This window comes from Schistocerca gregaria, unplaced genomic scaffold (genome assembly GCF_023897955.1).
Source record: "Schistocerca gregaria isolate iqSchGreg1 unplaced genomic scaffold, iqSchGreg1.2 ptg000327l, whole genome shotgun sequence".
In the NCBI taxonomy this organism is placed as follows: domain Eukaryota; kingdom Metazoa; phylum Arthropoda; class Insecta; order Orthoptera; family Acrididae; genus Schistocerca; species Schistocerca gregaria.
In genome coordinates, this window is record NW_026061797.1 from 7,065,636 (window position 1) to 7,137,724 (window position 72,089).

Below are 72,089 nucleotides of genomic sequence, written 5' to 3' on the forward strand. Positions count from 1 at the left end.
CCCGTGCAACTCGGCTGCTAGTCCTCCTTTCATGCAGAATCTTAAGGTAATAGCTCATGTCCAAGGCACCAAAGCCAGCTAAGAAGTCAATAATCGATACCTAAAACTTGAATTGTACTACTTCTTACTGGCTGTTACATCAACTTAGAAGCTTCATCTGTGTTCTACTATGGTGCTTTTAGTGCCTCCGCATAGCGCAGCACGCGACATAGCTTTGCAGACGATAAGTACAACCGTTTCAGAGAGAAGAGCAGCCAATGTGACGATCTGGCTTTAACTCGATTCGATAACAAATGACGAAAACGGACGGATTTCTCAGGTTTTTACTACATATGAACACTTTTCAGATTCTCCCGTGCAAGTCGGCTGCTAGTCCTCCTTTCATGCAGAATCTTAAGGTCCTAGCTCATGTCCAAGGCACCAAAGCCAGCTAAAAAGTCAATAACCGATACCTACAACTTGAATTGTACTACTTCTTACTGGCTATTACATCATCTTAGGAGCTTCATCTGTGTTCTACTATGGTGCTTTTAGTGTCTCCGAATACCGCAGTACGCGACATAGCTTTGCAGACGATACGTACAACCGTTTCAGAGAGAAGAGCGGCCAATGTGACGATCTGGCTTTAAGACGATTCGATAACAAATGACGAAAACGGACGGATTTCTTGGGTTTTTACTACATATGAACACTTCTCACATTCTCCCGTGCAACTCGGCTGCTAATCCTCCTTTCATGCAGAATCTTAAGGTCCTAGCTCATGTCCAAGGCATCAAAGCCAGCTACAAATTCAGTAATCGATAAGTAAAACTTCAATTGTACTACTTCTTACTGGTTATTACATCAACTTAGAAGCTTCATCTGTGTTCTACTATGGTGCTTTTAGTGTCTCCGCATACCGCAGCACGCGACATAGCTTTGTAGACGATAAGTACAACCGTTTCAGAGAGAAGAGCGGCCAATGTGACGATCTGGCTTTAAGACGATTCGATAACAAATGACGAAAACGGACGGATTTCTTGGGTTTTTACTACATATGAACACTTCTCACATTCTCCCGTGCAACTCGGCAGCTAGTCCTCCTTTCATGCAGAATCTTAAGGTCCTAGCTCATGTCCAAGGCACCAAAGCCAGCTAAAAATTCAATAACCGATACCTAAAACTTGAATTGTATTGCTTCTTACTGGCTATTACATCAACTTAGAAGCTTCATCTGTGTTCTACTATGGTGCTTTTAGTGTCTCCGCATACCGCAGCACGCGACATAGCTTTGTAGACGATAAGTACAAGCGTTTCAGAGAGAAGAGCGGCCAATGTGACGATCTGGCTTTAAGTCGATTCGATAACAAATGACGAAAATGGACGGATTTCTCAGGTTTTTAATACATATGAACACTTTTCACATTCTCCCGTGCAACTCGGCTGCTAGTCCTCCATTCATGCAGAATCTTAAGGTAATAGCTCATGTCCAAGGCACCAAAGCCAGCTAAGAAGTCAATAATCGATACCTAAAACTTGAATTGTACTACTTCTTACTGGCTATTACATCAACTTAGAAGCTTCATCTGTGTTCTACTATGGTGCTTTTACTGCCTCCGATTAGCGCAGCACCCGACATAGCTTTGCAGACGATAAGTACAACCGTTTCAGAGAGAAGAGCGGCCAATGTGACGATCTGGCTTTAACTCGATTCGATAACAAATGACGAAAACGGACGGATTTCTCAGGTTTTTACTACATATGAACACTTTTCACATTCTCCCGTGCAAGTCGGCTGCTAGTCCTCTTTTCATGCAGAATCTTAAGGTCCTAGCTCATGTCCAAGGCACCAAAGCCAGCTAAAAAGTCAATAACCGATACCTACAACTTGAATTGTACTACTTCTTACTGGCTATTACATCATCTTAGGAGCTTTATCTGTGTTCTACTATGGTGCTTTTAGTGTCTCCGAATACCGCAGTACGCGACATAGCTTTGCAGACAATAAGTACAACCGTTTCAGAGAGCAGAGCGGCCAATGTGATGATCTGGCTTTACGTCGATTCGATAACAAATGACGAAAATGGACGGATTTCTCAGGTTTTTACTACATATGAACACTTTTCACAGTCTCCCGTGCAATTCGGCTGCTAGTCCTCCTTTCATGCAGAATCTTAAGGTCCTTGCTCATGTCCAAGGCACCAAAGCCAGCTAAAAGGTCAATATTCAATACCTAAAACTTGAACTGTACTACTTCTTACTGGCTATTACATCAACTTAGAAGTTTGATCTGTGTTCTACTATGGTGCTTTTAGTGTCTCCGCATACCGCAGCACGCGACATTGCTTTGCAGACGATAAATACAACCGTTTCAGAGAGAAGAGCGGCCAATGTGACCATCTGGCTTTAAGTCGATTCGATAACAAATGACGAAAAGGACGGATTTCTCAGGTTTTTACTACATATGAAAACTTTTCACATTCTCTCGTGCAACTCGGCTGCTAGTCCTCCTTTCATGCAGAATCTTAAGGTCCTAGCTCATGTCCAAGGCACCAAAGCCAGCTAAAAGGTCAATATTCATTACCTAAAACTTGAATTGTACTACTTCTTACTGGCTATTACATCATCTTAGGAGCTTCATCTGTGTTCTACTATGGTGCTTTTAGTGTCTCCGAATACCGCAGTACGCGACATAGCTTTGCAGACGATACGTACAACCGTTTCAGAGAGAAGAGCGGCCAATGTGACGATCTGGCTTTAAGTCGATTCGATAGCAAATGACGAAAACGGACGGATTTCTCAGGTTTTTACTACATATGAACACTTTTCACATTCTCTCGTGCAACTCGGCTGCTAGTCCTCCTTTCATGCAGAGTGTTAAGTTCCTAGCTCATGTCCAAGGCACCAAAGCCAGCTAAAAAGTCAATAATCGATACCTAACTTCTTACTGGCTATTACATCAACTTAGAAGCTTCATCTGTGTTCTACTACGGTGCTTTTAGTTTCTCCGCATACCGCAGCACGCGACACAGCTTTGCAGACGATAAGTACAACCGTTTCAGAGAGAAGAGCGGCCAATGTGACTATCTGGCTTTAAGTCGATTCGATAACAAATGACGAAAACGGACGGAATTCTGAGGTTTTTACTACATATGAACACTTTTCAAATTCTCCCGTGCAACTCGGCTGCTAGTCCTCCTTTCATGCAGAATCTTAAGGTAATAGCTCATGTCCAAGGCACCAAAGCCAGCTAAGAAGTCAATAATCGATACCTAAAACTTGAATTGTACTACATCTTACTGGCTGTTACATCAACTTAGAAGCTTCATCTGTGTTCTACTATGGTGCTTTTAGTGCCTCCGCGTAGCGCAGCACGCGACATAGCTTTGCAGACGATAAGTACAACCGTTTCAGAGAGAAGAGCAGCCAATGTGACGATCTGGCTTTAAATCGATTCGATAACAAATGACGAAAACGGACGGACTTCTCAGGTTTTTACTACATATGAACACTTTTCACATTCTCCCGTGCAAGTCGGCTGCTAGTCCTCCTTTCATGCAGAATCTTAAGGTCCTAGCTCATGTCCAAGGCACCAAAGCCAGCTAAAAAGTCAATAACCGATACCTACAACTTGAATTGTACTACTTCTTACTGGCTATTACATCATCTTAGGAGCTTCATCTGTGTTCTACTATGGTGCTTTTAGTGTCTCCGAATACCGCAGTACGCGACATAGCTTTGCAGACGATACGTACAACCGTTTCAGAGAGAAGAGCGGCCAATGTGACGATCTGGCTTTAAGTCGATTCGATAGCAAATGACGAAAACGGACGGATTTCTCAGGTTTTTACTACATATGAACACTTTTCACATTCTCTCGTGCAACTCGGCTGCTAGTCCTCCTTTCATGCAGAATCATAAGGTCCTAGCTCACGTCCAAGGCACCAAAGCCAGCTAAAAGGTCAATATTCATTACCTAAAACTTGAATTGTACTACTTCTTACTGACTATTACATCATCTTAGGAGCTTCATCTGTGTTCTACTATGGTGCTTTTAGTGTCTCCGAATACCGCAGCACGCGACATAGCTTTGCAGACGATAAGTACAACCGTTTCAGAGAGAAGAGCGGCCAATGTGACAATCTGGCTTTAAGTCGATTCGATAACAAATGACGAAACCGGACGGATTTCTCAGGTTTTTACTACATATGAACACTTCTCACATTCTCCCGAGCAACGCGGCTGCTAGTCCTCCTTTCATGCAGAATGTTAAGGTCCTAGCTCATTTCCAAGGCACCAAAGTCAGCTAAAAAGTCAATAATCGATACCTAACGTCTTACTGGCTATTACATTAACTTAGAAGCTTCATCTGTGTTCTACTACGGTGCTTTTAGTTTCTCCACATACCGCAGCACGCGACACAGCGTTGCAGACGATAAGTACAACCGTTTCAGAGAGAAGAGCGGCCAATGTGACGATCTGGCTTTAAGTCGATTTAATAACAAATGACGAAAACGGACGGATTTCTCAGGTTTTTACTACATATGAACACTTTTCAAATTCTCCCGTGCAACTCGGCTGCTAGTCCAACTTTCATGCAGAATCTTAAGGTGATAGCTCATGTCCAAGGCACCAAAGCCAGCTAAGAAGTCAATAATCGATACCTAAAACTTGAATTGTACTACTTCTTACTGGCTATTACATCAACTTAGAATCTTCATCTGTGTTCTACTATGGTGCTTTTAGTGTCTCCGCATACCGCAGCACGCAACATAGCTTTGTAGACGATAAGTACAACCGTTTCAGAGAGAAGAGCGGCCAAAGTGACGATCTGGCTTTAAGTCGATTCGATAACAAATGACGAAAACGGACGGATTTCTCAGGTTTTTACTACATATGAACACTTTTCACATTCTCCCGTGCAACTCGGTTGCTAGTCCTCCTTTCATGCAGAATCTTAAGGTCCTAGCTCATGTCCAAGTCACCAAAGCCAGCTAAAAAGTCAATAATCGATACCTAAAACTTGAATTGGACTACTTCTTACTGGCTATTACATCAACTTAGATGCTTCATCTGTGTTCTACTATGGTGCTTATAGTGTCTCAGCATACGGCAGCACGCGACATAGCTGTGCAGACGATAAGTACAACCGTTTCAGAGAGTAGAGCGGCCAATGTGACGATCTGGCTTTAAGTCGATTCGATAACAAATGACGAAAATGGACGGATTTCTCAGGTTTTTACTACATATGAACACTTTTCACAGTCTCCCGTGCAACTCGGCTGCTAGTCCTACTTTCATGCAGAATCTTAAGGTAACAGCTCATGTCCAAGGCACCAAAGCCAGCTAAGAAGTCAATAATCGATACCTAAAACTTGAATTGTACTACTTCTTACTGGCTATTACATCAACTTAGAAGCTTCATCTGTGTTCTACTATGGTGCTTTTACTGCCTCCGATTAGCGCAGCACCCGACATAGCTTTGCAGACGATAAGTACAACCGTTTCAGAGAGAAGAGCGGCCAATGTGACGATCTGGCTTTAACTCGATTCGATAACAAATGACGAAAACGGACGGATTTCTCAGGTTTTTACTGCATATGAACACTTTTCACATTCTCCCGTGCAACTCGGCTGCTAGTCCTCCTTTCATGCAGAATGTTAAGGTCCTAGCTCATGTCCAAGGCACCAAAGCCAGCTAAAAAGTCAATAATCGATACCTAAAACTTGAATTGTACTACTTCTTACTGGCTAATACATCATCTTAGAAGCTTCATCTGTGATCTACTATGGTGCTTTTAGTTTCTCCGCATACCGCAGCACGCGACATAGTTTTGCAGACGATAAGCACAACCGTTTCAGAGAGAAGAGCGGCCAATGTGACGATCTGGCTTTAAGTCGATTCTATAACAAATGACGAAAACGGATGGATTTCTCAGGTTTTTACTGCATATGAACACTTTTCACATTCTCCCGTGCAACTGGGCTGCTAGTCCTCCTTTTATGCAGAATCTTAAGGTCCTAGCTCATGTCCAAGGTACCGAAGCCAGCTAAAACGTCAATAATCGATACCTAAATCTTGAATTGGACTACTTCTTACTGGCTATTGCATCAACTTAGTAGCTTCACCTGTGTTCTACTATGGTGATTTTAGTGTCTCCGCATACCGCAGCACGTGACATAGCTTTGCAGACGATAAGTACAAGCGTTTCAGAGAGAAGAGCGGCCAATGTGACGATCTGGCTTTAAGTCGATTCGATAACAAATGACAAAAACGGACGAATTTCTCAGGTTTTTACTACATATGAACACTTTTCACATTCTCCCGTGCAACTCGGCTGCTAGTCCTCCTTTCATGCAGAATGTTAAGGTCCTAGCTCATGTCCAAGGCACCAAAGCCGGCTAAGAAGTCAATAATCGATACCTAAAACTTGAATTGTACTACTTCTTACTGGCTATTACATCAACTTAGAAGTTTCATCTGTGTTCTACTATGGTGCTCTTAGTGTCTCCGCATAGCGCAGCACGCGACATAGCTTTGCAGACGATAAATACAACCGTTTCAGAGAGAAGAGCGGCCAATGTGACGATCTGGCTTTAAGTCGATTCGATAACAAATGACGAAAACGGACGGATTTCTCAGGTTTTTACTACATATGAACACTTTTCACATTCTCCCGTGCAACTCGGCTGCTAGTCCTCCTTTCATGCAGAATCTTAAGGTCCTAGCTCATGTCCAAGGCATCAAAGCCAGCTAAAAGGTCAATATTCATTACCTAAAACTTGAATTGGACTACTTCTTACTGGCTATTACATCATCTTAGGAGCTTCATCTGTGTTCTACTATGGTGCTTTTAGTGTCTCCGAATACCGCAGTACGCGACATAGCTTTGCAGACGATAAGTACAACCGTTTCAGAGAGCAGAGCGGCCAATGTGATGATCTGGCTTTAAGTCGATTCGATAACAAATGACGAAACCGGACGGATTTCTCAGGTTTTTACTACATATGAACACTTCTCACATTCTCCCGAGCAACGCGGCTGCTAGTCCTCCTTTCATGCAGAATGTTAAGGTCCTAGCTCATTTCCAAGGCACCAAAGTCAGCTAAAAAGTCAATAATCGATACCTAACGTCTTACTGGCTATTACATTAACTTAGAAGGTTCATCTGTGTTCTACTACGGTGCTTTTAGTTTCTCCACATACCGCAGCACGCGACACAGCGTTGCAGACGATAAGTACAACCGTTTCAGAGAGAAGAGCGGCCAATGTGACGATCTGGCTTTAAGTCGATTCAATAACAAATGACGAAAACGGACGGATTTCTCAGGTTTTTACTACATATGAACACTTTTCAAATTCTCCCGTGCAACTCGGCTGCTAGTCCAACTTTCATGCAGAATCTTAAGGTGTTAGCTCATGTCCAAGGCACCAAAGCCAGCTAAGAAGTCAATAATCGATACCTAAAACTTGAATTGGACTACTTCTTCTGGCTATTACATCAACTTAGATGCTTCATCTGTGTTCTACTATGGTGCTTATAGTGTCTCAGCATACAGCAGCACGCGACATAGCTGTGCAGACGATAAGTACAACCGTTTCAGAGAGAAGAGCGGCCAATGTGACGATCTGGCTTTAAGTCGATTCGATAACAAATGACGAAAATGGACGGATTTCTCAGGTTTTTACTACATATGAACACTTTTCACAGTCTCCCGTGCAACTCGGCTGCTAGTCCTACTTTCATGCAGAATCTTAAGGTAATAGCTCATGTCCAAGGCACCAAAGCCAGCTAAGAAGTCAATAATCGATACCTAAAACTTGAATTGTACTACTTCTTACTGGCTATTACATCAACTTAGAAGCTTCATCTGTGTTCTACTATGGTGCTTTTAGTGCCTCCAATTAGCGCAGAACGCGACATAGTTTTGCAGACGATAAGTACAACCGTTTCAGAGAGAAGAGCGGCCAATGTGACGATCTGGCTTTAACTCGATTCGATAACAAATGACGAAAACGGACGGATTTCTCAGGTTTTTACTACATATGAACACTTTTCACATTCTCCCGTGCAAGTCGGCTGCTAGTCCTCCTTTCATGCAGAATCTCAAGGTCCTAGCTCATGTCCAAGGCACCAAAGCCAGCTAAAAAGTCAATAACCGATACCTACAACTTGAATTGTACTACTTCTTACTGGCTATTACATCATCTTAGGAGCTTCATCTGTGTTCTACTATGGTGCTTTTAGTGTCTCCGAATACCGCAGTACGCGACATAGCTTTGCAGACGATACGTACAACCGTTTCAGAGAGAAGAGAGGCCAATGTGACGATCTGGCTTTAAGTCGATTCGATAGCAAATGACGAAAACGGACGGATTTCTCAGGTTTTTACTACATATGAACACTTTTCACATTCTCTCGTGCTACTCGGCTGCTAGTCCTCCTTTCATGCAGAATGTTAAGGTCCTAGCTCATGTCCAAGGCACCAAAGCCAGCTAAAAAGTCAATAATCGATACCTAAACTCTTACTGGCTATTACATCAACTTAGAAGCTTCATCTGTGTTCTACTACGGTGCTTTTAGTTTCTCCGCATACCGCAGCACGCGACACAACTTTGCAGACGATAAGTACAACCGTTTCAGAGAGAAGAGCGGCCAATGTGACGATCTGGCTTTAAGTCGATTCGATAACAAATGACGAAAACGGTCGGATTTCTGAGGTTTTTACTACATATGAACACTTTTCAAATTCTCCCGTGCAACTCGGCTGCTAGTCCTACTTTCATGCAGATTCTTAAGGTAATAGCTCATGTCCAAGGCACCAAAACCAGCTAAGAAGTCAATAATCGATACCTAAAACTTGAATTGTACTACTTCTTACTGGCTATTACATCAACTTAGAAGCTTCATCTGTGTTCTACTATGGTGCTTTTAGTGCCTCCGCGTAGCGCAGCACGCGACATAGCTTTGCAGACGATAAGTACAACCGTTTCAGAGAGAAGAGCAGCCAATGTGTCGATCTGGCTTTAACTCGATTCGATAACAAATGACGAAAACGGACGGATTTCTCAGGTTTTTACTACATATGAACACTTTTCACATTCTCCCGTGCAAGTCGGCTGCTAGTCCTCCTTTCATGCAGAATCTTAAGGTCCTAGCTCATGTCCAAGGCACCAAAGCCAGCTAAAAAGTCAATAACCGATACCTACAACTTGAATTGTACTACTTCTTACTGGCTATTACATCATCTTAGGAGCTTCATCTGTGTTCTACTATGGTGCTTTTAGTGTCTCCGAATACCGCAGTACGCGACATAGCTTTGCAGACGATACATACAACCGTTTCAGAGAGAAGAGCGGCCAATGTGACGATCTGGCTTTAAGTCGATTCGATAACAAATGACGAAAATGGACGGATTTCTCAGGTTTTTACTACATATGAACACTTTTCACAGTCTCCCGTGCAACTCGGCTGCTAGTCCTACTTTCATGCAGAATCTTAAGGTAATAGCTCATGTCCAAGGCACCAAAGCCAGCTAAGAAGTCAATAATCGATACCTAAAACTTGAATTGTACTACTTCTTACTGGCTATTACATCAACTTAGAAGCTTCATCTGTGTTCTACTATGGTGCTTTTACTGCCTCCGATTAGCGCAGCACCCGACATAGCTTTGCAGACGATAAGTACAACCGTTTCAGAGAGAAGAGCGGCCAATGTGACGATCTGGCTTTAACTCGATTCGATAACAAATGACGAAAACGGACCGATTTCTCAGGTTTTTACTGCATATGAACACTTTTCACATTCTCCCGTGCAAGTCGGCTGCTAGTCCTCCTTTCATGCAGAATGTTAAGGTCCTAGCTCATGTCCAAGGCACAAAAGCCAGCTAAAAAGTCAATAATCGATACCTAAAACTTGAATTGTACTACTTCTTACTGGCTAATACATCATCTTAGAAGCTTCATCTGTGATCTACTATGGTGCTTTTAGTTTCTCCGCATACCGCAGCACGCGACATAGTTTTGCAGACGATAAGCACAACCGTTTCAGAGAGAAGAGCGGCCAATGTGACGATCTGGCTTTAAGTCGATTCTATAACAAATGACGAAAACGGATGGATTTCTCAGGTTTTTACTGCATATGAACACTTTTCACATTCTCCCGTGCAACTGGGCTGCTAGTCCTCCTTTTATGCAGAATCTTAAGGTCCTAGCTCATGTCCAAGGTACCGAAGCCAGCTAAAACGTCAATAATCGATACCTAAATCTTGAATTGGACTACTTCTTACTGGCTATTGCATCAACTTAGTAGCTTCACCTGTGTTCTACTATGGTGATTTTAGTGTCTCCGCATACCGCAGCACGTGACATAGCTTTGCAGACGATAAGTACAAGCGTTTCAGAGAGAAGAGCGGCCAATGTGACTATCTGGCTTTCAGTCGATTCGATAACAAATGACAAAAACGGACGGATTTCTCAGGTTTTTACTACATATGAACACTTTTCACATTCTCCCGTGCAACTCGGCTGCTAGTCCTCCTTTCATGCAGAATCTTAAGGTCCTAGCTCATGTCCAAGGCATCAAAGCCAGCTAAAAGGTCAATATTCATTACCTAAAACTTGAATTGTACTACTTCTTACTGGCTATTACATCATCTTAGGAGCTTCATCTGTGTTCTACTATGGTGCTTTTAGTGTCTCCGAATACCGCAGTACGCGACATGGCTTTGCAGACGATAAGTACAACCGTTTCAGAGAGCAGAGCGGCCAAAGTGATGATCTGGCTTTAAGTCGATTCGATAACATATGACGAAAACGGACGGATTTCTCAGGTTTTTACTACATATGAACACTTTTCACATTCTCCCGTGCAACTCGGCTGCTAGTCCACCTTTCATGCAGAATCTTAAGGTCCTTGCTCATGTCCAAGGCACCAAAGCCAGCTAAAAGGTCAATATTCAATACCTAAATCTTGAATTGGACTACTTCTTACTGGCTAATGCATCAACTTAGTAGCTTCATCTGTGTTCTACTATGGTGATTTTAGTGTCTCCACATACCGCAGCACGCGACATAGCTTTGTAGACGATAAGTACAACCGTTTCAGAGAGACGAGCGGCCAATGTGACGATCTGGCTTTAAGTCGATTCGATAACAAATGACGAAAACGGACGGATTTCTCAGGTTTTTATTACATATGAAAACTTTTCACATTCTCCCGTGCAACTCGGCTGCAAGTCCTCCTTTCATGCAGAATATTAAGGTCCTAGCTCATGTCCAAGGCACCAAAGCCAGCTAAATATTCAATATTCAGTACCTAAAACTTGAATTGTACTACTTCTTACTGGCTATTACATCAACTTACAAGCTTCATCTCTGTTCTACTATGGCGCTTTTAGTGTCTCCACATACTGCAGCACGCGACATAGCTTTGCAGAAGATAAGTACAACCATTTCAGCGAGAAGAGCGGCAAATCTGGCGATCTGGCTTTAAGTCGATTCGATAACAAATGAAGAAAACGGACGGATTTCTCAGGTTTTTACAACATGCGAACACTTTTCACATTCTCCCGTGCAACTCTGCTGCTAGTCCTCCTCTCATGCAGAATCTCAATGTCCTTGCTCACGTCCAAGGCACCAAATCCAGCTAAAAAGTCAATAATCGATACCTAAAACTTGAATTCTACTTCTTCTTACTGGCTATTACATCAACTTAGAAGCTTCATCTCTGTTCTACTATGGTGCTTTTAGTGTCTCCACATACCGCAGCACGCGACATAGCTTTGCAGAAGATAAGTACAACCGTTTCAGAGAGAAGAGCGGCCAATGGGAAGATCTGGCTTTAAGTCGATTCGATAACAAATGACGAAAACGGACGGATTTCTAAGGTTTTTACTACATATGAACACTTTTCACATTCTCCCGTGCAACTCGGCTGATAGTCCTCCTTTCATGCAGAATCTTAAGGTCCTAGCTCATGTCCAAGGCACCAAAGACAGCTAAAAAGTCAATAATTGATACCTAAAACTTGAACTGTACTACTTCTTACTGACTATTGCATCAACTTAGAAGCTTCATCTGTGTTCTACTATGATGATTTTCGTGTCTCCGCATACCGCAGCACGCGACATAGCTTTGCAGACGATAAGTACAACCGTTTCACGGAGAAGAGTGGCCAATGTGACGATCTGGCTTTAAGTCGATTCGATAACAAATGACGAAAACGGACGGATTTCTAAGGTTTTTACTACATATGCTTTTCACATTCTCCCATGCAACTCGGCTGCTAGTCCTCCTTTCATGCAGAACGTTAAGGTCCTAGCTCATGTCCAAAGCACCAAAGCCAGCTAAAAAGTCAATAATCGATACCTAAATCTTGAACTGTACTACTTGTTACTGGCTATTACATCAACTTTGAAGATTCATATGTGTTCTACTATGGTGCTTTTAGTGTCTCCGCATACCGCAGCACGCAACATAGCTTTGCAGACGATAAGTACAACCGTTTCAGAGAGCAGAGCGGCCAATGTGACGATCTGGCTTTAAGTCGATTCGATAACAAATGACGAAAACGGACGGATTTCTCAGGTTTTTACTACATATGAGCACTTTTCACATTCTCCCGTGCAACTGGGCTGCTAGTCCTCCTTTAATGCAGAATCTTAAAGTCCTAGCTCATGTCCAAGGCACCAAAGCCAGCTAAAAAGTCAATAATCGATACCTATCTTCTTACTGGCTATTACATCAACTTAGAAGCTTCATCTGTGTTCTACTACGGTGCTTTTAGTTTCTCCGCATACCGCAGCACGCGACACAGCTTTGCAGACGATAAGTACAACCGTTTCAGAGAGAAGAGCGGCAAATGTGACGATCTGGCTTTAAGTCGATTCGATAACAAATGACGAAATCGGACGGATTTCTCAGGTTTTTACTGCATATGAACACTTTTCACATTCTCCCGTGCAACTGGGCTGCTAGTCCTCCTTTTATGCAGAATCTTAAGGTCCTAGCTCATGTCCAAGGTACCGAAGCCAGCTAAAAAGTCAATAATCGATACTTATATCTTGAATTGGACTACTTCTTACTGGCTATTGCATCAACTTAGTAGCTTCATCTGTGTTATACTATGGTGATTTTAGTGTCTCCGCATACCGCAGCACGCGACATAGCTTTGCAGACGATAAGTACAACCGTTTCAGAGAGAAGAGCGGCCAATGTGACGATCTGGCTTTCAGTCGATTCGATAACAAATGACGAAAACGGACGAATTTCTCCGGTTATTACTACATATAAACACATTTCACATTCTCCCGTGCAACTCGGCTGCTACTCCTCCTTTCATGCAGAATCTTAAGGTCCTTGCTCATGTCCAAGGCACCAAAGCCAGCTAAAAGGTCAATATTCAATACCTAAATCTTGAATTGGACTACTTCTTACTGGCTATTGCATCAACTTAGTAGCTTCATCTGTGTTCTACTATGGTGATTTTAGTGTCTCCGCATACCGCAGCACGCGACATAGCTTTTCAGACGATAAGTTCAAGCGTTTTAGAGAGAAGAGCGGCCAATGTGACGATCTGGCTTTAAGTCGATTCGATAACAAATGACGAAAACGGACGAATGTCTCAGGTTTATACTACATATGAACACTTTTCACATTCTCCCGTGCAACGCGGCTGCTACTCCTCCTTTCATGCAGAATCCTAAGGTCCTAGCTCATGTCCAAGGCACCAAACCAAGCTAAAAAGGCAATAATAAATACCTAAAACTTGAATTGTACTACTTCTTACTGGCTATTACATCAACTTAGAAGCTTCATCTGTGTTCTACTATGGTGCTTTTATTGTCTCCGCATACCGCAGCACGCGACATAGCTTTGTAGACGATAAGTACAACCGTTTCAGAGAGAAGAGCGGCCAATGTGACGATCTGGCTTTAAGTCGATTCGATAACAAATGACGAAAACGGACGGATTTCTCAGGTTTTTACTACATATGAACACTTTCCACATTCTCCCGTGCAACTCGGCTGCTAGTCCTCCTTTCATGCAGAATGTCAAGGTCCTAGCTCATGTCCAAGGCTACAAAGCCAGTAAAAAGGTCAATAATCGATACCTAAAACTTGAATTGTACTACTTCTTACTGGCTATTACATCAACTTAGAAGCTTCGTTTCTGTTCTACTATGGTGCTTTTAGTGTCTCCGCATACCGCAGCACGCGACATAGCTTTGCAGACGATAAGTACAACCGTTTCAGAGAGAAGAGCGGCCAATGTGACGATCTGGCTTTAAGTCGATTCGATAACAAATGACGAAAACGGTCGGATTTCTCAGGTTTTTACTACATATGAACACTTTTCACAGTCTCCCGTGCAACTCGGCTGCTAGTCCTCCATTCATGCAGGATCTTAAGGTCCTAGCTCATGTCCAAGGCACCAAAGCCAGCTAAAAAGTCAATAATCTATACCTAAAACTTGAATTGGACTACTTCTTACTGGCTATTACATCAACTTAGAAGCTTCATCTGTGTTCTACTACGGTGCTTTTAGTTTCTCCGCATATCGCAGCACGCGACATAGTTTTGCAGTCGATAAGCACAACCGTTTCAGAGAGAAGAGCGGCCAATGTGACGATGTGGCTTTAAGTCGATTCGATAACAAATGATGAAAACGGACGGATTTCTCAGGTTTTTACTACACATGAACACTTCTCACATTCTCCCGTGCAACTCGGCTGATAGTCCTCCTTTCATGCAGAATCTTAAGGTCCTTGCTCATGTCCAAGGCACGAAAGCCAGCTAAAAAGTCAATAATCGATACCTAAAACTTGAATTCTACTACTTCTTACTGGCTATTACATCAACTTAGAAGATTCATCTGTGTTCTACTATGGTGATTTTAGTGTCTCCACATACCGCAGCACGCGACATAGCTTTGCAGACGATAAGTACAACCGTTTCGGAGAGAAGAGTAGCCAATGTGACGATTTGGCTTTAAGTCGATTCGATAACAAATGACGAAAACGGACGGATTTCTCAGGTTTTTACTACATATGAAAACATTTCACAGTCTCCCGTGCAACTCGGCTGCTAGTCCTTCTTTCATGCAGAATGTCAAGGTCCTAGCTCATGTCCAAGGCACCAAAGCCAGCTAAAAAGTCAATAATCGATACCTAAAACTTGAATTGTACTACTTCTTACTACCTATTACATCAACTTAGAAGCTTCATCTGTGTTCTACTATGGTGCCTTTAGTGTCTCAGCATACCGCAGCACGCGACATAGCTTTGCAGACGATAAGTACAACCGTTTCAGAGAGAAGAGTAGCCAATGTGACGATCTGGCTTTAAGTCGATTCGATAACAAATGACGAAAACGGACGGATTTCTCAGGTTTTTACTACATATGAACACTTTTCACATTCTCCCGTGCAACTCGGCTGCTATTCCTCCTTTCATGCAGGATCTTAAGGTCCTAGCTCATGTCAAAGGCACCAAAGCCAGCTAAAAAGTCAATAATCTATACCCAAAACTTGAATTGGACTACTTCTTACTGGCTATTACATCAACTTAGAAGCTTCATCTGTGTTCTACTACGGTGCTTTTAGTTTCTACGCATATCGCAGCACGCGACATAGTTTTGCAGTCGATAAGTACAACCGTTTCAGAGAGAAGAGCAGCCAATGTGACGATCTGGCTTTAACTCGATTCGATAACAAATGACGAAAACGGACGGATTTCTCAGGTTTTTACTACATATGAACACTTTTCACATTCTCCCGTGCAAGTCGGCTGCTAGTCCTCCTTTCATGCAGAATCTTAAGGTCCTAGCTCATGTCCAAGGCACCAAAGCCAGCTAAAAAGTCAATAACCGATACCTACAACTTGAATTGTACTACTTCTTACTTGCTATTACATCATCTTAGGAGCTTCATCTGTGTTCTACTATGGTGCTTTTAGTGTCTCCGAATACCGCAGTACGCGACATAGGTTTGCAGACGATACGTACAACCGTTTCAGAGAGAAGAGCGGCCAATGTGACGATCTGGCTTTAAGTCGATTCGATAGCAAATGACGAAAACGGACGGATTTCTCAGGTTTTTTACTACATATGAACACTTTTCACATTCTCTGGTGCAACTCGGCTGCTAGTCCTCCTTTCATGCAGAATCATAAGGTCCTAGCTCACGTCCAAGGCACCAAAGCCAGCTAAAAGGTCAATATTCATTACCTAAAACTTGAATTGTACTACTTCTTACTGACTATTACATCATCTTAGGAGCTTCATCTGTGTTCTACTATGGTGCTTTTAGTGTCTCCGAATACCGCAGCACGCGACATAGCTTTGCAGACGATAAGTACAACCGTTTCAGAGAGAAGAGCGGCCAATGTGACGATCTGGCTTTAAGTCGATTCGATGACAAATGACGAAACCGGACGGATTTCTCAGGTTTTTACTACATATGAACACTTTTCACATTCTCCCGAGCAACGCGGCTGCTAGTCCTCCTTTCATGCAGAATGTTAAGGTCCTAGCTCATTTCCAAGGCACCAAAGCCAGCTAAAAAGTCAATAATCGATACCTAACTTCTTACTGGCTATTACATTAACTTAGAAGCTTCATCTGTGTTCTACTACGGTGCTTTTAGTTTCTCCACATACCGCAGCACGCGACACAGCGTTGCAGAAGATAAGTACAACCGTTTCAGAGAGAAGAGCGGCCAATGTGACGATCTGGCTTTAAGTCGATTCAATAACAAATGACGAAAACGGACGGATTTCTCAGGTTTTTACTACATATGAACACTTTTCAAATTCTCCCGTGCAACTCGGCTGCTGGTCCTACTTTCATGCAGAATCTTAAGGTGATAGCTCATGTCCAAGGCACCAAAGCCAGCTAAGAAGTCAATAATCGATACCTAAAACTTGAATTGTACTACATCTTACTGGCTATTACATCAACTTAGAAGCTTCATCTGTGTTCTACTATGGTGCTTTTAGTGTCTCCGCATAGCGCAGCACGCGACATAGCTTTGCAGACGATAAATACAACCGTTTCAGAGAGAAGAGCGGCCAATGTGACGATCTGGCTTTAAGTCGATTCGATAACAAATGACGAAAACGGACGGATTTCTCAGGTTTTTACTACATATGAACACTTTTCACATTCTCCCGTGCAACTCGGCTGCTAGTCCTCCTTTCATGCAGAATCTTAAGGTCCTTGCTCATGTCCAAGGCACCAAAGCCAGCTAAAAGGTCAATATTCAATACCTAAATCTTGAATTGGACTACTTCTTACTGGCTATTGCATCAACTTAGTAACTTCATCTGTGTTCTACTATGGTGATTTTAGTGTCTCCGCATACCGCAGCACGCGACATAGCTTTTCAGACGATAAGTACAAGCGTTTTAGAGAGAAGAGCGGCCAATGTGACGATCTGGCTTTAAGTCGATTCGATAACAAATGACGAAAACGGACGAATGTCTCAGGTTTATACTACATATGAACACTTTTCACATTCTCCCGTGCAACTCGGCTGCTACTCCTCCTTTCATGCAGAATCCTAAGGTCCTAGCTCATGTCCAAGGCACCAAACCAAGCTAAAAAGGCAATAATCGATACCTAAAACTTGAATTGTACTACTTCTTACTGGCTATTACATCAACTTAGAAGCTTCATCTGTGTTCTACTATGGTGCTTTTATTGTCTCCGCATACCGCAGCACGCGACATAGCTTTGTAGACGATAAGTACAACCGTTTCAGAGAGAAGAGCGGCCAATGTGACAATCTGGCTTTAAGTCGATTCGATAACAAATGACGAAAACGGACGGATTTCTCAGGTTTTTACTACATATGAACACTTTCCACATTCTCCCGTGCAACTAGGCTGCTAGTCCTCCTTTCATGCAGAATGTCAAGGTCCTAGCTCATGTCCAAGGCTACAAAGCCAGTAAAAAGGTCAATAATCGATACCTAAAACTTGAATTGTACTACTTCTTACTGGCTATTACATCAACTTAGAAGCTTCGTTTGTGTTCTACTATGGTGCTTTTAGTGGCTCCGCATACCGCAGCACGCGACATAGCTTTGCAGACGATAAGTACAACCGTTTCAGAGAGAAGAGCGGCCAATGTGACGATCTGGCTTTAAGTCGATTCGATAACAAATGACGAAAACGGACGGATTTCTCAGGTTTTTACTACATATGAACACTTTTCACATTCTCCCGTGCAACTCGGCTGCTAGTCCTCCATTCATGCAGGATCTTAAGGTCCTAGCTCATGTCCAAGGCACCAAAGCCAGCTAAAAAGTCAATAATCTATACCTAAAACTTGAATTGGACTACTTCTTACTGGCTATTACATCAACTTAGAAGCTTCATCTGTGTTCTACTACGGTGCTTTTAGTTTCTCCGCATATCGCAGCACGCGACATAGTTTTGCAGTCGATAAGCACAACCGTTTCAGAGAGAAGAGCGGCCAATGTGACGATGTGGCTTTAAGTCGATTCGATAACAAATGATGAAAACGGACGGATTTCTCAGGTTTTTACTACATATGAACACTTCTCACATTCTCCCGTGCAACTCGGCTGATAGTCCTCCTTTCATGCAGAATCTTAAGGTCCTTGCTCATGTCCAAGGCACGAAAGCCAGCTAAAAAGTCAATAATCGATACCTAAAACTTGAATTCTACTACTTCTTACTGGCTATTACATCAACTTAGAAGATTCATCTGTGTTCTACTATGGTGATTTTAGTGTCTCCACATACCGCAGCACGCGACATAGCTTTGCAGACGATAAGTACAACCGTTTCAGAGAGAAGAGTAGCCAATGTGACGATTTGGCTTTAAGTCGATTCGATAACAAATGACGAAAACGGACGGATTTCTCAGGTTTTTACTACATATGAAAACTTTTCACAGTCTCCCGTGCAACTCGGCTGCTAGTCCTTCTTTCATGCAGAATGTCAAGGTCCTAGCTCATGTCCAAGGCACCAAAGCCAGCTAAAAAGTCAATAATCGATACCTAAAACTTGAATTGTACTACTTCTTACTGGCTATTACATCAACTTAGAAGCTTCAACTGTGTTCTACTATGGTGCCTTTAGCGTCTCAGCATACCGCAGCACGCGATATAGCTTTGCAGACGATAAGTACAACCGTTTCAGAGAGAAGAGTAGCCAATGTGACGATCTGGCTTTAAGTCGATTCGATAACAAATGACGAAAACGGACGGATTTCTCAGGTTTTTACTACATATGAACACTTTTCACATTCTCCCGTGCAACTCGGCTGCTATTCCTCCTTTCATGCAGGATCTTAAGGTCCTAGCTCATGTCAAAGGCACCAAAGCCAGCTAAAAAGTCAATAATCTATACCTAAAACTTGAATTGGACTACTTCTTACTGGCTATTACATCAACTTAGAAGCTTCATCTGTGTTCTACTACGGTGCTTTTAGTTTCTCCGCATATCGCAGCACGCGACATAGTTTTGCAGTCGATAAGTACAACCGTTTCAGAGAGAAGAGCAGCCAATGTGACGATCTGGCTTTAACTCGATTCGATAACAAATGACGAAAACGGACGGATTTCTCAGGTTTTTACTACATATGAACACTTTTCACATTCTCCCGTGCAAGTCGGCTGCTAGTCCTCCTTTCATGCAGAATCTTAAGGTCCTAGCTAATGTCCAAGGCACCAAAGCCAGCTAAAAAGTCAATAACCGATACCTAAAACTTGAATTGTACTACTTCTTACTTGCTATTACATCATCTTAGGAGCTTCATCTGTGTTCTACTATGGTGCTTTTAGTGTCTCCGAATACCGCAGTACGCGACATAGCTTTGCAGACGATACGTACAACCGTTTCAGAGAGAAGAGCGGCCAATGTGACGATCTGGCTTTAAGTCGATTCGATAGCAAATGACGAAAACGGACGGATTTCTCAGGTTTTTACTACATATGAACACTTTTCACATTCTCTCGTGCAACTCGGCTGCTAGACCTCCTTTCATGCAGAATCATAAGGTCCTAGCTCACGTCCAAGGCACCAAAGCCAGCTAAAAGATCAATATTCATTACCTAAAACTTGAATTGTACTACTTCTTACTGACTATTACATCATCTTAGGAGCTTCATCTGTGTTCTACTATGGTGCTTTTAGTGTCTCCGAATACCGCAGCACGCGACATAGCTTTGCAGACGATAAGTACAACCGTTTCAGAGAGAAGAGCGGCCAATGTGACGATCTGGCTTTAAGTCGATTCGATAACAAATGACGAAACCGGACGGATTTCTCAGGTTTTTACTACATATGAACACTTTTCACATTCTCCCGAGCAACGCGGCTGCTAGTCCTCCTTTCATGCAGAATGTTAAGGTCCTAGCTCATTTCCAAGGCACCAAAGCCAGCTAAAAAGTCAATAATCGATACCTAACTTCTTACTGGCTATTACATTAACTTAGAAGCTTCATCTGTGTTCTACTACGGTGCTTTTAGTTTCTCCACATACCGCAGCACGCGACACAGCGTTGCAGACGATAAGTACAACCGTTTCAGAGAGAAGAGCGGCCAATGTGACGATCTGGCTTTAAGTCGATTCGATAACAAATGACGAAAACGGACGGATTTCTCAGGTTTTTACTACATATGAACACTTTTTACATTCTCCCGTGCAACTCGGCTGCTAGTCCTCCTTTCATGCAGAATCTTAAGGTCCTAGCTCATGTCCAAGGCATCAAAGCCAGCTAAAAGGTCAATATTCATTACCTAAAACTTGAATTGGACTACTTCTTACTGGCTATTACTTCATCTTAGGAGCTTCATCTGTGTTCTACTATGGTGCTTTTAGTGTCTCCGAATACCGCAGTACGCGACATAGCTTTGCAGACGATAAGTACAACCGTTTCAGAGAGCAGAGCGGCCAATGTGATGATCTGGCTTTAAGTCGATTCGATAACAAATGACGAAAACGGACGGATTTCTCAGGTTTTTACTACATATGAACACTTTTCACATTCTCCCGTGCAACTCGGCTGCTAGTCCACCTTTCATGCAGAATCTTAAGGTCCTTGCTCATGTCCAAGGCACCAAAGCCAGCTAAAAGGTCAATATTCAATACCTAAATCTTGAATTGGACTACTTCTTACTGGCTAATGCATCAACTTAGTAGCTTCATCTGTGTTCTACTATGGTGATTTTAGTGTCTCCACATACCGCAGCACGCGACATAGCTTTGTAGACGATAAGTACAACCGTTTCAGAGAGACGAGCGGCCAATGTGACGATCTGGCTTTAAGTCGATTCGATAACAAATGACGAAAACGGACGGATTTCTCAGGTTTTTATTACATATGAACACTTTTCACATTCTCCCGTGCAACTCGGCTGCAAGTCCTCCTTTCATGCAGAATATTAAGGTCCTAGCTCATGTCCAAGGCACCAAAGCCAGCTAAATATTCAATATTCAGTACCTAAAACTTGAATTGTACTACTTCTTACTGGCTATTACATCAACTTACAAGCTTCATCTCTGTTCTACTATGGTGCTTTTAGTGTCTCCACATACTGCAGCACGCGACATAGCTTTGCAGAAGATAAGTACAACCGTTTCAGAGAGAAGAGCGGCCAATCTGGCGATCTGGCTTTAAGTCGATTCGATAACAAATGAAGAAAACGGACGGATTTCTCAGGTTTTTACTACATGCGAACACTTTTCACATTCTCCCGTGCAACTCTGCTGCTAGTCCTCCATTCACGCCGAATCTCAAGGTCGTAGCTCATGTCCAAGGCACCAAAGCCAGCTAAAAAGTCAATAATCGATACCTAAAACTTGAATTGTACTACTTCTTACTTGCTATTACATCATCTTAGGAGCTTCATCTGTGTTCTACTATGGTGCTTTTAGTGTCTCCGAATACCGCAGCACGCGACATAGCTTTGCAGACGATAAGTACAACCGTTTCAGAGAGAAGAGCGGCCAATGTGACGATCTGGCTTTAAGTCGATTCGATAACAAATGACGAAACCGGACGGATTTCTCAGGTTTTTACTACATATGAACACTTTTCACATTCTCCCGAGCAACGCGGCTGCTAGTCCTCCTTTCATGCAGAATGTTAAGGTCCTAGCTCATTTCCAAGGCACCAAAGCCAGCTAAAAAGTCAATAATCGATACCTAACTTCTTACTGGCTATTACATTAACTTAGAAGCTTCATCTGTGTTCTACTACGGTGCTTTTAGTTTCTCCACATACCGCAGCACGCGACACAGCGTTGCAGACGATAAGTACAACCGTTTCAGAGAGAAGAGCGGCCAATGTGACGATCTGGCTTTAAGTCGATTCGATAACAAATGACGAAAACGGACGGATTTCTCAGGTTTTTACTACATATGAACACTTTTTACATTCTCCCGTGCAACTCGGCTGCTAGTCCTCCTTTCATGCAGAATCTTAAGGTCCTAGCTCATGTCCAAGGCATCAAAGCCAGCTAAAAGGTCAATATTCATTACCTAAAACTTGAATTGGACTACTTCTTACTGGCTATTACTTCATCTTAGGAGCTTCATCTGTGTTCTACTATGGTGCTTTTAATGTCTCCGAATACCGCAGTACGCGACATAGCTTTGCAGACGATAAGTACAACCGTTTCAGAGAGCAGAGCGGCCAATGTGATGATCTGGCTTTAAGTCGATTCGATAACAAATGACGAAAACGGACGGATTTCTCAGGTTTTTACTACATATGAACACTTTTCACATTCTCCCGTGCAACTCGGCTGCTAGTCCACCTTTCATGCAGAATCTTAAGGTCCTTGCCCATGTCCAAGGCACCAAAGCCAGCTAAAAGGTCAATATTCAATACCTAAATCTTGAATTGGACTACTTCTTACTGGCTAATGCATCAACTTAGTAGCTTCATCTGTGTTCTACTATGGTGATTTTAGTGTCTCCACATACCGCAGCACGCGACATAGCTTTGTAGACGATAAGTACAACCGTTTCAGAGAGACGAGCGGCCAATGTGACGATCTGGCTTTAAGTCGATTCGATAACAAATGACGAAAACGGACGGATTTCTCAGGTTTTTATTACATATGAACACTTTTCACATTCTCCCGTGCAACTCGGCTGCAAGTCCTCCTTTCATACAGAATATTAAGGTCCTAGCTCATGTCCAAGGCACCAAAGCCAGCTAAATATTCAATATTCAGTACCTAAAACTTGAATTGTACTACTTCTTACTGGCTATTACATCAACTTACAAGCTTCATCTCTGTTCTACTATGGTGCTTTTAGTGTCTCCACATACTGCAGCACGCGACATAGCTTTGCAGAAGATAAGTACAACCGTTTCAGAGAGAAGAGCGGCCAATCTGGCGATCTGGCTTTAAGTCGATTCGATAACAAATGAAGAAAACGGACGGATTTCTCAGGTTTTTACTACATGCGAACACTTTTCACATTCTCCCGTGCAACTCTGCTGCTAGTCCTCCATTCACGCAGAATCTCAAGGTCGTAGCTCATGTCCAAGGCACCAAAGCCAGCTAAAAAGTCAATAATCGATACCTAAAACTTGAATTGTACTACTTCTTACTGGCTATTACATCAACTTAGAAGTTTCATCTGTGTTCTACTATGATGATTTTTGTGTCTCCGCATACCGCAGCACGTGACATAGCATTGCAGACGATAAGTACAACCGTTTCAGAAAGAAGAGCGGCCAATGTGACGATCTGGCTTTAAGTCGATTCGATAACAAATTACGAAAACGGACGGATTTCTCAGGTTTTTAATACATATGAGCACTTTTCACATTCTCCCGTGCAACTGGGCTGCTAGTCCTCCTCTCATGCAGAATCTTAAGGTCCTAGCTCATGTCCAAGGCACCAAAGCCAGCTAAAAAGGCAGTAACCGATACCTAAAACTTCAATTGTACTACTTCTTACTGGCTATTACATCAACTTAGAAGCTTCATCTGTGTTCTACTATGGTGCTTTTAGTGTCTCCGCATACCGCAGCACGCGACATAGCTTTGTAGACGATAAGTACAACCGTTTCAGAGAGAAGAGCGGCCAATGTGACGATCTGGCTTTAAGTCGATTCGATAACAAATGACGAAAACGGACGGATTTCTCAGGTTTTTACTACTTATGAACACTTTTCACATTCTCCCGTGCAACTCCGCTGCTAGTCCTCCTTTCATGCAGAATCTCAAGGTCCTTGCTCATGTCCAAGGCACCAAATCCAGCTAAAAAGTCAATAATCGATACCTAAAACTTGAATTCAACTTCTTCTTACTGGCTATTACATCAACTTAGAAGCTTCATCTCTGTTCTACTATGGTGCTTTTAGTGTCTCCACATACCGCAGCACGCGACATAGCTTTGCAGAAGATAAGTACAACCGTTTCAGAGAGAAGAGCGGCCAATGGGAAGATCTGGCTTTAAGTCGATTCGATAACAAATGACGAAAACGGACGGATTTCTAAGGTTTTTACTACATATGAACACTTTTCACATTCTCCCGTGCAACTCGGCTGATAGTCCTCCTTTCATGCAGAATCTTAAGGTCCTAGCTCATGTCCAAGGCATCAGAGACAGCTAAAAAGTCAATAATTGATACCTAAAACTTGAACTGTACTACTTCTTACTGACTATTGCATCAACTTAGAAGCTTCATCTGTGTTCTACTATGATGATTTTCGTGTCTCCGCATACCGCAGCACGCGACATAGCTTTGCAGACGATAAGTACAACCGTTTCACGGAGAAGAGTGGCCAATGTGACGATCTGGCTTTAAGTCGATTCGATAACAAATGACGAAAACGGACGGATTTCTAAGGTTTTTACTACATATGAACACTTTTCACATTCTCCCATGCAACTCGGCTGCTAGTCCTCCTTTCATGCAGAACGTTAAGGTCCTAGCTCATGTCCAATGCACCAAAGCCAGCTAAAAAGTCAATAATCGATACCTAAAACTTGAACTGTACTACTTGTTACTGGCTATTACATCAACTTTGAAGCTTCATATGTGTTCTACTATGGTGCTTTTAGTGTCTCCGCATACCGCAGCACGCGACATAGCTTTGCAGACGATAACTACAACCGTTTCAGAGAGAAGAGCGGCCAATGTGACGATCTGGCTTTAAGTCGATTCGATAACAAATGACGAAAACGGACGGATTTCTCAGGTTTTTACTACATATGAGCACTTTTCACATTCTCCCGTGCAACTGGGCTGCTAGTCCTCCTTTTATGCAGAATCTTAAAGTCCTAGCTCATGTCCAAGGCACCAAAGCCAGCTAAAAAGTCAATAATCGATACCTATCATCTTACTGGCTATTACATCAACTTAGAAGCTTCATCTGTGTTCTACTACGGTGCTTTTAGTTTCTCCGCATACCGCAGCACGCGACACAGCTTTGCAGACGATAAGTACAACCGTTTCAGAGAGAAGAGCGGCAAATGTGACGATCTGGCTTTAAGTCGATTCGATAACAAATGACGAAATCGGACGGATTTCTCAGGTTTTTACTGCATATGAACACTTTTCACATTCTCCCGTGCAACTGCGCTGCTAGTCCTCCTTTTATGCAGAATCTTAAGGTCCTAGCTCATGTCCAAGGTACCGAAGCCAGCTAAAAAGTCAATAATCGATACTTATATCTTGAATTGGACTACTTCTTACTGGCTATTGCATCAACTTAGTAGCTTCATCTGTGTTATACTATGGTGATTTTAGTGTCTCCGCATACCGCAGCACGCGACATAGCTTTGCAGACGATAAGTACAAGCGTTTCAGAGAGAAGAGCGGCCAATGTGACGATCTGGCTTTCAGTCGATTCGATAACAAATGACGAAAACGGACGAATTTCTCCGGTTATTACTACATATAAACACATTTCACATTCTCCCGTGCAACTCGGCTGCTACTCCTCCTTTCATGCAGAATCTTAAGGTCCTTGCTCATGTCCAAGGCACCAAAGCCAGCTAAAAGGTCAATATTCAATACCTAAATCTTGAATTGGACTACTTCTTACTGGCTATAGCATCAACTTAGTAGCTTCATCTGTATTCTACTATGGTGATTTTAGTGTCTCCGCATACCGCAGCACGCGACATAGCTTTTCAGACGATAAGTTCAAGCGTTTTAGAGAGAAGAGCGGCCAATGTGACGATCTGGCTTTAAGTCGATTCGATAACAAATGACGAAAACGGACGAATGTCTCAGGTTTATACTACATATGAACACTTTTCACATTCTCCCGTGCAACGCGGCTGCTACTCCTCCTTTCATGCAGAATCCTAAGGTCCTAGCTCATGTCCAAGGCACCAAACCAAGCTAAAAAGGCAATAATAAATACCTAAAACTTGAATTGTACTACTTCTTACTGGCTATTACATCAACTTAGAAGCTTCATCTGTGTTCTACTATGGTGCTTTTATTGTCTCCGCATACCGCAGCACGCGACATAGCTTTGTAGACGATAAGTACAACCGTTTCAGAGAGAAGAGCGGCCAATGTGACGATCTGGCTTTAAGTCGATTCGATAACAAATGACGAAAACGGACGGATTTCTCAGGTTTTTACTACATATGAACACTTTTCACATTCTCCCGTGCAACTCGGCTGCTAGTCCTCCTTTCATGCAGAATGTCAAGGTCCTAGCTCATGTCCAAGGCTACAAAGCCAGTAAAAAGGTCAATAATCGATACCTAAAACTTGAATTGTACTACTTCTTACTGGCTATTACATCAACTTAGAAGCTTCGTTTCTGTTCTACTATGGTGCTTTTAGTGTCTCCGCATACCGCAGCACGCGACATAGCTTTGCAGACGATAAGTACAACCGTTTCAGAGAGAAGAGCGGCCAATGTGACGATCTGGCTTTAAGTCGATTCGACAACAAATGACGAAAACGGACGGATTTCTCAGGTTTTTACTACATATGAACACTTTTCACATTCTCCCGTGCAACTCGGCTGCTAGTCCTCCATTCATGCAGGATCTTAAGGTCCTAGCTCATGTCCAAGGCACCAAAGCCAGCTAAAAAGTCAATAATCTATACCTAAAACTTGAATTGGACTACTTCTTACTGGCTATTACATCAACTTAGAAGCTTCATCTGTGTTCTACTACGGTGCTTTTAGTTTCTCCGCATATCGCAGCACGCGACATAGTTTTGCAGTCGATAAGCACAACCGTTTCAGAGAGAAGAGCGGCCAATGTGACGATGTGGCTTTAAGTCGATTCGATAACAAATGATGAAAACGGACGGATTTCTCAGGTTTTTACTACATATGAACACTTCTCACATTCTCCCGTGCAACTCGGCTGATAGTCCTCCTTTCATGCAGAATCTTAAGGTCCTTGCTCATGTCCAAGGCACGAAAGCCAGCTAAAAAGTCAATAATCGATACCTAAAACTTGAATTCTACTACTTCTTACTGGCTATTACATCAACTTAGAAGATTCATCTGTGTTCTACTATGGTGATTTTAGTGGGTCCACATACCGCAGCACGCGACATAGCTTTGCAGACGATAAGTACAACCGTTTCAGAGAGAAGAGTAGCCAATGTGACGATTTGGCTTTAAGTCGATTCGATAACAAATGACGAAAACGGACGGATTTCTCAGGTTTTTACTACATATGAAAACTTTTCACAGTCTCCCGTGCAACTCGGCTGCTAGTCCTTCTTTCATGCAGAATGTCAAGGTCCTAGCTCATGTCCAAGGCACCAAAGCCAGCTAAAAAGTCAATAATCGATACCTAAAACTTGAATTGTACTACTTCTTACTGGCTATTACATCAACTTAGAAGCTTCATCTGTGTTCTACAATGGTGCCTTTAGTGTCTCAGCATACCGCAGCACGCGACATAGCTTTGCAGACGATAAGTACAACCGTTTCAGAGAGAAGAGTAGCCAATGTGACGATCTGGCTTTAAGTCGATTCGATAACAAATGACGAAAACGGACGGATTTCTCAGGTTTTTACTACATATGAACACTTTCCACATTCTCCCGTGCAACTCGGCTGCTATTCCTCCTTTCATGCAGGATCTTAAGGTCCTAGCTCATGTCAAAGGCACCAAAGCCAGCTAAAAAGTCAATAATCTATACCTAAAACTTGAATTGGACTACTTCTTACTGGCTATTACATCAACTTAGAAGCTTCATCTGTGTTCTACTACGGTGCTTTTAGTTTCTCCGCATATCGCAGCACGCGACATAGTTTTGCAGTCGATAAGTACAACCGTTTCAGAGAGAAGAGCAGCCAATGTGACGATCTGGCTTTAACTCGATTCGATAACAAATGACGAAAACGGACGGATTTCTCAGGTTTTTACTACATATGAACACTTTTCACATTCTCCCGTGCAAGTCGGCTGCTAGTCCTCCTTTCATGCAGAATCTTAAGGTCCTAGCTCATGTCCAAGGCACCAAAGCCAGCTAAAAAGTCAATAACCGATACCTACAACTTGAATTGTACTACTTCTTACTGGCTATTACATCATCTTAGGAGCTTCATCTGTGTTCTACTATGGTGCTTTTAGTGTCTCCGAATACCGCAGTACGTGACATAGCTTTGCAGACGATACGTACAACCGTTTCAGAGAGAAGAGCGGCCAATGTGACGATCTGGCTTTAAGTCGATTCGATAGCAAATGACGAAAACGGACGGATTTCTCAGGTTTTTTACTACATATGAACACTTTTCACATTCTCTCGTGCAACTCGGCTGCTAGTCCTCCTTTCATGCAGAATCATAAGGTCCTAGCTCACGTCCAAGGCACCAAAGCCAGCTAAAAGGTCAATATTCATTACCTAAAACTTGAATTGTACTACTTCTTACTGACTATTACATCATCTTAGGAGCTTCATCTGTGTTCTACTATGGTGCTTTTAGTGTCTCCGAATACCGCAGCACGCGACATAGCTTTGCAGACGATAAGTACAACCGTTTCAGAGAGAAGAGCGGCCAATGTGACGATCTGGCTTTAAGTCGATTCGATAACAAATGACGAAAGCGGACGGATTTCTCAGGTTTTTACTACATATGAACACTTTTCACATTCTCCCGAGCAACGCGGCTGCTAGTCCTCCTTTCATGCAGAATGTTAAGGTCCTAGCTCATTTCCAAGGCACCAAAGCCAGCTAAAAAGTCAATAATCGATACCTAACTTCTTACTGGCTATTACATTAACTTAGAAGCTTCATCTGTGTTCTACTACGGTGCTTTTAGTTTCTCCACATACCGCAGCACGCGACACAGCGTTGCAGACGATAAGTACAACCGTTTCAGAGAGAAGAGCGGCCAATGTGACGATCTGGCTTTAAGTCGATTCAATAACAAATGACGAAAACGGACGGATTTCTCAGGTTTTTACTACATATGAACACTTTTCAAATTCTCCCGTGCAACTCGGCTGCTGGTCCTACTTTCATGCAGAATCTTAAGGTGATAGCTCATGTCCAAGGCACCAAAGCCAGCTAAGAAGTCAATAATCGATACCTAAAACTTGAATTGTACTACATCTTACTGGCTATTACATCAACTTAGTAGCTTCATCTGTGTTCTACTATGGTGATTTTAGTGTCTCCGCATACCGCAGCACGCGACATAGCTTTTCAGACGATAAGTACAAGCATTTAGAGAGAAGAGCGGCCAATGTGACGATCTGGCTTTAAGTCGATTCGATAACAAATGACGAAAACGGACGAATGTCTCAGGTTTATACTACATATGAACACTTTTCACATTCTCCCGTGTAACTCGGCTGCTACTCCTCCTTTCATGTAGAATCCTAAGGTCCTAGCTCATGTCCAAGGCACCAAACCAAGCTAAAAAGGCAATAATCGATACCTAAAACTTGAATTGTACTACTTCTTACTGGCTATTACATCAACTTAGAAGCTTCATCTGTGTTCTACTATGGTGCTTTTATTGTCTCCGCATACCGCAGCACGCGACATAGCTTTGTAGACGATAAGTACAACCGTTTCAGAGAGAAGAGCGGCCAATGTGACAATCTGGCTTTAAGTCGATTCGATAACAAATGACGAAAACGGACGGATTTCTCAGGTTTTTATTACATATGAACACTTTTCACATTCTCCCGTGCAACTCGGCTGCTAGTCCACCTTTCATGCAGAATCTTAAGGTCCTTGCTCATGTCCAAGGCACCAAAGCCAGCTAAAAGGTCAATATTCAATACCTAAATCTTGAATTGGACTACTTCTTACTGGCTAATGCATCAACTTAGTAGCTTCATCTGTGTTCTACTATGGTGATTTTAGTGTCTCCACATACCGCAGCACGCGACATAGCTTTGTAGACGATAAGTACAACCGTTTCAGAGAGACGAGCGGCCAATGTGACGATCTGGCTTTAAGTCGATTCGATAACAAATGACGAAAACGGACGGATTTCTCAGGTTTTTATTACATATGAACACTTTTCACATTCTCCCGTGCAACTCGGCTGCAAGTCCTCCTTTCATGCAGAATCTTAAGGTCCTAGCTCATGTCCAAGGCACCAAAGCCAGCTAAATATTCAATATTCAGTACCTAAAACTTGAATTGTACTACTTCTTACTGGCTATTACATCAACTTACAAGCTTCATCTCTGTTCTGCTATGGTGCTTTTAGTGTCTCCACATACTGCAGCACGCGACATAGCTTTGCAGAAGATAAGTACAACCGTTTCAGAGAGAAGAGCGGCCAATCTGGCGATCTGGCTTTAAGTCGATTCGATAACAAATGAAGAAAACGGACGGATTTCTCAGGTTTTTACTACATGCGAACACTTTTCACATTCTCCCGTGCAACTCTGCTGCTAGTCCTCCATTCACCCAGAATCTCAAGGTCGTAGCTCATGTCCAAGGCACCAAAGCCAGCTAAAAAGTCAATAATCGATACCTAAAACTTGAATTGTACTACTTCTTACTGGCTATTACATCAACTTAGAAGTTTCATCTGTGTTCTACTATGATGATATTCGTGTCTCCGCATACCGCAGCACGTGACATAGCATTGCAGACGATAAGTACAACCGTTTCAGAGAGAAGAGCGGCCAATGTGACGATCTGGCTTTAAGTCGATTCGATAACAAATTACGAAAACGGACGGATTTCTCAGGTTTTTAATACATATGAGCACTTTTCACATTCTCCCGTGCAACTGGGCTGCTAGTCCTCCTCTCATGCAGAATCTTAAGGTCCTAGCTCATGTCCAAGGCACCAAAGCCAGCTAAAAAGGCAGTAACCGATACCTAAAACTTCAATTGTACTACTTCTTACTGGCTATTACATCAACTTAGAAGCTTCATCTGTGTTCTACTATGGTGCTTTTAGTGTCTCCGCATACCGCAGCACGCGACATAGCTTTGTAGACGATAAGTACAACCGTTTCAGAGAGAAGAGCGGCCAATGTGACGATCTGGCTTTAAGTCGATTCGATAACAAATGACGAAAACGGACGGATTTCTCAGGTTTTTACTACTTATGAACACTTTTCACATTCTCCCGTGCAACTCCGCTGCTAGTCCTCCTTTCATGCAGAATCTCAAGGTCCTTGCTCATGTCCAAGGCACCAAATCCAGCTAAAAAGTCAATAATCGATACCTAAAACTTGAATTCAACTTCTTCTTACTGGCTATTACATCAACTTAGAAGCTTCATCTCTGTTCTACTATGGTGCTTTTAGTGTCTCCACATACCGCAGCACGCGACATAGCTTTGCAGAAGATAAGTACAACCGTTTCAGAGAGAAGAGCGGCCAATGGGAAGATCTGGCTTTAAGTCGATTCGATAACAAATGACGAAAACGGACGGATTTCTAAGGTTTTTACTACATATGAACACTTTTCACATTCTCCCGTGCAACTCGGCTGATAGACCTCCTTTCATGCAGAATCTTAAGGTCCTAGCTCATGTCCAAGGCACCAAAGACAGCTAAAAAGTCAATAATTGATACCTAAAACTTGAACTGTACTACTTCTTACTGACTATTGCATCAACTTAGAAGCTTCATCTGTGTTCTACTATGATGATTTTCGTGTCTCCGCATACCGCAGCACGCGACATAGCTTTGCAGACGATAAGTACAACCGTTTCACGGAGAAGAGTGGCCAATGTGACGATCTGGCTTTAAGTCGATTCGATAACAAATGACGAAAACGGACGGATTTCTAAGGTTTTTACTACATATGAACACTTTTCACATTCTCTCGTGCAACTCGGCTGCTAGTCCTCCTTTCATGCAGAACGTTAAGGTCCTAGCTCATGTCCAATGCACCAAAGCCAGCTAAAAAGTCAATAATCGATACCTAAAACTTGAACTGTACTACTTGTTACTGGCTATTACATCAACTTTGAAGCTTCATATGTGTTCTACTATGGTGCTTTTAGTGTCTCCGCATACCGCAGCACGCGACATAGCTTTGCAGACGATAAGTACAACCGTTTCAGAGAGAAGAGCGGCCAATGTGACGATCTGGCTTTAAGTCGATTCGATAACAAATGACGAAAATGGACGGATTTCTTAGGTTTTTACTACATATGAGCACTTTTCACATTCTCCCGTGCAACTGGGCTGCTAGTCCTCCTTTTATGCAGAATCTTAAAGTCCTAGCTCATGTCCAAGGCACCAAAGCCAGCTAAAAAGTCAATAATCGATACCTATCTTCTTACTGGCTATTACATCAACTTAGAAGCTTCATCTGTGTTCTACTACGGTGCTTTTAGTTTCTCCGCATACCGCAGCACGCGACACAGCTTTGCAGACGATAAGTACAACCGTTTCGGAGAGAAGAGCGGCAAATGTGACGATCTGGCTTTAAGTCGATTCGATAACAAATGACGAAATCGGACGGATTTCTCAGGTTTTTACTGCATATGAACACTTTTCACATTCTCCCGTGCAACTGGGCTGCTAGTCCTCCTTTTATGCAGAATCTTAAGGTCCTAGCTCATGTCCAAGGTACCGAAGCCAGCTAAAAAGTCAATAATCGATACTTATATCTTGAATTGGACTACTTCTTACTGGCTATTGCATCAACTTAGTAGCTTCATCTGTGTTATACTATGGTGATTTTAGTGTCTCCGCATACCGCAGCACGCGACATAGCTTTGCAGACGATAAGTAAAAGCGTTTCAGAGAGAAGAGCGGCCAATGTGACGATCTGGCTTTCAGTCGATTCGATAACAAATGACGAAAACGGACGAATTTCTCCGGTTATTACTACATATAAACACATTTCACATTCTCCCGTGCAACGCGGCTGCTACTCCTCCTTTCATGCAGAATCCTAAGGTCCTAGCTCATGTCCAAGGCACCAAACCAAACTAAAAAGGCAATAATAAATACCTAAAACTTGAATTGTACTACTTCTTACTGGCTATTACTTCAACTTAGAAGCTTCATCTGTGTTCTACTATGGTGCTTTTATTGTCTCCGCATACCGCAGCACGCGACATAGCTTTGTAGACGATAAGTACAAGCGTTTCAGAGAGAAGAGCGGCCAATGTGACGATCTGGCTTTAAGTCGATTCGATAACAAATGACGAAAACGGACGGATTTCTCAGGTTTTTACTACATATGAACACTTGTCACATTCTCCCGTGCAACTCGGCTGCTAGTCCTCCTTTCATGCAGAATGTCAAGGTCCTAGCTCATGTCCAAGGCTACAAAGCCAGTAAAAAGGTCAATAATCGATACCTAAAACTTGAATTGTACTACTTCTTACTGGCTATTACATCAACTTAGAAGCTTCGTTTCTGTTCTACTATGGTGCTTTTAGTGTCTCCGCATACCGCAGCACGCGACATAGCTTTGCAGACGATAAGTACAACCGTTTCAGAGAGAAGAGCGGCCAATGTGACGATCTGGCTTTAAGTCGATTCGATAACAAATGACGAAAACGGACGCATTTCTCAGGTTTTTACTACATATGAACACTTTTCACATTCTCCCGTGCAACTCGGCTGCTAGTCCTCCATTCATGCAGGATCTTAAGGTCCTAGCTCATGTCCAAGGCACCAAAGCCAGCTAAAAAGTCAATAATCTATACCTAAAACTTGAATTGGACTACTTCTTACTGGCTATTACATCAACTTAGAAGCTTCATCTGTGTTCTACTACGGTGCTTTTAGTTTCTCCGCATATCGCAGCACGCGACATAGTTTTGCAGTCGATAAGCACAACCGTTTCAGAGAGAAGAGCGGCCAATGTGACGATGTGGCTTTAAGTCGATTCGATAACAAATGATGAAAACGGACGGATTTCTCAGGTTTTTACTACATATGAACACTTCTCACATTCTCCCGTGCAACTCGGCTGATAGTCCTCCTTTCATGCAGAATCTTAAGGTCCTTGCTCATGTCCAAGGCACGAAAGCCAGCTAAAAAGTCAATAATCGATACCTAAAACTTGAATTCTACTACTTCTTACTGGCTATTACATCAACTTAGAAGATTCATCTGTGTTCTACTATGGTGATTTTAGTGTCTCCACATACCGCAGCACGCGACATAGCTTTGCAGACGATAAGTACAACCGTTTCAGAGAGAAGAGTAGCCAATGTGACGATTTGGCTTTAAGTCGATTCGATAACAAATGACGAAAACGGACGGATTTCTCAGGTTTTTACTACATATGAAAACTTTTCACAGTCTCCCGTGCAACTCGGCTGCTAGTCCTTCTTTCATGCAGAATGTCAAGGTCCTAGCTCATGTCCAAGGCACCAAAGCCAGCTAAAAAGTCAATAATCGATACCCAAAACTTGAATTGTACTACTTCTTACTGGCTATTACATCAACTTAGAAGCTTCATCTGTGTTCTACTATGGTGCCTTTAGTGTCTCAGCATACCGCAGCACGCGACATAGCTTTGCAGACGATAAGTACAACCGTTTCAGAGAGAAGAGTAGCCAATGTGACGATCTGGCTTTAAGTCGATTCGATAACAAATGACGAAAACGGACGGATTTCTCAGGTTTTTACTACATATGAACACTTTCCACATTCTCCCGTGCAACTCGGCTGCTATTCCTCCTTTCATGCAGGATCTTAAGGTCCTAGCTCATGTCAAAGGCACCAAAGCCAGCTAAAAAGTCAATAATCTATACCTAAAACTTGAATTGGACTACTTCTTACTGGCTATTACATCAACTTAGAAGCTTCATCTGTGTTCTACTACGGTGCTTTTAGTTTCTCCGCATATCGCAGCACGCGACATAGTTTTGCAGTCGATAAGTACAACCGTTTCAGAGAGAAGAGCAGCCAATGTGACGATCTGGCTTTAACTCGATTCGATAACAAATGACGAAAACGGACGGATTTCTCAGGTTTTTTACTACATATGAACACTTTTCACATTCTCTCGTGCAACTCGGCTGCTAGTCCTCCTTTCATGCAGAATCATAAGGTCCTAGCTCACGTCCAAGGCACCAAAGCCAGCTAAAAGGTCAATATTCATTACCTAAAACTTGAATTGTACTACTTCTTACTGACTATTACATCATCTTAGGAGCTTCATCTGTGTTCTACTATGGTGCTTTTAGTGTCTCCGAATACCGCAGCACGCGACATAGCTTTGCAGACGATAAGTACAAGCGTTTCAGAGAGAAGAGCGGCCAATGTGACGATCTGGCTTTCAGTCGATTCGATAACAAATGACGAAAACGGACGAATTTCTCCGGTTATTACTACATATAAACACATTTCACATTCTCCCGTGCAACGCGGCTGCTACTCCTCCTTTCATGCAGAATCCTAAGGTCCTAGCTCATGTCCAAGGCACCAAACCAAACTAAAAAGGCAATAATAAATACCTAAAACTTGAATTGTACTACTTCTTACTGGCTATTACATCAACTTAGAAGCTTCATCTGTGTTCTACTATGGTGCTTTTATTCTCTCCGCATACCGCAGCACGCGACATAGCTTTGTAGACGATAAGTACAAGCGTTTCAGAGAGAAGAGCGGCCAATGTGACGATCTGGCTTTAAGTCGATTCGATAACAAATGACGAAAACGGACGGATTTCTCAGGTTTTTACTACATATGAACACTTTCCACATTCTCCCGTGCAACTCGGCTGCTAGTCCTCCTTTCATGCAGAATGTCAAGGTCCTAGCTCATGTCCAAGGCTACAAAGCCAGTAAAAAGGTCAATAATCGATACCTAAAACTTGAATTGTACTACTTCTTACTGGCTATTACATCAACTTAGAAGCTTCGTTTCTGTTCTACTATGGTGCTTTTAGTGTCTCCGCATACCGCAGCACGCGACATAGCTTTGCAGACGATAAGTACAACCGTTTCAGAGAGAAGAGCGGCCAATGTGACGATCTGGCTTTAAGTCGATTCGATAACAAATGACGAAAACGGACGCATTTCTCAGGTTTTTACTACATATGAACACTTTTCACATTCTCCCGTGCAACTCGGCTGCTAGTCCTCCATTCATGCAGGATCTTAAGGTCCTAGCTCATGTCCAAGGCACCAAAGCCAGCTAAAAAGTCAATAATCTATACCTAAAACTTGAATTGGACTACTTCTTACTGGCTATTACATCAACTTAGAAGCTTCATCTGTGTTCTACTACGGTGCTTTTAGTTTCTCCGCATATCGCAGCACGCGACATAGTTTTGCAGTCGATAAGCACAACCGTTTCAGAGAGAAGAGCGGCCAATGTGACGATGTGGCTTTAAGTCGATTCGATAACAAATGATGAAAACGGACGGATTTCTCAGGTTTTTACTACATATGAACACTTCTCACATTCTCCCGTGCAACTCGGCTGATAGTCCTCCTTTCATGCAGAATCTTAAGGTCCTTGCTCATGTCCAAGGCACGAAAGCCAGCTAAAAAGTCAATAATCGATACCTAAAACTTGAATTCTACTACTTCTTACTGGCTATTACATCAACTTAGAAGATTCATCTGTGTTCTACTATGGTGATTTTAGTGTCTCCACATACCGCAGCACGCGACATAGCTTTGCAGACGATAAGTACAACCGTTTCAGAGAGAAGAGTAGCCAATGTGACGATTTGGCTTTAAGTCGATTCGATAACAAATGACGAAAACGGACGGATTTCTCAGGTTTTTACTACATATGAAAACTTTTCACAGTCTCCCGTGCAACTCGGCTGCTAGTCCTTCTTTCATGCAGAATGTCAAGGTCCTAGCTCATGTCCAAGGCACCAAAGCCAGCTAAAAAGTCAATAATCGATACCCAAAACTTGAATTGTACTACTTCTTACTGGCTATTACATCAACTTAGAAGCTTCATCTGTGTTCTACTATGGTGCCTTTAGTGTCTCAGCATACCGCAGCACGCGACATAGCTTTGCAGACGATAAGTACAACCGTTTCAGAGAGAAGAGTAGCCAATGTGACGATCTGGCTTTAAGTCGATTCGATAACAAATGACGAAAACGGACGGATTTCTCAGGTTTTTACTACATATGAACACTTTCCACATTCTCCCGTGCAACTCGGCTGCTATTCCTCCTTTCATGCAGGATCTTAAGGTCCTAGCTCATGTCAAAGGCACCAAAGCCAGCTAAAAAGTCAATAATCTATACCTAAAACTTGAATTGGACTACTTCTTACTGGCTATTACATCAACTTAGAAGCTTCATCTGTGTTCTACTACGGTGCTTTTAGTTTCTCCGCATATCGCAGCACGCGACATAGTTTTGCAGTCGATAAGTACAACCGTTTCAGAGAGAAGAGCAGCCAATGTGACGATCTGGCTTTAACTCGATTCGATAACAAATGACGAAAACGGACGGATTTCTCAGGTTTTTACTACATATGAACACTTTTCACATTCTCCCGTGCAAGTCGGCTGCTAGTCCTCCTTTCATGCAGAATCTTAAGGTCCTAGCTCATGTCCAAGGCACCAAAGCCAGCTAAAAAGTCAATAACCGATACCTACAACTTGAATTGTACTACTTCTTACTGGCTATTACATCATCTTAGGAGCTTCATCTGTGTTCTACTATGGTGCTTTTAGTGTCTCCGAATACCGCAGTACGCGACATAGCTTTGCAGACGATACGTACAACCGTTTCAGAGAGAAGAGCGGCCAATGTGACGATCTGGCTTTAAGTCGATTCGATAGCAAATGACGAAAACGGACGGATTTCTCAGGTTTTTTACTACATATGAACACTTTTCACATTCTCTCGTGCAACTCGGCTGCTAGTCCTCCTTTCATGCAGAATCATAAGGTCCTAGCTCACGTCCAAGGCACCAAAGCCAGCTAAAAGGTCAATATTCATTACCTAAAACTTGAATTGTACTACTTCTTACTGACTATTACATCATCTTAGGAGCTTCATCTGTGTTCTACTATGGTGCTTTTAGTGTCTCCGAATACCGCAGCACGCGACATAGCTTTGCAGACGATAAGTACAACCGTTTCAGAGAGAAGAGCGGCCAATGTGACGATCTGGCTTTAAGTCGATTCGATAACAAATGACGAAAACGGACGGATTTCTCAGGTTTTTACTACATATGAACACTTTCCACATTCTCCCGTGCAACTCGGCTGCTATTCCTCCTTTCATGCAGGATCTTAAGGTCCTAGCTCATGTCAAAGGCACCAAAGCCAGCTAAAAAGTCAATAATCTATACCTAAAACTTGAATTGGACTACATCTTACTGGCTATTACATCAACTTAGAAGCTTCATCTGTGTTCTACTATGGTGCTTTTAGTGTCTCCGCATAGCGCAGCACGCGACATAGCTTTGCAGACGATAAATACAACCGTTTCAGAGAGAAGAGCGGCCAATGTGACGATCTGGCTTTAAGTCGATTCGATAACAAATGACGAAAACGGACGGATTTCTCAGGTTTTTACTACATATGAACACTTTTCACATTCTCCCGTGCAACTCGGCTGCTAGTCCTCCTTTCATGCAGAATCTTAAGGTCCTTGCTCATGTCCAAGGCACCAAAGCCAGCTAAAAGGTCAATATTCAATACCTAAATCTTGAATTGGACTACTTCTTACTGGCTATTGCATCAACTTAGTAGCTTCATCTGTGTTCTACTATGGTGGTTTTAGTGTCTCCGCATACCGCAGCACGCGACATAGCTTTTCAGACGATAAGTACAAGCGTTTTAGAGAGAAGAGCGGCCAATGTGACGATCTGGCTTTAAGTCGATTCGATAACAAATGACGAAAACGGACGAATGTCCCAGGTTTATACTACATATGAACACTTTTCACATTCTCCCGTGCAACTCGGCTGCTACTCCTCCTTTCATGCAGAATCCTAATGTCCTAGCTCATGTCCAAGGCACCAAACCAAGCTAAAAAGGCAATAATCGATACCTAAAACTTGAATTGTACTACTTCTTACTGGCTATTACATCAACTTAGAAGCTTCATCTGTGTTCTACTATGGTGCTTTTATTGTCTCCGCATACCGCAGCTCGCGACATAGCTTTGTAGACGATAAGTACAACCGTTTCAGAGAGAAGAGCGGCCAATGTGACAATCTGGCTTTAAGTCGATTCGATAACAAATGACGAAAACGGACGGATTTCTCAGGTTTTTACTACATATGAACACTTTCCACATTCTCCCGTGCAACTAGGCTGCTAGTCATCCTTTCATGCAGAATGTCAAGGTCCTAGCTCATGTCCATGGCTACAAAGCCAGTAAAAATGTCAATAATCGATACCTAAAACTTGAATTGTACTACTTCTTACTGGCTATTACATCAACTTAGAAGTTTCGTTTGTGTTCTACTATGGTGCTTTTAGTGTCTCCGCATACCGCAGCACGCGACATAGCTTTGCAGACGATAAGTACAACCGTTTCAGAGAGAAGAGCGGCCAATGTGACGATCTGGCTTTAAGTCGATTCGATAACAAATGACGAAAACGGACGGATTTCTCAGGTTTTTACTACATATGAACACTTTTCACATTCTCCCGTGCAACTCGGCTGCTAGTCCTCCATTCATGCAGGATCTTAAGGTCCTAGCTCATGTCCAAGGCACCAAAGCCAGCTAAAAAGTCAATATTCTATACCTAAAACTTGAATTGGACTACTTCTTACTGGCTATTACATCAACTTAGAAGCTTCATCTGTGTTCTACTACGGTGCTTTTAGTTTCTCCGCATATCGCAGCACGCGACATAGTTTTGCAGTCGATAAGTACAACCGTTTCAGAGAGAAGAGCGGCCAATGTGACGATGTGGCTTTAAGTCGATTCGATAACAAATGATGAAAACGGACGGATTTCTCAGGTTTTTACTACATATGAACACTTTTCACATTCTCCCGTGCAACTCGGCTGATAGTCCTCCTTTCATGCAGAATCTTAAGGTCCTTGCTCATGTCCAAGGCACGAAAGCCAGCTAAAAAGTCAATAATCGATACCTAAAACTTGAATTCTACTACTTCTTACTGGTTATTACATCAACTTAGAAGATTCATCTGTGTTCTACTATGGTGATTTTAGTGTCTCCACATACCGCAGCACGCGACATAGCTTTGCAGACGATAAGTACAACCGTTTCAGAGAGAAGAGTAGCCAATGTGACGATTTGGCTTTAAGTCGATTCGATAACAAATGACGAAAACGGACGGATTTCTCAGGTTTTTACTACATATGAAAACTTTTCACAGTCTCCCGTGCAACTCGGCTGCTAGTCCTTCTTTCATGCAGAATGTCAAGGTCCTAGCTCATGTCCAAGGCACCAAAGCCAGCTAAAAAGTCAATAATCGATACCTAAAACTTGAATTGTACTACTTCTTACTGGCTATTACATCAACTTAGAAGCTTCATCTGTGTTCTACTATGGTGCCTTTAGTGTCTCAGCATACCGCAGCACGCGACATAGCTTTGCAGACGATAAGTACAACCGTTTCAGAGAGAAGAGTGGCCAATGTGACGATCTGGCTTTAAGTCGATTCGATAACAAATGACGAAAACGGACGGATTTCTCAGGTTTTTACTACATATGAACACTTTCCACATTCTCCCGTGCAACTCGGCTGCTATTCCTCCTTTCATGCAGGATCTTAAGGTCCTAGCTGATGTCAAAGGCACCAAAGCCAGCTAAAAAGTCAATAATCTATACCTAAAACTTGAATTGGACTACTTCTTACTGGCTATTACATCAACTTAGAAGCTTCATCTGTGTTCTACTACGGTGCTTTTAGTTTCTCCGCATATCGCAGCACGCGACATAGTTTTGCAGTCGATAAGTACAACCGTTTCAGAGAGAAGAGCAGCCAATGTGACGATCTGGCTTTAACTCGATTCGATAACAAATGACGAAAACGGACGGATTTCTCAGGTTTTTACTACATATGAACACTTTTCACATTCTCCCGTGCAAGTCGGCTGCTAGTCCTCCTTTCATGCAGAATCTTAAGGTCCTAGCTCATGTCAAAGGCACCAAAGCCAGCTAAAAAGTCAATAACCGATACCTACAACTTGAATTGTACTACTTCTTACTGGCTATTACATCATCTTAGGAGCTTCATCTGTGTTCTACTATGGTGCTTTTAGTGTCTCCGAATACCGCAGTACGCGACATAGCTTTGCAGACGATACGTACAACCGTTTCAGAGAGAAGAGCGGCCAATGTGACGATCTGGCTTTAAGTCGATTCGATAGCAAATGACGAAAACGGACGGATTTCTCAGGTTTTTACTACATATGAACACTTTTCACATTCTCTCGTGCAACTCGGCTGCTAGTCCTCCTTTCATGCAGAATCATAAGGTCCTAGCTCACGTCCAAGGCACCAAAGCCAGCTAAAAGGTCAATATTCATTACCTAAAACTTGAATTGTACTACTTCTTACTGACTATTACATCATCTTAGGAGCTTCATCTGTGTTCTACTATGGTGCTTTTAGTGTCTCCGAATACCGCAGCACGCGACATAGCTTTGCAGACGATAAGTACAACCGTTTCAGAGAGAAGAGCGGCCAATGTGACGATCTGGCTTTAAGTCGATTCGATAACAAATGACGAAACCGGACGGATTTCTCAGGTTTTTACTACATATGAACACTTTTCACATTCTCCCGAGCAACGCGGCTGCTAGTCCTCCTTTCATGCAGAATGTTAAGGTCCTAGCTCATTTCCAAGGCACCAAAGCCAGCTAAAAAGTCAATAATCGATACCTAACTTCTTACTGGCTATTACATTAACTTAGAAGCTTCATCTGTGTTCTACTACGGTGCTTTTAGTTTCTCCACATACCGCAGCACGCGACACAGCGTTGCAGACGATAAGTACAACCGTTTCAGAGAGAAGAGCGGCCAATGTGACGATCTGGCTTTAAGTCGATTCAATAACAAATGACGAAAACGGACGGATTTCTCAGGTTTTTACTACATATGAACACTTTTCAAATTCTCCCGTGCAACTCGGCTGCTAGTCCTACTTTCATGCAGAATCTTAAGGTGATAGCTCATGTCCAAGGCACCAAAGCCAGCTAAGAAGTCAATAATCGATACCTAAAACTTGAATTGTACTACTTCTTACTGGCTGTTACATCAACTTAGAATCTTCATCTGTGTTCTACTATGGTGCTTTTAGTGTCTCCGCATACCGCAGCACGCGACATAGCTTTGTAGACGATAAGTACAACCGTTTCAGAGAGAAGAGCGGCCAAAGTGTCGATCTGGCTTTAAGTCGATTCGATAACAAATGACGAAAACGGACGGATTTCTCAGGTTTTTATTACATATGAACACTTTTCACATTCTCCCGTGCAACTCGGTTGCTAGTCCTCCTTTCATGCAGAATCTTAAGGTCATAGCTCATGTCCAAGTCACCAAAGCCAGCTAAAAAGTCAATAATCGGTACCTAAAACTTGAATTGGACTACTTCTTACTGGCTATTACATCAACTTAGAAGATTCATCTGTGTTCTACTATGGTGCTTATAGTGTCTCAGCATACAGCAGCACGCGACATAGCTGTGCAGACGATATGTACAACCGTTTCAGAGAGAAGAGCGGCCAATGTGACGATCTGGCTTTAAGTCGATTCGATAACAAATGACGAAAACGGACGGATTTCTCAGGTTTTTACTACATATGAATACTTTTCACATTCTCCCGTGCAACTCGGCTGCTAGTCCTCCTTTCATGCAGAATCTTAAGGTCCTTGCTCATGTCCAAGGCACCAAAGCCAGCTAAAAAGTCAATAATCGATACCTAAAACTTGAATTGTTCTAGTCCTTACTGGCTATTACATCAACTTAGAAGCTTTATCTGTGTTCTACTATGATGATTTTCGTGTCTCCGCATACCGCAGCACGCGACATAGCTTTGCAGAAGATAAGTACAACCGTTTCAGAGAGAAGAGCGGCCAATGTGACGATCTGGCTTTAAGTCGATTCGATAACAAATGACGAAAATGGACGGATTTCTCAGGTTTTTACTACATATGAACACTTTTCACAGTCTCCCGTGCAACTCGGCTGCTAGTCCTACTTTCACGCAGAATCTTAAGGTAATAGCTCATGTCCAAGGCACCAAAGCCAGCTAAGAAGACAATAATCGATACCTAAAACTTGAATTGTACTACTTCTTACTGGCTATTACATCAACTTAGAAGCTTCATCTGTGTTCTACTATGGTGCTTTTAGTGCCTCCGATTAGCGCAGCACGCGACATAGCTTTGCAGACGTTAAGTACAACCGTTTCAGAGAGAAGAGCGGCCAATGTGACGATCTGGCTTTAACTCGATTCGATAACAAATGACGAAAACGGACGGATTTCTCAGGTTTTTACTACATATGAACACTTTTCACATTCTCCCGTGCAAGTCGGCTGCTAGACCTCCTTTCATGCAGAATCTTAAGGTCCTAGCTCATGTCCAAGGCACCAAAGCCAGCTAAAAAGTCAATAACCGATACCTACAACTTGAATTGTACTACTTCTTACTGGCTATTACATCATCTTAGGAGCTTCATCTGTGTTCTACTATGGTGCTTTTAGTGTCTCCGAATACCGCAGTACGCGACATAGCTTTGCAGACGATACGTACAACCGTTTCAGAGAGAAGAGCGGCCAATGTGACGATCTGGCTTTAAGTCGATTCGATAGCAAATGACAAAAACGGACGGATTTCTCAGGTTTTTACTACATATGAACACTTTTCACATTCTCTCGTGCAACTCGGCTGCTAGTCCTCCTTTCATGCAGAATGTTAAGGTCCTAGCTCATGTCCAAGGCACCAAAGCCAGCTAAAAAGTCAATAATCGATACCTAACTTCTTACTGGCTATTACATCATCTTACAAGCTTCATCTGTGTTCTACTACGGTGCTTTTAGATTCTCCGCATACCGCAGCACGCGACACAACTTTGCAGACGATAAGTACAACCGTTTCAGAGAGAAGAGCGGCCAATGTGACGATCTGGCTTTAAGTCGATTCGATAACAAATGACGAAAACGGACGGATTTCTCAGGTTTTTACTACATATGAACACTTTTCAAATTCTCCCGTGCAACTCGGCTGCTAGTCCTACTTTCATGCAGATTCTTAAGGTAATAGCTCATGTCCAAGGCACCAAAGCCAGCTAAGAAGTCAATAATCGATACCTAAAACTTGAATTGTACTACTTCTTACTGGCTATTACATCAACTTAGAAGCTTCATCTGTGTTCTACTATGGTGCTTTTATTGTCTCCGCATACCGCAGCACGCGACATAGCTTTGTAGACGATAAGTACAACCGTTTCAGAGAGAAGAGCGGCCAATGTGACGATCTGGCTTTAAGTCGATTCGATAACAAATGACGAAAACGGACGGATTTCTCAGGTTTTTACTACATATGAACACTTTCCACATTCTCCCGTGCAAGTCGGCTGCTAGTCCTCCTTTCATGCAGAATCTTAAGGTCCTAGCTCATGTCCAAGGCACCAAAGCCAGCTAAAAAGTCAATAACCGATACCTACAACTTGAATTGTACTACTTCTTACTGGCTATTACATCATCTTAGGATCTTCATCTGTGTTCTACTATGGTGCTTTTAGTGTCTCCCAATACCGCAGTACGCGACATAGCTTTGCAGACGATACGTACAACCGTTTCAGAGAGAAGAGCGGCCAATGTGACGATCTGACTTTAAGTCGATTCGATAGCAAATGACGAAAACGGACGGATTTCTCTTGTTTTTACTACATATGAACACTTTTCACATTCTCTCGTGCAACTCGGCTGCTAGTCCTCCTTTCATGTAGAATCTTAAGGTCCTAGCTCACGTCCAAGGCACCAAAGCCAGTTAAAGGTCAATATTCATTACCTAAAACTTGAATGTACTACTTCTTACTGGCTATTACATCATCTTAGGAGCTTCATCTGTGTTCTACTATGGTGCTTTTAGTGTCTCCGAATACCGCAGTACGCGACATAGCTTTGCAGACGATACGTACAACCGTTTCAGAGAGAAGAGCGGCCAATGTGACGATCTGGCTTTAAGTCGATTCGATAGCAAATGACGAAAACGGACGGATTTCTCAGGTTTTTACTACATATGAACACTTTTCACATTCTCCCGTGCAACTCGGCTGCTAGTCCTCCTTTCATGCACAATGTTAAGGTCCTAGCTCATGTCTAAGGCACCAAAGCCAGCTAAAAAGTCAATAATCGATACCTAAAACTTGAATTGTACTATTTCTTACTGGCTATTACATCATCTTAGAAGCTTCATCTGTGATCTACTATGGTGCTTTTAGTTTCTCCGCATACCGCAGCACGTGACATAGTTTTGCAGACGATAAGCACAACCGTTTCAGAGAGAAGAGCGGCCAATGTGACGATCTGGCTTTAAGTCGATTCGATAACAAATGACGAAAACGGACGGATTTCTCAGGTTTTTACTGCATATGAACACTTTTCACATTCTCCCGTGCAACTCGGCTGCTAGTCCTCCTTTCATTCAGAATGTTAAGGTCCTAGCTCATGTCCAAGGCACCAAAGCCAGCTAAAAAGTCAATAATCGATACCTAAAACTTGAATTGTACTACTTCTTACTGGCTAATACATCATCTTAGAAGCTTCATCTGTGATCTACTATGGTGCTTTTAGTTTCTCCGCATACCGCAGCACGCGACGTAGTTTTGCAGACGATAAGCACAACCGTTTCAGAGAGAAGAGCGGCCAATGTGACGATCTGGCTTTAAGTCGATTCGATAACAAATGACGAAAACGGATGGATTTCTCAGGTTTTTACTGCATATGAACACTTTTCACATTCTCCCGTGCAACTGGGCTGCTAGTCCTCCTTCTATGCAGAATCTTAAGGTCCTAGCTCATGTCCAAGGTACCGAAGCCAGCTAAAAAGTCAATAATCGATACCTAAATCTTGAATTGGACTACTTCTTACTGGCTATTGCATCAACTTAGTAGCTTCACCTGTGTTCTACTATGGTGATTTTAGTGTCTCCGCATACCGCAGCACGTGACATAGCTTTGCAGACGATAAGTACAAGCGTTTCAGAGAGAAGAGCGGCCAATGTGACTATCTGGCTTTCAGTCGATTCGATAACAAATGACGAAAACGGACGAATTTCTCCGGTTTTTACTACATATAAACACTTTTCACATTCTCCCGTGCAACTCGGCTGATACTCCTCCTTTCATGCAGAATCTTAAGGTCCTAGCTCATGTCCAAGGCACCAAACCCGGCTAAGAAGTCAATAATCGATACCTAAAACTTGAATTGTACTACTTCTTACAGTCTATTACATCAACTTAGAAGTTTCATCTGTGTTCTACTATGGTGCCTTTAGTGTCTCCCCATAGCGCAGCACGCGACATAGCTTTGCAGACGATAAATACAACCGTTTCAGAGAGAAGAGCGGCCAATGTGACGATCTGGCTTTAAGTCGATTCGATAACAAATGACGAAAACGGACGGATTTCTCAGGTTTTTACTACATATGAACACTTTTCACATTCTCCCGTGCAACTCGGCTGCTAGTCCTCTTTTCATGCAGAATCTTAAGGTCCTAGCTCATGTCCAAGGCATCAAAGCCAGCTAAAAGGTCAATATTCATTACCTAAAACTTGAATTGTACTACTTCTTACTGGCTATTACATCATCTTAGGAGCTTCATCTGTGTTCTACTATGGTGCTTTTAGTGTCTCCGAATACCGCAGTACGCGACATAGCTTTGCAGACGATAAGTACAACCGTTTCAGAGAGCTGAGCGGCCAATGTGATGATCTGGCTTTAAGTCGATTCGATAACAAATGACGAACACGGACGGATTTCTCAGGTTTTTACTACATATGAACACTTTTCACATTCTCCCGTGCAACTCGGCTGCTAGTCCACCTTTCATGCAGAATCTTAAAGTCCTTGCTCATGTCCAAGGCACCAAAGCCAGCTAAAAGGTCAATATTCAATACCTAAATCTTGAATTGGACTACTTCTTACTGGCTAATGCATCAACTTAGTAGCTTCATCTGTGTTCTACTATGGTGATTTTAGTGTCTCCACATACCGCAGCACGCGACATAGCTTTGTAGACGATAAGTACAACCGTTTCAGAGAGACGAGCGGCCAATGTGACGATCTGGCTTTAAGTCGATTCGATAACAAATGACGAAACCGGACGGATTTCTCAGGTTTTTATTACATATGAACACTTTTCACATTCTCCCGTGCAACTCGGCTGCAAGTCCTCCTTTCATGCAGAATATTAAGGTCCTAGCTCATGTCCAAGGCACCAAAGCCAGCTAAATATTCAATATTCAGTTCCTAAAACTTGAATTGTACTACTTCTTACTGGCTATTACATCAACTTACAAGCTTCATCTCTGTTCTACTATGGTGCTTTTAGTGTCTCCACATACCGCAGCACGCGACATAGCTTTGCAGAAGATAAGTACAACCGTTTCAGAGAGAAGAGCGGCCAATCTGACGATCTGGCTTTAAGTCGATTCGATAACAAATGAAGAAAACGGACGGATTTCTCAGGTTTTTACTACATGCGAACACTTTTCACATTCTCCCGTGCAACTCTGCTGCTAGTCCTCCATTCACGCAGAATCTCAAGGTCGTAGCTCATGTCCAAGGCACCAAAGCCAGCTAAAAAGTCAATAATCGATACCTAAAACTTGAATTGTACTACTTCTTACTGGCTATTACATCAACTTAGAAGTTTCATCTGTGTTCTACTATGATGATTTTCATGTCTCTGCATACCGCAGCACGTGACATAGCATTGCAGAGGATAAGTACAACCGTTTCAGAGAGAAGAACGGCCAATGTGACAATCTGGCTTTAAGTCGATTCGATAACAAATTACGAAAACGGACGGATTTCTCAGGTTTTTACTACATATGAGCACTTTTCACATTCTCCCGTGCAACTGGGCTGCTAGTCCTCCTCTCATGCAGAATCTTAAGGTCCTAGCTCATGTCCAAGGCACCAAAGCCAGCTAAAAAGACAGTAACCGATACCTAAAACTTCAATTGTACTACTTCTTACTGGCTATTACATCAACTTAGAAGCTTCATCTGTGTTCTACTATGGTGCTTTTAGTGTCTCCGCATACCGCAGCACGCGACATAGCTTTGTAGACGATAAGTACAACCGTTTCAGAGAGAAGAGCGGCCAATGTGACGATCTGGCTTTAAGTCGATTCGATAACAAATGACGAAAACGGACGGATTTCTCAGGTTTTTACCACATATGAACGCTTTTCACATTCTCCCGTGCAACTCCGCTGCTAGTCCTCCTTTCATGCAGAATCTTAAGTTCCTAGCTCATGTCCAAGGCACCAAAGACAGCTAAAAAGTCAATAATTGATACCTAAAACTTGAACTGTACTACTTCTTACTGACTATTGCATCAACTTAGAAGCTTCATCTGTGTTCTACTACGGTGCTTTTAGTTTCTCCGCATACCGCAGCACGCGACATAGTTTTGCAGACGATAGGTACAACCGTTTCAGAGAGAAGAGCGGCCAATGTGACGATCTGGCTTTAAGTCGATTCGATAACAAATGACGAAAACGGACGGATTTCTCAGGTTTTTACTACATGCGAACACTTTTCACATTCTCCCGTGCAACTCTGTTGCTAGTCCTCCTTTCACGCAGAATCTCAAGGTCCTAGCTCATGTCCAAAGCACCAAAGCCAGCTAAAAAGTCAATAATCGATACCTAAAACTTGAATTGTACTACTTCTTACTGGCTATTACATCAACTTAGAAGCTTCATCTGTGTTCTACTATGATGATTTTCGTGTCTCCGCATACCGCAGCACGCGACATAGCTTTGCAGACGATAAGTACAACCGTTTCACGGAGAAGAGTGGCCAATGTGACGATCTGGCTTTAAGTCGATTCGATAACAAATGACGAAAACGGACGGATATCTAAGGTTTTTACTACATATGAACACTTTTCACATTCTCCCATGCAACTCGGCTGCTAGTCCTCCTTTCGTGCAGAACGTTAAGGTCCTAGCTCATGTCCAATGCACCAAAGCCAGCTAAAAAGTCAATAATCGATACCTAAAACTTGAACTGTACTACTTGTTACTGGCTATTACATCAACTTTGAAGCTTCATATGTGTTCTACTATGGTGCTTTTAGTGTCTCCGCATACCGCAGCACGCGGCAGAGCTTTGCAGACGATAAGTACAACCGTTTCAGAGAGAAGAGCGGCCAATGTGACGATCTGGCTTTAAGTCGATTCGATAACAAATGACGAAAACGGACGGATTTCTCAGGTTTTTACTACATATGAGCACTTTTCACATTCTCCCGTGCAACTGGGCTGCTAGTCCTCCTTTTATGCAGAATCTTAAAGTCCTAGCTCATGTCCAAGGCACCAAAGCCAGCTAAAAAGTCAATAATCGATACCTAACACTTGAATTGGTCTTCTTCTCACTGGCTATTACATCAACTTAGTAGCTTCATCTGTGTTCTACTATGGTGCTTTTAGTGTCTCAGCATACGCAGCACGCGACATAGCTTTGCAGACGATAAGTACAACCGTTTCAGAGAGAAGAGCGGCCAATGTGACGATCTGGCTTTAACTCGATTCGATAACAAATGACGAAACCGGACGGATTTCTCAGGTTTTTACTACATATGAACGCTTTTCACATTCTCCCGAGCAACGCGGCTGCTAGTCCTCCTTTCATGCTGAATGTTAAGGTCCTAGCTCATGTCCAAGGCACCAATGCCAGCGAAAAAGTCAATAATCGATACCTATCTTCTTACTGGCTATTACATCAACTTAGAAGCTTCATCTGTGTTCTACTACGGTGCTTTTAGTTTCTCCGCATACCGCAGCACGCGACACAGCTTTGCAGACGATAAGTACAACCGTATCAGAGAGAAGAGCGGCAAATGTGACGATCTGGGTTTAAGTCGATTCGATAACAAATGACGAAAACGGACGGATTTCTCAGGTTTTTACTGCATATGAACACTTTTCACATTCTCCCGTGCAACTGGGCTGCTAGTCCTCCTTTTATGCAGAATCTTAAGGTCCTAGCTCATGTCCAAGGTACCGAAGCCAGCTAAAAAGTCAATAATCGATACTTATATCATGAATTGGACTACTTCTTACTGGCTATTGCATCAACTTAGTAGCTTCATCTGTGTTATACTATGGTGATTTTAGTGTCTCCGCATAGCGCAGCACGCGACATAGCTTTGCAGACGATAAATACAACCGTTTCAGAGAGAAGAGCGGCCAATGTGACGATCTGGCTTTAAGTCGATTCGATAACAAATGACGATAACGGACGGATTTCTCAGGTTTTTACTACATATGAACACTTTTCACATTCTCCCGTGCAACTCGGCAGCTAGTCCTCCTTTCATGCAGAATCTTAAGGTCCTTGCTCATGTCCAAGGCACCAAAGCCAGCTAAAAGGTCAATATTCAATACCTAAATCTTGAATTGGACTACTTCTTACTGGCTATTGCATCAACTTAGTAGCTTCATCTGTGTTCTACTATGGTGATTTTAGTGTCTCCGCATACCGCAGCACGCGACATAGCTTTTCAGACGATAAGTACAAGCGTTTTAGAGAGAAGAGCGGCCAATGTGACGATCTGGCTTTAAGTCGATTCGATAACAAATGACGAAAACGGACGAATTTCTCAGGTTTATACTACATATGAACACTTTTCACATTCTCCCGTGCAACTCGGCTGCTACTCCTCCTTTCATGCAGAATCCTAAGGTCCTAGCTCATGTCCAAGGCACCAAACCAAGCTAAAAAGGCAATAATCGATACCTAAAACTTGAATTGTACTACTTCTTACTGGTTATTACATCAACTTAGAAGCTTCATCTGTGTTCTACTATGGTGCTTTTATTGTTTCCGCATACCGCAGCACGCGACATAGCTTTGTAGACGATAAGTACAACCGTTTCAGAGAGAAGAGCGGCCAATGTGACGATCTGGCTTTAAGTCGATTCGATAACAAATGACGAAAACGGACGGATTTCTCAGGTTTTTACTACATATGAACACTTTCCACATTCTCCCGTGCAACTCGGCTGCTAGTCCTCCTTTCATGCAGAATGTCAAGGTCCTAGCTCATGTCCAAGGCTACAAAGCCAGTAAAAAGGTCAATAATCGATACCTAAAACTTGAATTGTACTACTTCTTACTGGCTATTACATCAACTTAGAAGCTTCGTTTGTGTTCTACTATGGTGCTTTTAGTGTCTCCGCATACCGCAGCGCGCGACATAGCTTTGTAGACGATAAGTACAACCGTTTCAGAGAGAAGAGCGGCCAATGTGACGATCTGGCTTTAAGTCGATTCGATAACAAATGACGAAAACGGACGGATTTCTCAGGTTTTTACTACATATGAACACTTTTCACATTCTCCCGTGCAACTCCGCTGCTAGTCCTCCTTTCATGCAGAATCTCAAGGTCCTTGCTCATGTCCAAGGCACCAAATCCAGCTAAAAAGTCAATAATCGATACCTAAAACTTGAATTCTACTTCTTCTTACTGGCTATTACATCAACTTAGAAGCTTCATCTCTGTTCTACTATGGTGCTTTTAGTGTCTCCACATACCGCAGCACGCGACATAGCTTTGCAGAAGATAAGTACAACCGTTTCAGAGAGAAGAGCGGCCAATGTGAAGATCTGGCATTAAGTCGATTCGATAACAAATGACGAAAACGGACGGATTTCTAAGGTTTTTACTACATATGAACACTTTTCACATTCTCCCGTGCAACTCGGCTGATAGTCCTCCTTTCATGCAGAATCTTAAGGTCCTAGCTCATGTCCAAGGCACCAAAGACAGCTAAAAAGTCAATAATTGATACCTAAAACTTGAACTGTACTACTTCTTACTGACTATTGCATCAACTTAGAAGCTTCATCTGTGTTCTACTACGGTGCTTTTAGTTTCTCCGCATACCGCAGCACGAAACATAGTTTTGCAGACGATAAGCACAACCGTTTCAGAGAGAAGAGCGGCCAATGTGACGATCTGGCTTTAAGTCGATTCGATAACAAATGACGAAACCGGACGGATTTCTCAGGTTTTTACTACATATGAACACTTTTCACATTCTCCCGTGCAACTCGGCTGATAGTCCTCCTCTCATGCAGAATCTTAAGGTCCTAGCTCATGTCCAAAGCACCAAAGCCAGCTAAAAAGTCAATAATCGATACCTAAAACTTGAATTGTACTACTTCTTACTGGCTATTACATCAACGTAGTAGCTTCATCTGTGTTCTACTATGATGATTTTCGTGTCTCCGCATATCGCAGCACGCGACATAGCTTTGCAGACGATAAGTACAACCGTTTCACGGAGAAGAGTGGCCAATGTGACGATCTGGCTTTAAGTCGATTCGATAACAAATGACGAAAACAGACGGATTTCTAAGGTTTTTACTACATGTGAACACTTTTCACATTCTCCCATGCAACTCGGCTGCTAGTCCTCCTTTCATGCAGAACGTTAAGGTCCTAGCTCATGTCCAATGCACCAAAGCCAGCTAAAAAGTCAATAATCGATACCTAAAACTTGAACTGTACTACTTGTTACTGGCTATTACATCAACTTTGAAGCTTCATATGTGTTCTACTATGGTGCTTTTAGTGTCTCCGCATACCGCAGCACGCGACATAGCTTTGCAGACGATAAGTACAACCGTTTCAGAGAGAAGAGCGGCAAATGTGACGATCTGGCTTTAAGTCGATTCGATAACAAATGACGAAAACTTACGGATTTCTCAGGTTTTTACTACATATGAACACTTTTCACAGTCTCCCGTGCAACTCGGCTGCTAGTCCTACTTTCACGCAGAATCTTAAGGTAATAGCTCATGTCCAAGGCACCAAAGCCAGCTAAGAAGACAATAATCGATACCTAAAACTTGAATTGTACTACTTCTTACTGGCTATTACATCAACTTAGAAGCTTCATCTGTGTTCTACTATGGTGCTTTTAGTGCCTCCGATTAGCGCAGCACGCGACATAGCTTTGCAGACGATAAGTACAACCGTTTCAGAGAGAAGAGCGGCCAATGTGACGATCTGGCTTTAACTCGATTCGATAACAAATGACGAAAACGGACGGATTTCTCAGGTTTTTACTACATATGAACACTTTTCACATTCTCCCGTGCAAGTCGGCTGCTAGACCTCCTTTCATGCAGAATCTTAAGGTCCTAGCTCATGTCCAAGGCACCAAAGCCAGCTAAAAAGTCAATAACCGATACCTACAACTTGAATTGTACTACTTCTTACTGGCTATTACATCATCTTAGGAGCTTCATCTGTGTTCTACTATGGTGCTTTTAGTGTCTCCGAATACCGCAGTACGCGACATAGCTTTGCAGACGATACGTACAACCGTTTCAGAGAGAAGAGCGGCCAATGTGACGATCTGGCTTTAAGTCGATTCGATAGCAAATGACAAAAACGGACGGATTTCTCAGGTTTTTACTACATATGAACACTTTTCACATTCTCTCGTGCAACTCGGCTGCTAGTCCTCCTTTCATGCAGAATGTTAAGGTCCTAGCTCATGTCCAAGGCACCAAAGCCAGCTAAAAAGTCAATAATCGATACCTAACTTCTTACTGGCTATTACATCATCTTACAAGCTTCATCTGTGTTCTACTACGGTGCTTTTAGATTCTCCGCATACCGCAGCACGCGACACAACTTTGCAGACGATAAGTACAACCGTTTCAGAGAGAAGAGCGGCCAATGTGACGATCTGGCTTTAAGTCGATTCGATAACAAATGACGAAAACGGACGGATTTCTCAGGTTTTTACTACATATGAACACTTTTCAAATTCTCCCGTGCAACTCGGCTGCTAGTCCTACTTTCATGCAGATTCTTAAGGTAATAGCTCATGTCCAAGGCACCAAAGCCAGCTAAGAAGTCAATAATCGATACCTAAAACTTGAATTGTACTACTTCTTACTGGCTATTACATCAACTTAGAAGCTTCATCTGTGTTCTACTATGGTGCTTTTATTGTCTCCGCATACCGCAGCACGCGACATAGCTTTGTAGACGATAAGTACAACCGTTTCAGAGAGAAGAGCGGCCAATGTGACGATCTGGCTTTAAGTCGATTCGATAACAAATGACGAAAACGGACGGATTTCTCAGGTTTTTACTACATATGAACACTTTCCACATTCTCCCGTGCAAGTCGGCTGCTAGTCCTCCTTTCATGCAGAATCTTAAGGTCCTAGCTCATGTCCAAGGCACCAAAGCCAGCTAAAAAGTCAATAACCGATACCTACAACTTGAATTGTACTACTTCTTACTGGCTATTACATCATCTTAGGATCTTCATCTGTGTTCTACTATGGTGCTTTTAGTGTCTCCCAATACCGCAGTACGCGACATAGCTTTGCAGACGATACGTACAACCGTTTCAGAGAGAAGAGCGGCCAATGTGACGATCTGACTTTAAGTCGATTCGATAGCAAATGACGAAAACGGACGGATTTCTCTTGTTTTTACTACATATGAACACTTTTCACATTCTCTCGTGCAACTCGGCTGCTAGTCCTCCTTTCATGTAGAATCTTAAGGTCCTAGCTCACGTCCAAGGCACCAAAGCCAGTTAAAGGTCAATATTCATTACCTAAAACTTGAATGTACTACTTCTTACTGGCTATTACATCATCTTAGGAGCTTCATCTGTGTTCTACTATGTTGCTTTTAGTGTCTCCGAATACCGCAGTACGCGACATAGCTTTGCAGACGATACGTACAACCGTTTCAGAGAGAAGAGCGGCCAATGTGACGATCTGGCTTTAAGTCGATTCGATAGCAAATGACGAAAACGGACGGATTTCTCAGGTTTTTACTACATATGAACACTTTTCACATTCTCCCGTGCAACTCGGCTGCTAGTCCTCCTTTCATGCACAATGTTAAGGTCCTAGCTCATGTCTAAGGCACCAAAGCCAGCTAAAAAGTCAATAATCGATACCTAAAACTTGAATTGTACTATTTCTTACTGGCTATTACATCATCTTAGAAGCTTCATCTGTGATCTACTATGGTGCTTTTAGTTTCTCCGCATACCGCAGCACGTGACATAGTTTTGCAGACGATAAGCACAACCGTTTCAGGGAGAAGAGCGGCCAATGTGACGATCTGGCTTTAAGTCGATTCGATAACAAATGACGAAAACGGACGGATTTCTCAGGTTTTTACTGCATATGAACACTTTTCACATTCTCCCGTGCAACTCGGCTGCTAGTCCTCCTTTCATTCAGAATGTTAAGGTCCTAGCTCATGTCCAAGGCACCAAAGCCAGCTAAAAAGTCAATAATCGATACCTAAAACTTGAATTGTACTACTTCTTACTGGCTAATACATCATCTTAGAAGCTTCATCTGTGATCTACTATGGTGCTTTTAGTTTCTCCGCATACCGCAGCACGCGACATAGTTTTGCAGACGATAAGCACAACCGTTTCAGAGAGAAGAGCGGCCAATGTGACGATCTGGCTTTAAGTCGATTCGATAACAAATGACGAAAACGGATGGATTTCTCAGGTTTTTAGTGCATATGAACACTTTTCACATTCTCCCGTGCAACTGGGCTGCTAGTCCTCCTTCTATGCAGAATCTTAAGGTCCTAGCTCATGTCCAAGGTACCGAAGCCAGCTAAAAAGTCAATAATCGATACCTAAATCTTGAATTGGACTACTTCTTACTGGCTATTGCATCAACTTAGTAGCTTCACCTGTGTTCTACTATGGTGATTTTAGTGTCTCCGCATACCGCAGCACGTGACATAGCTTTGCAGACGATAAGTACAAGCGTTTCAGAGAGAAGAGCGGCCAATGTGACTATCTGGCTTTCAGTCGATTCGATAACAAATGACGAAAACGGACGAATTTCTCCGGTTTTTACTACATATAAACACTTTTCACATTCTCCCGTGAAACTCGGCTGATACTCCTCCTTTCATGCAGAATCTTAAGGTCCTAGCTCATGTCCAAGGCACCAAACCCGGCTAAGAAGTCAATAATCGATACCTAAAACTTGAATTGTACTACTTCTTACAGTCTATTACATCAACTTAGAAGTTTCATCTGTGTTCTACTATGGTGCCTTTAGTGTCTCCCCATAGCGCAGCACGCGACATAGCTTTGCAGACGATAAATACAACCGTTTCAGAGAGAAGAGCGGCCAATGTGACGATCTGGCTTTAAGTCGATTCGATAACAAATGACGAAAACGGACGGATTTCTCAGGTTTTTACTACATATGAACACTTTTCACATTCTCCCGTGCAACTCGGCTGCTAGTCCTCTTTTCATGCAGAATCTTAAGGTCCTAGCTCATGTCCAAGGCATCAAAGCCAGCTAAAAGGTCAATATTCATTACCTACAACTTGAATTGTACTACTTCTTACTGGCTATTACATCATCTTAGGAGCTTCATCTGTGTTCTACTATGGTGCTTTTAGTGTCTCCGAATACCGCAGTACGCGACATAGCTTTGCAGACGATAAGTACAACCGTTTCAGAGAGCTGAGCGGCCAATGTGATGATCTGGCTTTAAGTCGATTCGATAACAAATGACGAACACGGACGGATTTCTCAGGTTTTTACTACATATGAACACTTTTCACATTCTCCCGTGCAACTCGGCTGCTAGTCCACCTTTCATGCAGAATCTTAAAGTCCTTGCTCATGTCCAAGGCACCAAAGCCAGCTAAAAGGTCAATATTCAATACCTAAATCTTGAATTGGACTACTTCTTACTGGCTAATGCATCAACTTAGTAGCTTCATCTGTGTTCTACTATGGTGATTTTAGTGTCTCCACATACCGCAGCACGCGACATAGCTTTGTAGACGATAAGTACAACCGTTTCAGAGAGACGAGCGGCCAATGTGACGATCTGGCTTTAAGTCGATTCGATAACAAATGACGAAACCGGACGGATTTCTCAGGTTTTTATTACATATGAACACTTTTCACATTCTCCCGTGCAACTCGGCTGCAAGTCCTCCTTTCATGCAGAATATTAAGGTCCTAGCTCATGTCCAAGGCACCAAAGCCAGCTAAATATTCAATATTCAGTTCCTAAAACTTGAATTGTACTACTTCTTACTGGCTATTACATCAACTTACAAGCTTCATCTCTGTTCTACTATGGTGCTTTTAGTGTCTCCACATACCGCAGCACGCGACATAGCTTTGCAGAAGATAAGTACAACCGTTTCAGAGAGAAGAGCGGCCAATCTGACGATCTGGCTTTAAGTCGATTCGATAACAAATGAAGAAAACGGACGGATTTCTCAGGTTTTTACTACATGCGAACACTTTTCACATTCTCCCGTGCAACTCTGCTGCTAGTCCTCCATTCACGCAGAATCTCAAGGTCGTAGCTCATGTCCAAGGCACCAAAGCCAGCTAAAAAGTCAATAATCGATACCTAAAACTTGAATTGTACTACTTCTTACTGGCTATTACATCAACTTAGAAGTTTCATCTGTGTTCTACTATGATGATTTTCATGTCTCTGCATACCGCAGCACGTGACATAGCATTGCAGAGGATAAGTACAACCGTTTCAGAGAGAAGAGCGGCCAATGTGACAATCTGGCTTTAAGTCGATTCGATAACAAATTACGAAAACGGACGGATTTCTCAGGTTTTTACTACATATGAGCACTTTTCACATTCTCCCGTGCAACTGGGCTGCTAGTCCTCCTCTCATGCAGAATCTTAAGGTCCTAGCTCATGTCCAAGGCACCAAAGCCAGCTAAAAAGACAGTAACCGATACCTAAAACTTCAATTGTACTACTTCTTACTGGCTATTACATCAACTTAGAAGCTTCATCTGTGTTCTACTATGGTGCTTTTAGTGTCTCCGCATACCGCAGCACGCGACATAGCTATGTAGACGATAAGTACAACCGTTTCAGAGAGAAGAGCGGTCAATTTGACGATCTGGCTTTAAGTCGATTCGATAACAAATGACGAAAACGGACGGATTTCTCAGGTTTTTACCACATATGAACACTTTTCACATTCTCCCGTGCAACTCCGCTGCTAGTCCTCCTTTCATGCAGAATCTTAAGTTCCTAGCTCATGTCCAAGGCACCAAAGACAGCTAAAAAGTCAATAATTGATACCTAAAACTTGAACTGTACTACTTCTTACTGACTATTGCATCAACTTAGAAGCTTCATCTGTGTTCTACTACGGTGCTTTTAGTTTCTCCGCATACCGCAGCACGCGACATAGTTTTGCAGACGATATGTACAACCGTTTCAGAGAGAAGAGCGGCCAATGTGACGATCTGGCTTTAAGTCGATTCGATAACAAATGACGAAAACGGACGGATTTCTCAGGTTTTTACTACATGCGAACACTTTTCACATTCTCCCGTGCAACTCTGCTGCTAGTCCTCCTTTCACGCAGAATCTCAAGGTCCTAGCTCATGTCCAAAGCACCAAAGCCAGCTAAAAAGTCAATAATCGATACCTAAAACTTGAATTGTACTACTTCTTACTGGCTATTACATCAACTTAGAAGCTTCATCTGTGTTCTACTATGATGATTTTCGTGTCTCCGCATACCGCAGCACGCGACATAGCTTTGCAGACGATAAGTACAACCGTTTCACGGAGAAGAGTGGCCAATGTGACGATCTGGCTTTAAGTCGATTCGATAACAAATGACGAAAACGGACGGATATCTAAGGTTTTTACTACATATGAACACTTTTCACATTCTCCCATGCAACTCGGCTGCTAGTCCTCCTTTCGTGCAGAACGTTAAGGTCCTAGCTCATGTCCAATGCACCAAAGCCAGCTAAAAAGTCAATAATCGATACCTAAAACTTGAACTGTACTACTTGTTACTGGCTATTACATCAACTTTGAAGCTTCATATGTGTTCTACTATGGTGCTTTTAGTGTCTCCGCATACCGCAGCACGCGGCAGAGCTTTGCAGACGATAAGTACAACCGTTTCAGAGAGAAGAGCGGCCAATGTGACGATCTGGCTTTAAGTCGATTCGATAACAAATGACGAAAACGGACGGATTTCTCAGGTTTTTACTACATATGAGCACTTTTCACATTCTCCCGTGCAACTGGGCTGCTAGTCCTCCTTTTATGCAGAATCTTAAAGTCCTAGCTCATGTCCAAGGCACCAAAGCCAGCTAAAAAGTCAATAATCGATACCTAACACTTGAATTGGTCTTCTTCTCACTGGCTATTACATCAACTTAGTAGCTTCATCTGTGTTCTACTATGGTGCTTTTAGTGTCTCAGCATACGCAGCACGCGACATAGCTTTGCAGACGATAAGTACAACCGTTTCAGAGAGAAGAGCGGCCAATGTGACGATCTGGCTTTAACTCGATTCGATAACAAATGACGAAACCGGACGGATTTCTCAGGTTTTTACTACATATGAACGCTTTTCACATTCTCCCGAGCAACGCGGCTGCTAGTCCTCCTTTCATGCTGAATGTTAAGGTCCTAGCTCATGTCCAAGGCACCAATGCCAGCGAAAAAGTCAATAATCGATACCTATCTTCTTACTGGCTATTACATCAACTTAGAAGCTTCATCTGTGTTCTACTACGGTGCTTTTAGTTTCTCCGCATACCGCAGCACGCGACACAGCTTTGCAGACGATAAGTACAACCGTATCAGAGAGAAGAGCGGCAAATGTGACGATCTGGGTTTAAGTCGATTCGATAACAAATGACGAAAACGGACGGATTTCTCAGGTTTTTACTGCATATGAACACTTTTCACATTCTCCCGTGCAACTGGGCTGCTAGTCCTCCTTTTATGCAGAATCTTAAGGTCCTAGCTCATGTCCAAGGTACCGAAGCCAGCTAAAAAGTCAATAATCGATACTTATATCATGAATTGGACTACTTCTTACTGGCTATTGCATCAACTTAGTAGCTTCATCTGTGTTATACTATGGTGATTTTAGTGTCTCCGCATAGCGCAGCACGCGACATAGCTTTGCAGACGATAAATACAACCGTTTCAGAGAGAAGAGCGGCCAATGTGACGATCTGGCTTTAAGTCGATTCGATAACAAATGACGATAACGGACGGATTTCTCAGGTTTTTACTACATATGAACACTTTTCACATTCTCCCGTGCAACTCGGCAGCTAGTCCTCCTTTCATGCAGAATCTTAAGGTCCTTGCTCATGTCCAAGGCACCAAAGCCAGCTAAAAGGTCAATATTCAATACCTAAATCTTGAATTGGACTACTTCTTACTGGCTATTGCATCAACTTAGTAGCTTCATCTGTGTTCTACTATGGTGATTTTAGTGTCTCCGCATACCGCAGCACGCGACATAGCTTTTCAGACGATAAGTACAAGCGTTTTAGAGAGAAGAGCGGCCAATGTGACGATCTGGCTTTAAGTCGATTCGATAACAAATGACGAAAACGGACGAATTTCTCAGGTTTATACTACATATGAACACTTTTCACATTCTCCCGTGCAACTCGGCTGCTACTCCTCCTTCCATGCAGAATCCTAAGGTCCTAGCTCATGTCCAAGGCACCAAACCAAGCTAAAAAGGCAATAATCGATACCTAAAACTTGAATTGTACTACTTCTTACTGGTTATTACATCAACTTAGAAGCTTCATCTGTGTTCTACTATGGTGCTTTTATTGTTTCCGCATACCGCAGCACGCGACATAGCTTTGTAGACGATAAGTACAACCGTTTCAGAGAGAAGAGCGGCCAATGTGACGATCTGGCTTTAAGTCGATTCGATAACAAATGACGAAAACGGACGGATTTCTCAGGTTTTTACTACATATGAACACTTTCCACATTCTCCCGTGCAACTCGGCTGCTAGTCCTCCTTTCATGCAGAATGTCAAGGTCCTAGCTCATGTCCAAGGCTACAAAGCCAGTAAAAAGGTCAATAATCGATACCTAAAACTTGAATTGTACTACTTCTTACTGGCTATTACATCAACTTAGAAGCTTCGTTTGTGTTCTACTATGGTGCTTTTAGTGTCTCCGCATACCGCAGCGCGCGACATAGCTTTGTAGACGATAAGTACAACCGTTTCAGAGAGAAGAGCGGCCAATGTGACGATCTGGCTTTAAGTCGATTCGATAACAAATGACGAAAACGGACGGATTTCTCAGGTTTTTACTACATATGAACACTTTTCACATTCTCCCGTGCAACTCCGCTGCTAGTCCTCCTTTCATGCAGAATCTCAAGGTCCTTGCTCATGTCCAAGGCACCAAATCCAGCTAAAAAGTCAATAATCGATACCTAAAACTTGAATTCTACTTCTTCTTACTGGCTATTACATCAACTTAGAAGCTTCATCTCTGTTCTACTATGGTGCTTTTAGTGTCTCCACATACCGCAGCACGCGACATAGCTTTGCAGAAGATAAGTACAACCGTTTCAGAGAGAAGAGCGGCCAATGTGAAGATCTGGCATTAAGTCGATTCGATAACAAATGACGAAAACGGACGGATTTCTAAGGTTTTTACTACATATGAACACTTTTCACATTCTCCCGTGCAACTCGGCTGATAGTCCTCCTTTCATGCAGAATCTTAAGGTCCTAGCTCATGTCCAAGGCACCAAAGACAGCTAAAAAGTCAATAATTGATACCTAAAACTTGAACTGTACTACTTCTTACTGACTATTGCATCAACTTAGAAGCTTCATCTGTGTTCTACTACGGTGCTTTTAGTTTCTCCGCATACCGCAGCACGAAACATAGTTTTGCAGACGATAAGCACAACCGTTTCAGAGAGAAGAGCGGCCAATGTGACGATCTGGCTTTAAGTCGATTCGATAACAAATGACGAAACCGGACGGATTTCTCAGGTTTTTACTACATATGAACACTTTTCACATTCTCCCGTGCAACTCGGCTGATAGTCCTCCTCTCATGCAGAATCTTAAGGTCCTAGCTCATGTCCAAAGCACCAAAGCCAGCTAAAAAGTCAATAATCGATACCTAAAACTTGAATTGTACTACTTCTTACTGGCTATTACATCAACGTAGTAGCTTCATCTGTGTTCTACTATGATGATTTTCGTGTCTCCGCATATCGCAGCACGCGACATAGCTTTGCAGACGATAAGTACAACCGTTTCACGGAGAAGAGTGGCCAATGTGACGATCTGGCTTTAAGTCGATTCGATAACAAATGACGAAAACAGACGGATTTCTAAGGTTTTTACTACATGTGAACACTTTTCACATTCTCCCATGCAACTCGGCTGCTAGTCCTCCTTTCATGCAGAACGTTAAGGTCCTAGCTCATGTCCAATGCACCAAAGCCAGCTAAAAAGTCAATAATCGATACCTAAAACTTGAACTGTACTACTTGTTACTGGCTATTACATCAACTTTGAAGCTTCATCTGTGTTCTACTATGGTGATTTTAGTGTCTCCGCATACCGCAGCACGCGACATAGCTTTTCAGACGATAAGTACAAGCGTTTTAGAGAGAAGAGCGGCCAATGTGACGATCTGGCTTTAAGTCGATTCGATAACAAATGACGAAAACGGACGAATGTCTCAGGTTTATACTACATATGAACACTTTTCACATTCTCCCGTGCAACTCGGCTGCTACTCCTCCTTTCATGCAGAATCCTAAGGTCCTAGCTCATGTCCAAGGCACCAAACCAAGCTAAAAAGGCAATAATCGATACCTAAAACTTGAATTGTACTATTTCTTACTGGCTATTACATCAACTTAGTAGCTTCATCTGTGTTCTACTATGGTGCTTTTAGTGTCTCCGCATAGCGCAGCACGCGACATAGCTTTGCAGACGATAAATACAACCGTTTCAGAGAGAAGAGCGGCCAATGTGACGATCTGGCTTTAAGTCGATTCGATAACAAATGACGAAAACGGACGGATTTCTCAGGTTTTTACTACATATGAACACTTTCCACATTCTCCCGTGCAACTCGGCTGCTAGTCCTCCTTTCATGCAGAATGTCAAGGTCTTAGCTCATGTCCAAGGCTACAAAGCCAGTAAAAAGGTCAATAATCGATACCTAAAACTTGAATTGTACTACTTCTTACTGGCTATTACATAACTTAGAAGCTTCATCTGTGTTCTACTATGGTGCTTTTATTGTCTCCGCATACCGCAGCACGCGACATAGCTTTGTAGACGATAAGTACAACCGTTTCAGAGAGAAGAGCGGCCAATGTGACGATCAGGCTTTAAGTCGATTCGATAACAAATGACGAAAACGGACGGATTTCTCAGGTTTTTACTACATATGAACGCTTTTCACATTCTCCCGAGCAACGCGGCTGCTAGTCCTCCTTTCATGCTGAATGTTAAGGTCCTAGCTCATGTCCAAGGCACCAAAGCCAGCTAAAAAGTCAATAATCGATACCTATCTTCTTACTGGCTATTACATCAACTTAGAAGCTTCATCTGTGTTCTACTACGGTGCTTTTAGTTTCTCCGCATACCGCAGCACGCGACACAGCTTTGCAGACGATAAGTACAACCGTTTCAGAGAGAAGAGCGGCAAATGTGACGATCTGGCTTTAAGTCGATTCGATAACAAATGACGAAAACGGACGGATTTCTCAGGTTTTTACTGCATATGAACACTTTTCACATTCTCCCGTGCAACTGGGCTGCTAGTCCTCCTTTTATGCAGAATCTTAAGGTCCTAGCTCATGTCCAAGGTACCGAAGCCAGCTAAAAAGTCAATAATCGATACTTATATCTTGAATTGGACTACTTCTTACTGGCTATTGCATCAACTTAGAAGCTTCATCTGTGTTCTACTATGGTGCTTTTAGTGTCTCCGCATAGCGCAGCACGCGACATAGCTTTGCAGACGATAAATACAACCGTTTCAGAGAGAAGAGCGGCCAATGTGACGATCTGGCTATAAGTCGATTCGATAACAAATGACGAAAACGGACGAATGTCTCAGGTTTATACTACATATGAACACTTTTCACATTCTCCCGTGCAACTCGGCTGCTACTCCTCCTTTCATGCAGAATCCTAAGGTCCTAGCTCATGTCCAAGGCACCAAACCAAGCTAAAAAGGCAATAATCGATACCTAAAACTTGAATTGTACTACTTCTTACTGGCTATTACATCAACTTAGAAGCTTCATCTGTGTTCTACTATGGTGCTTTTATTGTCTCCGCATACCGCAGCACGCGACATAGCTTTGTAGACGATAAGTACAACCGTTTCAGAGAGAAGAGCGGCCAATGTGACGATCTGGCCTTAAGTCGATTCGATAACAAATGACGAAAACGGACGGATTTCTCAGGTTTTTACTACATATGAACACTTTCCACATTCTCCCGTGCAACTCGGCTGCTAGTCCTCCTTTCATGCAGAATGTCAAGGTCCTACCTCATGTCCAAGGCTACAAAGCCAGTAAAAAGGTCAATAATCGATACCTAAAACTTGAATTGTACTACTTCTTACTGGCTATTACATCAACTTAGAAGCTTCGTTTGTGTTCTACTATGGTGCTTTTAGCGTCTCCGCATACCGCAGCGCGCAACATAGCTTTGTAGACGATAAGTACAACCGTTTCAGAGAGAAGAGCGGCCAATGTGACGATCTGGCTTTAAGTCGATTCGATAACAAATGACGAAAACGGACGGATTCCTCAGGTTTTTACTACATATGAACACTTTTCACATTCTCCCGTGCAACTCCGCTGCTAGTCCTCCTTTCATGCAGAATCTCAAGGTCCTTGCTCATGTCCAAGGCACCAAATCCAGCTAAAAAGTCAATAATCGATACCTAAAACTTGAATTCTACTTCTTCTTACTGGCTATTACATCAACTTAGAAGCTTCATCTCTGTTCTACTATGGTGCTTTTAGTGTCTCCACATACCGCAGCACGCGACATAGCTTTGCAGAAGATAAGTACAACCGTTTCAGAGAGAAGAGCGGCCAATGTGAAGATCTGGCTTTAAGTCGATTCGATAACAAATGACGAAAACGGACGGATTTCTAAGGTTTTTACTACATATGAACACTTTTCACATTCTCCCGTGCAACTTGGCTGATAGTCCTCCTTTCATGCAGAATCTTAAGGTCCTAGCTCATGTCCAAGGCACCAAAGACAGCTAAAAAGTCAATAATTGATACCTAAAACTTGAACTGTACTACTTCTTACTGACTATTGCATCAACTTAGAAGCTTCATCTGTGTTCTACTACGGTGCTTTTAGTTTCTCCGCATACCGCAGCACGAAACATAGTTTTGCAGACGATAAGCACAACCGTTTCAGAGAGAAGAGCGGCCAATGTGACGATCAGGCTTTAAGTCGATTCGATAACAAATGACGAAACCGGACGGATTTCTCAGGTTTTTACTACATATGAACACTTTTCACATTCTCCCGTGCAACTCGGCTGATAGTCCTCCTCTCATGCAGAATCTTAAGGTCCTAGCTCATGTCCAAAGCACCAAAGCCAGCTAAAAAGTCAATAATCGATACCTAAAACTTGAATTGTACTACTTCTTACTGGCTATTACATCAACTTAGAAGCTTCATCTGTGTTCTACTATGATGATTTTCGTGTCTCCGCATATCGCAGCACGCGACATAGCTTTGCAGACGATAAGTACAACCGTTTCACGGAGAAGAGTGGCCAATGTGACGATCTGGCTTTAAGTCGATTCGATAACAAATGACGAAAACAGACGGATTTCTAAGGTTTTTACTACATGTGAACACTTTTCACATTCTCCCATGCAACTCGGCTGCTAGTCCTCCTTTCATGCAGAACGTTAAGGTCCTAGCTCATGTCCAATGCACCAAAGCCAGCTAAAAAGTCAATAATCGATACCTAAAACTTGAACTGTACTACTTGTTACTGGCTATTACATCAACTTTGAAGCTTCATATGTGTTCTACTATGGTGCTTTTAGTGTCTCCGCATACCGCAGCACGCGACATAGCTTTGCAGACGATAAGTACAACCGTTTCAGAGAGAAGAGCGGCAAATGTGACGATCTGGCTTTAAGTCGATTCGATAACAAATGACGAAATCTTACGGATTTCTCAGGTTTTTACTACATATGAGCACTTTTCACATTCTCCCGTGCAACGGGGCTGCTAGTCCTCCTTTTATGCAGAATCTTAAAGTCCTAGCTCATGTCAAAGGCACCAAAGCCAGCTAAAAAGTCAATAATCGATACCTAAAACTTGAATTGGTCTACTTCTTACTGGCTATTACATCAACTTAGTAGCTTCATCTGTGTTCTACTATGGTGCTTTTAGTGTCTCCGCATAGCGCAGCACGCGACATAGCTTTGCAGACGATAAATACAACCGTTTCAGAGAGAAGAGCGGCCAATGTGACGATCTGGCTTTAAGTCGATTCGATAACAAATGACGAAAACGGACGGATTTCTCAGGTTTTTACTACATATGAACACTTTTCACATTCTCCCGTGCAACTCGGCTGCTAGTCCTCCTTTCATGCAGAATCTTAAGGTCCTTGCTCATGTCCAAGGCACCAAAGCCAGCTAAAAGGTCAATATTCAATACCTAAATCTTGAATTGGACTACTTCTTACTGGCTATTGCATCAACTTAGTAGCTTCATCTGTGTTCTACTATGGTGATTTTAGTGTCTCCGCATACCGCAGCACGCGACATAGCTTTTCAGACGATAAGTACAAGCGTTTTAGAGAGAAGAGCGGCCAATGTGACGATCTGGCTTTAAGTCGATTCGATAACAAATGACGAAACCGGACGAATGTCTCAGGTTTATACTACATATGAACACTTTTCACATTCTCCCGTGCAACTCGGCTGCTACTCCTCCTTTCATGCAGAATCCTAAGGTCCTAGCTCATGTCCAAGGCACCAAACCAAGCTAAAAAGGCAATAATCGATACCTAAAACTTGAATTGTACTACTTCTTACTGGCTATTACATCAACTTAGTAGCTTCATCTGTGTTCTACTATGGTGCTTTTTAGTGTCTCCGCATAGCGCAGCACGCGACATAGCTTTGCAGACGATAAATACAACCGTTTCAGAGAGAAGAGCGGCCAATGTGACGATCTGGCTTTAAGTCAATTCGATAACAAATGACGAAAACGGACGGATTTCTCAGGTTTTTACTACATATGAACACTTTCCACATTCTCCCGTGCAACTCGGCTGCTAGTCCTCCTTTCATGCAGAATGTCAAGGTCCCAGCTCATGTCCAAGGCTACATAGCCAGTAAAAAGGTCAATAATCGATACCTAAAACTTGAATTGTACTTCTTCCTACTGGCTATTACATAACTTAGAAGCTTCATCTGTGTTCTACTATGGTGCTTTTATTGTCTCCGCATACCGCAGCACGCGACATAGCTTTGTAGACGATAAGTACAACCGTTTCAGAGAGAAGAGCGGCCAATGTGACGATCTGGCTTTAAGTCGATTCGATAACAAATGACGAAAACGGACGGATTTCTCAGGTTTTTACTACATATGAACGCTTTTCACATTCTCCCGAGCAACGCGGCTGCTAGTCCTCCTTTCATGCTGAATGTTAAGGTCCTAGCTCATGTCCAAGGCACCAAAGCCAGCTAAAAAGTCAATAATCGATACCTATCTTCTTACTGGCTATTACATCAACTTAGAAGCTTCATCTGTGTTCTACTACGGTGCTTTTAGTTTCTCCGCATACCGCAGCACGCGACACAGCTTTGCAGACGATAAGTACAACCGTTTCAGAGAGAAGAGCGGCAAATGTGACGATCTGGCTTTAAGTCGATTCGATAACAAATGACGAAAACGGACGGATTTCTCAGGTTTTTACTGCATATGAACACTTTTCACATTCTCCCGTGCAACTGGGCTGCTAGTCCTCCTTTTATGCAGAATCTTAAGGTCCTAGCTCATGTCCAAGGTACCGAAGCCAGCTAAAAAGTCAATAATCGATACTTATATCTTGAATTGGACTACTTCTTACTGGCTATTGCATCAACTTAGAAGCTTCATCTGTGTTCTACTATGGTGCTTTTAGTGTCTCCGCATAGCGCAGCACGCGACATAGCTTTGCAGACGATAAATACAACCGTTTCAGAGAGAAGAGCGGCCAATGTGACGATCTGGCTTTAAGTCGATTCGATAACAAATGACGAAAACGGACGAATGTCTCAGGTTTATACTACATATGAACACTTTTCACATTCTCCCGTGCAACTCGGCTGCTACTCCTCCTTTCATGCAGAATCCTAAGGTCCTAGCTCATGTCCAAGGCACCAAACCAAGCTAAAAAGGCAATAATCGATACCTAAAACTTGAATTGTACTACTTCTTACTGGCTATTACATCAACTTAGAAGCTTCATCTGTGTTCTACTATGGTGCTTTTATTGTCTCCGCATACCGCAGCACGCGACATAGCTTTGTAGACGATAAGTACAACCGTTTCAGAGAGAAGAGCGGCCAATGTGACGATCTGGCTTTAAGTCGATTCGATAACAAATGACGAAAACGGACGGATTTCTCAGGTTTTTACTACATATGAACACTTTCCACATTCTCCCGTGCAACTCGGCTGCTAGTCCTCCTTTCATGCAGAATGTCAAGGTCCTAGCTCATGTCCAAGGCTACAAAGCCAGTAAAAAGGTCAATAATCGATACCTAAAACTTGAATTGTACTACTTCTTACTGGCTATTACATCAACTTAGAAGCTTCGTTTGTGTTCTACTATGGTGCTTTTAGTGTTTCCGCATACCGCAGCACGCGACATAGCTTTGCAGACGATAAGTACAACCGTTTCTGAGAGAAGAGCGGCCAATGTGACGATCTGGCTTTAATTCGATTCGATAACAAATGACGAAAACGGACGGATTTCTCAGGTTTTTACTACATATGAACACTTTTCACATTCTCCTGTGCAACTCGGCTGCTAGTCCTCCATTCATGCAGGATCTTAAGGTCCTAGCTCATGTCCAAGGCACCAAAGCCAGCTAAAAAGTCAATAATCTATACCTAAAACTTGAATTGGACTACTTCTTACAGGCTATTACATCAACTTAGAAGCTTCATCTGTGTTCTACTACGGTGCTTTTAGTTTCTCCGCATATCGCAGCACGCGACATAGTTTTGCAGTCGATAAGCACAACCGTTTCAGAGAGAAGAGCGGCCAATGTGACGATGTGGCTTTAAGTCGACTCGATAACAAATGATGAAAACGGACGGATTTCTCAGGTTTTTACTACATATGAACACTTTTCACATTCTCCCGTGCAACTCGGCTGATAGTCCTCCTTTCATGCAGAATCTTAAGGTCCTTGCTCATGTCCAAGGCACGAAAGCCAGCTAAAAAGTCAATAATCGATACCTAAAACTTGAATTCTACTACTTCTTACTGGCTATTACATCAACTTAGAAGATTCATCTGTGTTCTACTATGGTGATTTTAGTGTCTCCACATACCGCAGCACGCAACATAGCTTTGCAGACGATAAGTACAAGCGTTTTAGAGAGAAGAGCGGCCAATGTGACGATCTGGCTTTAAGTCGATTCGATAACAAATGACGAAAACGGACGAATGTCTCAGGTTTATACTACATATGAACACTTTTCACATTCTCCCGTGCAACTCGGCTGCTACTCCTCCTTTCATGCAGAATCCTAAGGTCCTAGCTCATGTCCAAGGCACCAAACCAAGCTAAAAAGGCAATAATCGATACCTAAAACTTGAATTGTACTACTTCTTACTGGCTATTACATCAACTTAGTAGCTTCATCTGTGTTCTACTATGGTGCTTTTAGTGTCTCCGCATAGCGCAGCACGCGACATAGCTTTGCAGACGATAAATACAACCGTTTCAGAGAGAAGAGCGGCCAATGTGACGATCTGGCTTTAAGTCGATTCGATAACAAATGACGAAAACGGACGGATTTCTCAGGTTTTTACTACATATGAACACTTTTCACATTCTCCCGTGCAACTCGGCTGCTAGTCCTCCTTTCATGCAGAATGTCAAGGTCCTAGCTCATGTCCAAGGCTACAAAGCCAGTAAAAAGGTCAATAATCGATACCTAAAACTTGAATTGTACTACTTCTTACTGGCTATTACATAACTTAGAAGCTTCATCTGTGTTCTACTATGGTGCTTTTATTGTCTCCGCATACCGCAGCACGCGACATAGCTTTGTAGACGATAAGTACAACCGTTTCAGAGAGAAGAGCGGCCAATGTGACGATCTGGCTTTAAGTCGATTCGATAACAAATGACGAAAACGGACGGATTTCTCAGGTTTTTACTACATATGAACGCTTTTCACATTCTCCCGAGCAACGCGGCTGCTAGTCCTCCTTTCATGCTGAATGTTAAGGTCCTAGCTCATGTCCAAGGCACCAAAGCCAGCTAAAAAGTCAATAATCGATACCTATCTTCTTACTGGCTATTACATCAACTTAGAAGCTTCATCTGTGTTCTACTACGGTGCTTTTAGTTTCTCCGCATACCGCAGCACGCGACACAGCTTTGCAGACGATAAGTACAACCGTTTCAGAGAGAAGAGCGGCAAATGTGACGATCTGGCTTTAAGTCGATTCGATAACAAATGACGAAAACGGACGGATTTCTCAGGTTTTTACTGCATATGAACACTTTTCACATTCTCCCGTGCAACTGGGCTGCTAGTCCTCCTTTTATGCAGAATCTTAAGGTCCTAGCTCATGTCCAAGGTACCGAAGCCAGCTAAAAAGTCAATAATCGATACTTATATCTTGAATTGGACTACTTCTTACTGGCTATTGCATCAACTTAGAAGCTTCATCTGTGTTCTACTATGGTGCTTTTAGTGTCTCCGCATAGCGCAGCACGCGACATAGCTTTGCAGACGATAAATACAACCGTTTCAGAGAGAAGAGCGGCCAATGTGACGATCTGGCTTTAAGTCGATTCGATAACAAATGACGAAAACGGACGAATGTCTCAGGTTTATACTACATATGAACACTTTTCACATTCTCCCGTGCAACTCGGCTGCTACTCCTCCTTTCATGCAGAATCCTAAGGTCCTAGCTCATGTCCAAGGCACCAAACCAAGCTAAAAAGGCAATAATCGATACCTAAAACTTGAATTGTACTACTTCTTACTGGCTATTACATCAACTTAGAAGCTTCATCTGTGTTCTACTATGGTGCTTTTATTGTCTCCGCATACCGCAGCACGCGACATAGCTTTGTAGACGATAAGTACAACCGTTTCAGAGAGAAGAGCGGCCAATGTGACGATCTGGCCTTAAGTCGATTCGATAACAAATGACGAAAACGGACGGATTTCTCAGGTTTTTACTACATATGAACACTTTCCACATTCTCCCGTGCAACTCGGCTGCTAGTCCTCCTTTCATGCAGAATGTCAAGGTCCTAGCTCATGTCCAAGGCTACAAAGCCAGTAAAAAGGTCAATAATCGATACCTAAAACTTGAATTGTACTACTTCTTACTGGCTATTACATCAACTTAGAAGCTTCGTTTGTGTTCTACTATGGTGCTTTTAGTGTTTCCGCATACCGCAGCACGCGACATAGCTTTGCAGACGATAAGTACAACCGTTTCTGAG